Source organism: Momordica charantia (genome assembly GCF_013281855.1).
Source record: "Momordica charantia cultivar OHB3-1 chromosome 8 unlocalized genomic scaffold, Mcharantia_2.0 BLBB01000008.1, whole genome shotgun sequence".
Taxonomy (NCBI): Eukaryota; Viridiplantae; Streptophyta; class Magnoliopsida; order Cucurbitales; family Cucurbitaceae; genus Momordica; species Momordica charantia.
Genome location: NW_028275166.1, coordinates 13,878,572 through 13,950,660, shown reverse-complemented (window position 1 = coordinate 13,950,660; position 72,089 = coordinate 13,878,572). Strand labels below are relative to the sequence as shown.

The 72,089-nt window shown below is 36.6% G+C and overlaps 2 protein-coding genes across 3 annotated transcripts; one reads left to right on the top strand and one right to left on the bottom strand.

The window, feature by feature from the left end:
- Nucleotides 1-21,889: 21,889 nt before the first annotated feature.
- Nucleotides 21,890-26,978, top strand: LOC111005168 (uncharacterized). 2 transcript variants are annotated; one of them, XM_088127986.1, is made up of 5 exons: nt 21,890-22,076; nt 22,543-23,594; nt 24,940-25,356; nt 25,447-25,679; nt 26,528-26,978. In XM_088127986.1, the coding sequence occupies exons 1-5, from the start codon at nt 22,063-22,065 to the stop codon at nt 26,783-26,785; spliced, it is 1,974 nt and encodes a 657-aa protein (XP_087984112.1). In that variant the 5' UTR covers nt 21,890-22,062; the 3' UTR covers nt 26,786-26,978. The 2 variants fall into 2 exon arrangements, with proteins under 2 accessions (XP_087984112.1, XP_087984111.1); XM_088127985.1 differs by having other exon boundaries at nt 21,890-22,449.
- Nucleotides 26,979-30,765: 3,787 nt separating this feature from the next.
- On the bottom strand, nt 30,766-53,062 carry LOC111005108 (thyroid adenoma-associated-like protein). The gene is made up of 4 exons (XM_022276496.2): nt 49,504-53,062; nt 48,986-49,233; nt 34,568-35,164; nt 30,766-33,296 (listed from the first exon to the last, which is right to left on the bottom strand). The coding sequence occupies exons 1-4, from the start codon at nt 52,825-52,827 to the stop codon at nt 30,869-30,871; spliced, it is 6,597 nt and encodes a 2,198-aa protein (XP_022132188.1). The 5' UTR covers nt 52,828-53,062; the 3' UTR covers nt 30,766-30,868.
- Between the last annotated feature and the right edge of the window lie 19,027 nt (nt 53,063-72,089).

Here is a 72,089-nt window from a genome sequence, read left to right as displayed (position 1 = left end):
TTAGAACATGATTAAATGAAAGTAAATGCACGAAAACATAAAGAAAGTATTTTTCATAAATTTAAATGAATAAATAAGCCGTACAATGAGTTCTAGTTTGATCATCTTCTCTCTCGAGCGTGAGGGGAGTCAAAACTTGCTAAAGAACTTTAAAAGAACAGAATGAACAAAGAACGGAAGTAAGAATTTGAATTAAAGGCAATACAAAAGGTAAAAGCGTGAAAAAAAAGGAAATTAATAACTATAACATAAACATAAACCCTAAAAACGTGTTCTACAACTAGAGAGATGAAATCAAGCTTGGAAGGGATGGAATTCACCTTTTATAACATAGGTTGGTTGAAACTCCCCCCATTTTAGGTGGAAAAGGTTAAGATTCACCTAACCACCTCACTTGGACTTGGACTCAAGGTTTTGAATACGTGGTAAATGTCCTTCTTGTCCTTCATTAATCAAAACGTGTGTTTTGACATTTTGCCCTCCAAAAATGTGTTGGGCACAATTCTGCAAAAACAAAATTCTGTTATTTTCTTCCAACTTTGACCGCATTTTTCTCATATTTTTCCTAAAGTACCATAGTTTTACTTTTATGCAAAAATAATTTATGCATGTTATACTTTAAGAATATGTGGTCATTTTTTGCAAATAATGATGAGAAATGGATCAAAAACGTGGTCAAAAAGAGAGGGAGAGAGTAGTTTCTTTTTCTTTTTTTTTCATACGAGAGAGGCAAGAAAAGAGAATAAATTAATATACTAAACCTTCTAAATCATTCTAAATTTAGAAATACATAGACGAAATTATTATTATAATTATTTCGAGCAAATGGCTCTTACTTTGTGCTTTGACCACTTTGATTTGGTTGGTTTGAAAATGTGGTATCCGCGTTGAACGACTGGCAAATGCGAAAGAAAACATATTTTAATTTTTAATATAAATTATGAAAAATAGTTTCACCATATGAATATGTGAACGTTGACAGAGTTTCAAATTCGTCTTATAAATTCTTTTAAGGTCAAAGTAAAAAATATTTTACGTCAAAAAAGTATTTTTAATTTTTGTATTTTTATTTTTATAAAATTTACTTTATAATAATTCAGCCGCTATATTTTCAAATTGGTAACATTTTAGTCACTAAACTTTAGTACGTAACAATAGTTTCTACCGTAAAATTTTTTGTTAAATTTTTTATACATGTAGATCGATAAATTGATAAATGATTAAATGTGTTTATAAATTATAAATACTAGATTGTTATATGATAAAAATCGATATTTAATTTTGATAAGATTTTTTATGGCAGAGACTAAATTGTTATAAATTTTAGACCAAAGAAACTAAATTATTTCATACTAAAGTTTGGGGACTATATTACTACTAAGTTAAGGTATTATAATGACTAAATCGTTACATATTAAAGTTTATTAAATTATTATTTTAACGTAAGTACGGGACCAAATATATTTTTAAACCGGTATGTGAAAGAAAAATAGTTTTTCAAACCAATTTTTTACAATATTGATGTTGAGAAATGTCCCATTCCCCACTCACATTTGTCTTAGTCAACGCCGGCCCAACTTTTTTTTTTTTTAAATAAAACGCCGGCCCAACTAAAACAACTATATTTTCTAAACTTTTTTAAAAGCTTCAATATTTGTCAAAATAATTTTGAACAATTATTTATTACTACAATAATATCTCCATTTGTTTCGTTTGGGCGTTCATGTTTATTATCTCTCCCATCTATCTTTTAATAAATTAAAAGAAAATTATCGTTGGTAATTATTTCTTATTTTTTTGTTCTTTTATATTATAAATTTAAAAAATAAAAACTTTACCTGAGAATTAATGTTTTGAAATTAAATATTTAAATCTTTTATGTTATACCTTTTTATATAGTTTTTTTCAATACAACATGTTGTGGTGGGGCTCAAACGCACAATCCCTTAATTGGATATATGTATCAATTAGCGTTGAGTTATTCACTTTGACTACTTTTTTTATATAGTTATTATACACTTTAAATGATAACATAATATTTTTAATTGATGTTTTTGAAAATAAGTGAAGTGAAAATAAAAAGTAGAAATTTATTTTTGTTGTTTCTAAAAATTTGTCCACAATTTTGTAACAATTTTGAAAATGTATTTTAGAAATGAAAAGCGAGAAACTAAAACAATTACTTAATCCTTATATTTCTCCAAAAACCAACAAATAAAAACAAGAAGTTAACTAAGTTGAGAATTTACCTAAAGAATAAGTATCATTTGGTATATTTAATTATTTGGTCTAACTTATATGGTAAAAACATTTTAAAATTCCAAATTATGATATAATATTTGGCCTCGAGAGCTTAAAAATCAATTATGGTACATGTAAAATATCAGAAAAGAAAAGTCAATTATGAATGACTAAACTTTTATAAACAGACAAAACATATTTTAACATAAGCTACTTTCATCTAGTAATTTATCAAATATTGTTGTTTATTTTTTAAATATTTTTGGTTTATGAATTCAAGATATTTTTAAAAGAAAGGTATTAGAATAGTACTTCTAAAATATTTAGGGAAAGCAAGTGACTCTTTTTTTTTTTTCCTAAATGAAAAAACGAAAACAAGTGATTACACTTTAGTTAGATTGAAAAATAATCTTGGTAGAAATATAAGTGATGAAATATTTTTAAAATGGGCTAAACTATATACTTAATCTTTTTCCACTTTTAATGATGATATCTATTTATTTTAAAAATATTAAAAATTTAAATTACATTCTTTAACCTTTCAATTTGATTCTAAGAAGTCATTGTCATTAAAATGATTATAATTTAAATGTTTATATGTCATAGAGTGACGTAGTACAATAAAAAGAGTCGAATAAATAGATGAAACTAAGAACGACATAGTTTAAAACATGGGATAGGGTATCACATATGTTTGTTCCATCGAAATTTTTGCCTCTTACTTATGTTACTCTATTGCTATACATCAACTCAAATGATCACTTGTTAGTATTTCTTTTTTTTTTTTTTTTGGTGAGAACGATTACTCGTTAATTTAATTATCATGTCACCATAATATTTACGAGAATAGTTAATAAACAAAAAATTCAAAAGTAAAATTGAAGCTTTTTTAAAGTTCTAGAAGTGTTATATATATATATATATATATATATATATATATATATATTTATTTAAATTATTTTTTCTTTTTCAAAAAGTTGATTTTGAGAAAACGATGGAAAGAAAATTGAAATTTTTGAACCAAAAAAGGAAGAAATTAGTAAATGTCAATGTCATGGACACGTGTTTGTTGAAGCAGTCTTGTGCTCCCTTTTGTTGAAAATTTTGAACGTGTACGACATTGGATTTCTTTTCAGAAAAGGAGAGTCAACAAGATTATTCTTCTCTTCTAGTGTTTTTTCTTATTGGGAATTTAAAATCATTCCCACTTTCTTCCCCTCTTGTTTTAGAAAGAAAAATATTTAGGTCGTGATGGGTGAATAACTATTTCCATCTTGATTTTTGAGTATCGTTATTGAACAATTAAGATAAATACAAAAACATAATTTTTTCTTACAAAATATTAGGATATCTAATTTAGTTACATTAGGTTAGGTTAGTTATATGGTTTACACTTTTTAACTACTTTATTGCTTAGGTCTATATATATTATGAACTAATGTTTCATCTTGAGATTGAGTGAGGTTAATTTACTCTCAACCTCAATATGGTATCTGATGAATTCTAATCACATTTCGTGAGAGTTTTTTTTGTGTGTCTCATTTTTTCTATTCTACTACCGTTTGTTTGGTAGTTTCTGGAAATTGTTGGCTTTCCTGCCATTTTTCTTTCTTGTGATGGCATGATGAAGATTTAGTTCCACTACAACTCAATCTTCTTCTTCAATTCAATCATCTCTTGATCAATACATCTCAACTCGTATGCTCTCCATCATTCCAACAATACGAGCCTATTCTTGTTTCTGATTTGCTCGACGATGAAAATTATACTCCATGGAGCAGTTTCATGTTAATGGCACTCATGATCACAACTCAGACAATGACGACAATGTTGCAACCCATTTTAGTACTATTTTAGCTTAATGTTTTTGATGCATTTTATATTTAATTTGTTAGTAAGTTTTGCACAAAATATATTTGTTTGGTTACCCATTTCTTAAGTAAAATTGGAGCATATTAGTCACTCAATCCATATAGATACGATTTTTTTATCATTTGCTACACGATTTAGTGTACACTTGCACTAGGATTATTAAAGTCGTTTACACATATTAAGTGATTTTGCTTATGGGTTCATGACTTTCAATTTAAGTGGTTTTGCTTATGGGTTCATGACTTTCAATTTAGTTGTGTGGTCTATTGAGTAGAAACCAGTTCATTAATCTTAGGGGAATTATAGAAAACCTTATATTAACATAGAAATATATAGCTATGGTCCTAATGCATTTTTATTTTTTTCAACAAGTGGTATCAGAACATGGTTTTGCATCGATGATTACTGGATCTTTGAGAATTACTTTTAAACATTTTGTTTTTTAACGTGCTATTGGAATCGTTGAAAATAACTTAGGTATTTTATTTTCATATGGAAATAATTAATAATGATTATTATGAGATTGAACTAATGATAATTATGATCGGCCCAAAGAAAGGTCATAATTTGGCCAAATAACAAATACTCTTGTAATTATGGAATGAATTATTAATATTTTATTATTGTGTACTACATTTAGTGTTTCGTAGCTTATGTCGAGTTTCTGAATGAGTTGAAATATCAATAAAATTTCTTTTGCGTAATCTAGTTTTTTTTTTCTTTCTAGATTTATAGATTGTTTAGAAGACTTTTCTAATTATTAAATTATGCATATAAAATATACTTATTAATTTTGAAAATAATTTTGGTAATTTTATTTTCATAAAGATAAAAATTAATAATAATTAGAGATAAATATTTTGCATAATTATCTGATTTTTTTTTGTTGGTGTTGATTTGATGAATCATGTTGCCAAAGTAGCCTCTGGTTTTTTATATTGACATTTTGGAAATTTCATATGTTTGTGAACTTGTGTGTTTATGCGTTCTGTAGTCGGTCCAAAGGAAGACTTTCAGTTTGGCTTAACAGTTGTAGTTACAGGATAATAAACATGGACAATATAAAGTTATGTCATGTAAGTGCTTGTTGGCTCAAAAGAAGGCTTTCACTTGACATATGGTTATCAAAATTTGATCATCACATTGAGAGTACCAATTGCAAGTTGATATAGTCGGCCCAAAGGAAAAGTTTTAATGTTATGTTGGATATCTTGTGATCCTTGTAAAGTTTAAATGTAAAGTATTTTTATAAACTTAATGTTAATTTTGAGCATGTTTTTATTATTTATTGATTTATTGTTAAATATTATTTTTATTGCCTTTATAATGTATTTAAGAATCGTTTTTATTCAATTTTGCATGAATTTTTAAACTTGTGATAAAGAAAGAAAACACTTCTACTTTTGCTAAGCAATATTCCTTTAAGGTTAATTAGGATCTTGAAAAGTAGGAGTTACTTTAATTGCATAAGTTTTACGACAATATTTTGCAACAATTAAGGAGATTATGTTTAATGAGGAAATAATTAGAAAATGATAGGGATTGTTCTAAAAAGAACACAAGGAATAAACATTTCAATTTTTGTTGACTATATGTCTTAACAAAGAATAAAGGAACAGTAGGGACTAGGGAGTACATCAAATGATCAAATACACTAAATTTAAAACATTCAAAGATTAGCTTGTATATTTGATATTCATTTGAGACATTATACATTTAGTATATAGTCGGAAAATAATTAGAAAATGATAAAGATGGTTCTGAAAATAACACAAGGAATAAACATTTAAATTTTTGTTGACCATGTCTTAACAAAGAATAAAGAAACAGTAGGGAGTACACTAAATGAAAACTTAAAAGTCATTCTAAAGTATAAATACGTCGCCACATAAAGTATAAAAAAAAAATATGACTTCTCACCTTGGATATTAATAAGTTAGACTTGTATATGAAAACTTGTCATTTGTGTTGAATAGACAGTGGTATGTCTATTCATTACTTATTGGTTCTCAAGATTATTAAATAGACATTTAAGTCTGCATTAAGTATGATCAATCGGACATAAATGGAGTTATCAAAAAAGGTGCTATTGAGAGCTTTAGTATTTTAAAATTGTCATTCATAGTCTATTCCATATGGCTTCTTGAAATGTTTAATAACATTGCATAAAGTTATAAGAAATATAATCAATATTTGGTATAGGTCTTTATTCCCAGACATCTTAAAAGTCATCCTTTCAATTTTTAGTGAATCAAAATATTATAAAATATAATGAATTAGGAAGATAAGATCTAGGACATTTGCTAACTCCTTTAAGTTTTTATAGAGCTAATAAATAATACATATTTCCATGCCAACCTGAGATGTGTGTTGCTCATAAAATGATTCAAAGCTCGAAAAGGTATGGTAAGAAGTATGACAAATCATTCTTCCTTACCTCCAGTCTATATGGAAAAAGCACTTAAGATTGTTACAAAAGGTTTAAGTGGTGTACCAAATAAAGCAACAACTAAAATCATTCGCAGTTCAAGGTTATGCGAAACATAGGCTTGAAGATTTTTAGTAGTCACTCTAGATACACTTGTCATTTTCTTATAATTTCTTAACTTAATTCCCACCTTAAAATTAATTTGGATGAGACTTTAAGGTTTCTTAAGGATGTTGAGTTTTGGGGAAAGATAAAGTAAGCAATCTCGTATTTAAGAAAAACTAAGTTATTTTCTTTTATACTAACATTAGTAAACATTCTCCTCATTTCAGTAAAACAACTCGACATTAGAGTCAATTAAAGAAATCATAAGAGATAGGACACATATGATTATAACTATTTAAGTTTGATTTAAAAGTAAAAGGAAGATTATTCAATTATCTTCTCTAAAAGTCAAACAAAGTCTTATCTCTTAAGAGAAAATTAATGTCATAAAGAATGTATTGATAAACAACAGACAATGAATATATTTGAGATCTTGTTATATTGATTTTAAAACGCAATGGTCACAAATATAAGACTCGTCTAGTTATTATGATTTCAACTCTTAAGGGTGACATTCATTATTGGGAGACATTTTCTTAAGAGAAAACTAATGTCATAAAAATTAATGTCGGCCCACGATTTCCTGTCACACGGCAAGAACTCCAAGTAAAGATTTGGAAAATAATCACATAAACCTACTGATAGCTTACATTCCCAGAATAGGTGGATCGCAGATTCCTCATGATTCCTGCAAAAAGAGCACAGATTATCAATCACAAATTCTTTTCTGAGAAGGTTTGATTTTATAGGGATTGTGTTTTTCACTATCTTCCAGCACGCGATCTTCATCTTTTGTGCCACAGGTGTGTTCCAGAAATGCTTCCACCTTTTAGCTTGCCTATTTGTATTCGAAGTGGAGGTCGCTTTAGTGTCCAGAGTTTTCATTCCCAGATGGTACGTACTTTTTACTGAAAAGATCACTTTCTTATCCAGTCCCCATATAATCTCACCATCCAAACCATCACTTGGCAAAGGAATCTGAAGAATTTGATCGGCCTCTGAAGCGATAAAGTTGGTTCGGACCTTCTCCTCATCCCACCTTCCTCGACATGCCATCAACCAGGCAACTGAGCAATCCCGCAAAGGAGGTGGAGTGAAGACAGGTTTAGGGTAGTCGTCTCTCAAGATCCCCAGATTCGAATCTATAGATATACTATGACCATTCCCAACTCGCCACTTATAACCTTTCTCAAAAAGTGTACGGCCCCACAAAATACTTCTCCATGCATAAGAAGGTGTGGACCCTAGCTTGGCTTTCAAAAAAGAAACTATTTTAAAATATTTACCCCACAACACTTTCACCAAAAGACTATTGGAGTATATCAAGATTCTCCAGCTTAGCTAACATGGTCTGATTAAAAATGTTAATGTCTCGAAATCCCATGTCCCCCTGATTCTTCCAAGCACTTAATCGCTTCCAACTGTGCCAATAAATCTTCCGACTCTCAGTGGTTGACCCCCACCAAAACTGAGCATATAATTTCTGCAACACATTACATGGGGAGAGAGGTGGCTTAAAACAGCTAATGGTATAGTTCAGAATAGCTTGAGCAACAGCCTTAATAAGGACCTCCTTGCCCCCGTTGAAAAAAACTTTCCTTCCACCTTTGGAGGGTCTTCCACACCTTATCTTCTATTTTGCTGAAAGCTTGGCAACGGTTCCTTGTGACCTGCGATGGGAGCCCAAGGTACTGACCCAACTACTTGGTGTAAGGAATATTCAGTTTGCGTTGGATATGATCAATCAGGACCTGGCTTGTATTCCTGCTAGGCATAAATTGGGATTTCTCCAAATTAACCGTTTGGCCCGCCACCTTCTCATAAGCACTAAGCACCTACTTGATAGTTTGACAATCCCTTCGAGTAGCATTGAAGTAGATTAAACTGTCATCTGCAAAAAATGATATTATAATGTATAATGAGGAAGTTCATAGTTTTCATTAAATAATGATATTATAATATATAATGTCTTAAGCTAACAAAGAGTAATAATTATGAATTACAAGTTTAGTATGAGTAAATTTATTTCTCTAGCGTAATATATCTATGCCATAATAAGGTTTTGTTAAAGAATGAAAACTTGTATGGACATTGTTACAATATCATCGCTACAGGGAGGGCAAACGTAATCCCCTAAAAGGTATCTTTGGAGAGAAGAGGTTGGAGTCCCCACTCCAACCATCTATGAGATGTAATTTGTCACCCAATAAAAAAAAACATGCTCTCTGAAAATAGGTTTTGGTTCCGAAGTCAATTGAGCATAGGGAAGGCGTTAGAACCTTACGACATCGTTCGAAAATGATTACCCAATTTTATCTTAAGTTAACCTATTATTTTATTGGTCCAAAGAAAAAAATATTTTGTTTTATTTTAAATGTCTCATATTTTACTAATCCACATTTTAAGATAAAACATGAATTAACAATTATGACTGGCACGAAGGTCGTTAGAAAAAATTTGTCAGAACATTGGAAAATCATCTTTCCAATTCCTATCATCGTAGTTTTAAAAAAAACTTGTTTTTTAAGAAAGGTTTATTTTAAAACATTGATAAACTTTAAAACTTGATTTTCTTTTTAAAGATAAATCTTTTATTTCTTTTCTAAAAAACTTTATTTAATCACTCTATTTAAACATTTTTCTTTTTTTAAAAAACTCAACTTTTACTTTGAAATTTAAAGAAATTCATTTTATTTTTTAGAACAAAATTTATTTACAAATTCTTATACTTTTTTTTTCAAAAACTTATTTAAACCTTATTTTAAAAAGATCATTTTCTTTTTAAGAAAATTTGGTTTCTTTTATTTATAAAAAGAAATATTTTATTTTCCTTATAAGAAACTTTCTTTCCCTTTGTTCTTAACCCACACTCACCTAGGTTGTTTTAATCGACCGAATGATGGAGGTTGTCAGAATCTGTTGTTACTGTCATCGTCGCTCGAGGTCTGATGCTGCCACCGGAGTGCTATTGTTCGCGTTGTTGGATCTGTTGCTACTGGTATGGAGGTCGTCGTAATCATGTTGTGGGTGTTGTGGGTGAGTTTGGAAGAAGGAGAAATGTCGGAACTTGCTGTCCTATTGTCGGGTCGTACTGTTTGCACCAGAATCTGCTGCTCGAATCGAAGTTCTATTGTGCCCCCGCTAGAGTTCATTGCCACCGGAGTGCTGTCGTTTGTGCCACCGCTGTCGATGTTTGCTGCCATCAGATCTGTTGTCGCTAGTCTGGAGGTTGCCGGAATCGTGTGGGTGTCATGTGAGAGTTTGGGAGAAGGAGAAACGCAGGATGTGGTGCTGCTGTCGGGTCCTGCTGTTCGCGCCTCCGATCTGGGTGTCGCGGGAACTCGACCGCCGGAGTTGGTGAGGGAGATTGAGAGTGAGAAGGAGGAAGAGAAAAAGTGGTGGCTGGAAGGAAAAATTTGAGTTTTTAGAGAGATAAAGAATAAGAAAGGAAAAGAAGAAGAGAAAAGCGAAAAAACTAGGTTTTGTATCGGGTGTTTTAAGAGAGAGAGGTGGGCTTACTAAAACAGAAACAAAACTTTTAATCTACTGCCTTCACTAGTTCGTTTTTCTCTATTCTTTTATGCTCCCCTTCAGAAATATCTCTTAAATGTGAAAAAAAGATAATGGTAGCATCGGAGGGTCAAATAAAATTTAGAAAAAAATAAGGGAAGAAGAGTATGAAAGAAAGCGGCGTTGTTGGGCTTTGACAAGGAAAAAATCAAATTCAGTTTATTTAAAAAAAACAAAAAATTTTCTTACTTTCCTTTCTTTTTATTTACTTAAAAAAAATCAACTTCTTTAAACCAAATCTAACTTTTTAAATTAAATTAAAATGTTACCTTATAAACATTTGAAATAAACTTTTGTTTTTATAATCAAAAGAACTACAACAAAAACTAACTAAAACTAAAAATAGAGTAAAGAAAGAGAAAAAAATAATAATTAAATAAAATCGAGAGTCGGACAAAATAAAGTGTCTATAGCTTGTCCTCCTTTGTGTATTCTTGCAGAACTAGAAGGGTAGACAAATGCAAAAAGACAAAGTATTGGGATGACAAAATGTTTATTTAAAGAAGGCCAGATAGTGGCGGACCTTGCTTCTCACTTAGCGTGACCTCAATCTCAACAACGGCCTGATAAGATAAGTAAAATGCAGAGAACTTGTGTTTGACACATGCTTTGACCACGTTCTTCCATCGGGTTCAATTTAACCAAGGATAGAATGCAGTGGACCTATGCTTGACACGTGCTTTGACCACGATCTTTGATTGAGTTCGATTTAACCAACAATAAAATAAAATGCAATGGTCTTGGCTTGATAGAAACTTCAACATCGATCTTCGATCGAATTCAATATAACCAACGATAAAATAAAATGCAATGGAGTTTGCTTGACACAGGCTTCGACTTTGATCTTCGATCGGGTTCAATTTAATCAACGATAAAATAAAACGCAATGGACCTGCCTTGACACAGGTTTCGACCTCGATTTTCGATCGGGTTTGATTTAACCAACAAGATAAATAAAATGTAACGGACCTACCTTGACATAGGTTTCAACCTCGACGTTTGATCAAGTTCGATCTAACTAATAAGATAAATAAAACGCAATGTACCTGCACTTGACATAAGCTTCGACCTCGATCTTTGATTGAGTTCGATTTAACCAACAAGAAAACAAAACGCAACGGACCTGCGCCTGACACCGACTTCAATCTTGATCTTTTATAAGATTCGATTAAACCAACAAGATAAAGAAAATGCAACGAACTTGCGTTTGACACAGGTTTTGACCTAATTTTTGATCGGGTTTGAGTTCAGCAATAAGATAAATAAAATGCAATGTACCTATGCTTGATACAAGCTTTGACCCGGATCTTCGATCGAGTTCGATTTAACCAACGAGATAAATAAAATATGCGTGCTTAAACAAATTAAAACGTCGTGAAATTTTCAACCCTAGCGTAGGGTTTTTTTTTTTTTTTGGAGACTTCCTCAGAGAAAATGTCATAAATGCATGAAATGTCTGCTTGACGTATGATGACAAACGAAAATTTCTATTTTGATTGCAAAAAAGAGAGTGAAATCAATTGTTTTTTAATATAAACTTGGGATTGTCAAAATAGCCTAATCACCGCTTTCGCTTCCTTTCAAAATGCTTTCAGTTGTGTCAAGAGTGCATAGAACAAACTAAGACTTGGCTACCAAGCACTCCTTAAATGAGCGAGAATATGATGATGACTTTGCCCCTGATAACTTTAAGGTGTCATATTTGCTCCATTGATATTTAGAGAACAACTCCTTATCTTTCGTTTCCCGTGGCCCTTTATTTTGGTTTCGAGTAACATATTGCCTTAGATAGCGCAAATGTAAGCAACTATACCATCATTCATAAATTGGAAAATACACGCTAAAGTGAGAATAACTTAGCGGTAATTGACATATATCTCCAACCAAGAGGTTGTGAGTTCAATCCCCCACCCTTACATGTTATACTAAAAAAAAGAAAGATACACAGGCTCCCCTGGAGGATCCTTTTTAGAACCAAATCTCCCTCTCTAAATCTTTTTGGACGCAGTTTCTTGTCATAGGCTTTCATCATTTTCCTTGATAAAGTGGTCCTCTGCACAATGTCGTTAATCTCTTTTCTTCCACAAAATTTAGCTGTTCATAGCACCTTTGGACCCATTCACCCTCTTGTAACTTAACTTCCATAAAAACTCTCAATGATGGAATTTCGACTTCAACAAGGAGAACTGCTTCCATACCATAGACTAACGAAAATGGTGTTGCCCCAATTGAAGGACGGACTGAGGTGCGATAACCATGTAGTGTGAATGGGAACATTTTAATGTCAATCCCTATAAGTTATAGTCATCTTTTCAACGAATCTTTTGATGTTTTTGTTGGCAGCTTCCACAGCACCATTCATCTTGGGTCGATAAAGGATTGAATTGACATGTTTTATCTTAAACTGCTCGCAGAGCTCGCTCATCATTTTGTTATTCAAATTCCTTGCATTATCGAAAATTATGGTTTCAGGAAGACCATAACTAAAAATAATTTCCCTTTTCATGAATTTTACCACAACTTCTTTTGTCACATCTCGGTAAGAAGCTACTTCTACCCACTTGGTAAAATATTCTATGGCTACCAAAAAAAATTGATGCCCATTTGATGTTTTAGGTTCAATAGGACCTGTTACGTCCATGCCCCACATAGAGAAGGGCCAAGGAGTTTCCAAAGTATGCAAATGAGAAGTAGGATCATGAGTCTCGTCCTAATAAATTTGACATTTGTGATACCTTCTTGCATATTTGATGCAATTTGTCTCCATGGTCAACCAGTAATAGTCGGCTCTTAAAATTTTTCTAGTCATCATATGCCCATTTTCATGAGTGCCACAAACCCCTTCATGGATTAATTCCTCCATAATCTTATTGGCTTTTCTTTCTTCGACTCATCTTAGGAGAACAATGTCGTAGTTTCTTTTGTACAGTATTTCTCCTTCATTGCCACCTTGTGGAGGGTGCGCTTGTCATTTTCTAAAGCGATGATTCTTTGTTCTTTATATACTGCTTGATATCCTGAAACCAAGGGTTGTTGTCGGGCTCTTCTTCGATGTTCATACAAGAGGTTGGGATCTCTCTTCTCAATTTTAATTGATCGGATCTCCTCATTAAGCTATATGTTAAACATAACTGATAATGTGGTCAATGCGTATGCTATTTGATTATTCTCTCTCAGCAAATAATCAAATGAGATTTGATCAAACTTTTGTGACAATTATGTTATGAGTTGTTTGTAGGGCCAAAACTTAGCGTCTCTTGTTTCTCATTCTCCTCTTAACTGATGAATTACCAGCATGTGGAATCTCCGAAAACTTTGAGTTTCTTGACCTTCATATCAATAACAACATGGACACCCATGGAGCATGCTTCATACTCAGCCATATTATGTGTGCAATTAAAATATAACCTTGCGGTAAGAGGGAATAGATCCCTTTAGGCGATATCAATATAGCTTTTATCCCATGACCTAACTCGTTAGAAGCACCATCAAACATCATGGTCCATGCTTCTGGATTTGAACCTTCTTCACTTGCAGTTATGGTGGAAATATACTCATCTAGAAAGTCAAACTTCATCGATTCGTAGTCATTTATAGGTTTCTGAGACAGGTAGTCGGCTAGAGCACTCTCTTTAATGGCCTTTTAAGTCACGTAAATAATGGCGTATTCAGACAAGAGAACATGCCACCTTGCAATTCGACCTAAGAGAGATGACTTTGCAAAAATGTACCTTATGAGGTCCATCTTTTTGCATTTATGTAGGGGGCACCACATCACAACGTCACCTACATGAGAAAATGCAGGGAGGTGCTTATTATGTAAATCTAGATTTGTAAATATTTAACATAATAGTCATTTATGAAATATTGAGTATAATTTGACTCGCTATAGATAAAAACAATATCAAATAAGCAACAGGGACCTTACCTATTTGAAGCCCAAGTAATTTTTCCATTAATTTTTTAATTTAAGTGGTTAAAATTTTAAAATATAAAAATGAATATATATATATATATATTAAAATATATATATAAATAATTTTTTCGCTCTCCTTAGGATGAGCGTGTCGTCAGTCATAGACTGGTTTTCCAGAACCCTAGGTTTCTGGTTTTGGTTAGTTTGTTGTTTGATAGAATAAATAATAAGGATGAGTACGGATAGTCTGATTGAGGAATGGAGGAAGTTGACGCTAACAATAGAAGAAAAGCAAATAGTTGTAGATATTGATGGACAAGCGGCAAAGGAAGTGAAAAAGTCGTTAGAAGCATGCTTAGTTGGGAAAATTCTGCCGAAAAGAAACATTTATGGGGAGTTACTACAGAAGGTGTTAAAGAATGTTTGGAGGGTAGATGGGGATTTTGGAGTGGAAATGCTAGGGCAAAATATTTTTCTGTTTCGGTTCAAGAGTTTGGCAATTACGAATAGAATTTTAAGAGGTGGAGAAGTTGATTTCGACTTTAACTTTATCTGCTTTGAACTTCAATAGTGCCTCGTTCTGGGTGCACTTTTGGGATCTACCTTTGGGGTGCATTTATGTTGTGATGGCGAAATGCCTTGGTAATGCTATTGGGAAGTTTTAGCATGTGATTGTACGGAGGATAGGTTATTCTGGGGCAGAAGTTTGAGAGTTAGGGTATCTTTAAATTTATCCAAGCCTTTAAGAAGGGGTATCAAAATTAATCTATCCGGATATGCTGAGGGATGCTGGATTCCAATCAAATATGAGAGATTTCCAGACTTGTGCTATATATGTCAGAAAATAGGACACACGATGGTGGAATGTGATGAAGTGGCGGAGGAAACAATTCAGCAAAAAAGGGATATGTAATGCGAACCGTGGGTGAGATTTCAAGGGGATGGCTGAGGGGTTAGTAAGAAATAGCGAAGTCAGCCCAATAGTGATGTGAAAAGGAAGGAGGATGAGCTTAGTGAGGTTAGCAAAGACAACCTATGAGTAGGGGAAGAGATGGAAGATACACTAGCTCTGGTAGGGGAAATGGCTGAGATGGTGGGCAATGTGGGTCGAGTGGAAGCTGTTACGACAGTTCCTAGAGAAGAATCAGGGGGTGATCTAGGGGAGGGAAGATCTTTGGAGAATGCTAAAAGTAAGATGAATGCGAGTGATGGGGGTCTCATGATTCACTGCAAAGTCCAATTAACCAGTGGGGAATCTTGAAGTGTGGGGATGTTAGAATAGAGGGTTTGGTGGGGATTTTCGATCATGAAGGTGGGAGAGGTGTATTAGTTGATAATAATCAGGAGGAGTCAATGGATGTGATGTTTTGCACTGAGAAGAATCAAATTGATGATCCAAAGGCAAATGGAGTAAAGCTGGTAAATGTTCAAGTGTGAAAAAATTGGCTCGCCAGAAGTGGTCCGAAAAGAAAGGTGATGTGTAGAACTACGGGAAAAGGAAGGCGAGTGATAGTCTGTTGGACCAACATGCGGTGAGCAAGAAGAGAGGAACCATGGAAGCTGAGGAAGTTGCTGCTGAAACACTGAGGTTAAGTATGATATCGGCTGAGGCTGGGACCCAACCCTATCGAAAGCAATGAAAACGATAAGTTGGAATGTCCAAGGTTTGGGGAATTCATGGACGTTCCGGGTTAAGAGTGACTTTTTGTGTCACATTAATCCCCAAATTCTTTTTCTGTGCAAGACCAAGTGTGATAGTATGATGACACATAAGTTAAAAGAGGATGTTAAACTTACATGGATGTTTTATAGTGGATAGTAGGGGAGCTAGTGGTGGTTTATGCCTAATGTGGGACTCAAAAGTTGATGTTACTATTCGGTCTTTCTCTTCAAATCACATTGATGCGTGGATAAAGTGGAGAGAGTTCGAGTGGAGGTTCATCGGTTTTTATGGTCATCCTAATGCATCTAAATGGTGGGAATCATGGGATCTATTGAAACATCTTCACAATACGGATGACTCTGTCTTGCTGGTTTTGGGAGATTTGAATGAGATTTTATGAGAGTATGAGAAAAAATGGGTGGGCATAAAAGAGGTACACAGTTGGTCGGTTTTCAAGAGGTTATTAACGTTTGCAGACTTATGAACATGGACTTTATGGGCGATCAGTATACTTGAATCAATTGGAGGAAGGAAGTTGAGCAGATCTAGGAAAGACTCAATCATTTTTTATGCAATAATGCTTTCTCTGAACTCTTTCAATCCTATCAGATAAGGCATCTAGGTGGGCGAGATCGAGTCATAGGGCCATTGAATGTTGTCTTGGTGGTGAAGGCACGAAGTAGAGCTATTTGGAGGGAAAGACCATTTCGGTTCAAAGATATGTGGTCTGGATATAGGGAGTGTGAAGAACTGATTGTGAAAGGCGGACGTTGGAATGACAAGAGTCAGTAGGGGAAACTCTTACTTCTCTTTTGAAGGGTTTTGAGTTGGCATTGAGGCAACGGGACAGGGAGTTGAATAGGAAGATGTTCAAACAAATTGGTAAACTGAAGTTAGCCCTTGATGAGGAGTATAAACAAACTTTCCCTTTAGATTTTTCAAAAATTAATGCCTTAGAGGCAGAGCTAGACAAATTATTGGAAGATGAAGAAATATATTGGAAGCAACCATTGAGAGAGAATTGGCTGAAACGGGGAGATAAGAACACTAAGTGGTTCCATCGGAGAGCTTCTATTTGGAGGTAAAAGAAACATATTGAGGGAATTGTGACATCATCGGGAGGCTGGACGGAGGACGAAGAGGAAGTTGGTAAATCGTTTATTTCCTATTTTAAATCTATATTCAAGTTTGCTAACCCGAATCCTGCTAATATTGACAAGGTTCTAAGGGTAATCTCTCCAAGAGTGACTTCAGAGATGAATGCCATGCTGAATGCACCTTTTACTGTGGAGGCGGTGGAGCAGGCTGTAAGAGAGATGTTTTCCACGAAGGCTCCGAGATCGGATGGTTTTCCAGCGTTGTTCTATAAGAAATATTGGAAAACTGTGGGGCCAAAGACAATTGAAAGTTGTTTGGACGTTTTAAATAACAAAGGTAGTGCTAAGGAAGGGAATGTCACGAATATTGTCCTGATCCCGAAATGTAGTAATCTCATATGGGTCACTGATTTCTATCCCATAAGTTTGTGCAATGTATTATATAAAATAGTTATGAAGGTCTTGGCCAATATATTGAAAAGAGTATTGGATGAGGTTATTTCAGAGTCACAATCTGCATTTATTCCAGGAAGATCTATATCAGACAATATTATCATTGATCATGAATGTCTGAATGTACTAAAGAGGACAAAAAGTGGTAAGGATGACTTTGCTGCTTTAAATTCTATATGAGTAAAGCCTATGATCGTGTGGAGTGAGTATTTGTGAAAAGAGTGATGCTTAAATTGAGCTTCAATGTTGATTGGATGCACTGATTGTATATCTTTAGTAATGAAAACGAAACGCTCCCACAAGCGTGTTCTCTAAACCCAAGAGGATAGCAAGGAAGACTCGGTGGTACTGTTTGGGTAGAAACCATTGAAGAAAAGTTCTTCAAAGGTAATGATTTTCCTCTGTATTTTATTCTTGCACTTTGTGATTTTGTTTCCCAAATTTCACGAACAACGGTCTGCTTCCACTCCGGGATTCACATCCCTTCACTAAAGAGGACAAAAAGTGGTAAGGATGACTTTGCTGCTTTAAAATTCGATATGAGTAAAGCCTATGATCGTGTGGAGTGAGTATTTGTGAAAAGAGTAATGCTTAAATTGGGCTCCAATGCTGATTGGATGCACTCTGTTATGCATTGTATATCTTTAGTCTCCTTTGCGGTCAATATTAATGGGGCCTCGGTAGGTCAGATAATCCCATCTAAGGGTCTTAGGCAGAGGGACCCTATATCCCCTTACCTTTTTCTCTTTTACGTGGAAGGATTATCTGTATTGATTCGAGATGCATCACTTAAATCACATATTTAGGGGCTGCCTATGGCTAATCAAGGGTTGGTTGTTTCTCATATTTTCTTTGCATATGATATCTTGATTATTTTACGAGTAGACTCAATAGAATGTTATGTTTTTAAGAGAATTCTCGAGCTCTATGAATGTACTTCAAGACAGGTTGTAAATTTTGATAAATCAGTAGTGTGTTTCTCCCCCAATATTGTGATTGACAGGAGGCTATACCTTCGATCTTTACTGGGGGTATGTATAGTGGATAATCTGGGGCAATATCTCGGGCTTCCTTCGGCCTTTTCAAGGAGGCGCACGGAAGACTGGAAATTCCTGAAGGACAAGGTTTGGAATGAAATGTAGGGATGGAAGAAGTAGTTTTTCTTGTTCGCGGGCAAGGAAGTGTTGGTCAAGAGTGTAGATCAAGCAATCCCAATGTATGCTATAAGTGTGTTTTGAATCCCTAATAGATGTTGTGAAGACTTTTCGAAGATGTTTGCTAGATTCTAGTGGGGTTGGTCAGTGGAAAAAGGAAGATACATTGGAAGAGTTGTGAGTTGACGTGTCTCTCAAAAGAACTAGGTGGTTTAAATTTCAGAGATTTGGAAATATTTAATCAGGCTCCTCTAGTCAAACAAGTTTGGGGCATGATTTCCTGTCGTGATCTCCTAGTTACAAAGGTAACCAAAGCTAGATATTTTGCCGACGCTTCAATCCTCGAAGCATAAGTGGGGAAGAAGCCATCATATTTTTGGAAAAGCTATATTTGGGGACTGGAACTACAGTTAAAGATTTGAGAAAGAGAGTATGTAATGGTGTTTCTATATGAGTGTTCAAAGATAAGTGGTCATCGAGAGAATCTACTTTCAGACTTTAACCCTACCAAGAGTAATGCTAAGGTGGCTTATTTTTATTAGCCCCAATAGTGAGTGGGAAGTTGATAAACTAAGTCAGGTCTTCTGGCATGAGGATGTCCAATGCATGCTAAAAATCTCTCTCAGTGCTGCAATAACTCAGGATGGATGGGTATGGGATTATGATAAAAAAAGATCGTACACGGTGAAATGTTGGGATGTAGATTCTAAAAGTAAGTGGATCCTTAATTTTATTGAATCTTACCAAAGAGCATTGTCGATTTGAGGAGGAGGGGGGAAGCTTCACGAACAAGGAGAGAGTTTGTAACCCATCTATTATTACCCATAGTGGTGTTTTTACTTAATAAAATAGTATTCCCTTTTGGTTAAAAAAAAAAACGAATAAAATAATTTTAAAAATTCAAAATTATGTTTGAAATATATGTATATATATATGTATAATGGGACCGACTTGTCTCATGAGATGAAAATGGTGTAGAACCTCAAAGTCGGCACCACTATCCAAAATTCCCGTTCCCAACGCCGTGACAGTTGAAATTTCTTTTGTCTTATAATTAACAATTTGACCAAAAAGACCTTTTACTTCTACCTAATAAATTCCATTTATTTATTAATTATTTACCGGATAAATAGTGTATTTTTTAAAATTACAAATCTCCATTTTTTTATGGAAAAATCTGTCCCATGTCATTAGACTAAAAAGAAAATAAAAAACCCCACTTTAAAACAAGTTCTAAACAAGGCTCAGAATTCTTAATTCAACATGCTGTTCGAATTAAAAAAAAAAAAAAAAAAAAAGAAAAAGGCATTCAGACTTTTTTTTCTTTGTAAAATTAATAATAATATATTTCAATTTTATTTTATCCCAGGACTTTTAGTTCTAGTTTATTTTAGTCTTATTTTATTTTATGTTAATATTCTGTTACTTAAAATCTCTACACCTATCTACTCTAATGTAATTTATGTGGTATCAATAGACGTCCATATTAACACGTTTGATTGCTAAATATACATATTTGAAACTATGTGTTCATTTGTTAAATAATTGACAATAAAATGGTTGTTTTTTAAAATATTGAAACTAAAATAGATATTTTGAAAGTTGGGAGATTAAGTACAAATACATAAATACTACAAATAAAACAGCTTTATTTGCTTCTTGATAATTTTAAAATATTTTTTTCACGCTTTCAAAGCCTTTTTTAAGTAAAAAATACATTTCAACCCACAATGGAAGAATTTTAAACTTAAAAGAGAATCTATTTATTGATTTAACCTAATTGGACATCAAGTTTCCATTAGTCAAAACAATATGATACTAAGTTGTTTGATATTCTTTCCAAAACTTCCATTCCAAACATATAAACGAAGTTATAAAGGGAAAAATTGAAATTATAAATTTTAAATAATTTTCAATCTGTTACAATTAAATCTTTTCTTATACGTTTTAAGTTCCAAACGGAAGAACAAAATGAATTTTTTTAAAAAAGTTATTATAATGATTTAGTTTGTATTGCAAAGAAGGTTGTTAATTTGAGATTATATTTATATATACAAATATAAATAAATAAATATATATATATATAGTATAATTACTACAGATTATACTTTTATGAAGTAAATTAATAATTTGTAAAAAAAAAAGTAAATTAATATTGAGTTTTTTTTTTATCCGAACTCACAACCTCTTAATTGGAGATATATTTCAATTATCGTTGAGCTATGCTCGTTTTGGTAAATTAATATTAAGTTAATTTCAACTTTAAACATGAATAAGTAGGTTATAATGGTGATTTAGTCTACAAAATTGTATACAAAATTGAATTAATTAAAACTTCGTTCTAATTTAATGACAAAAATATATGAGTGAGAACATTTCCTTTAATTTTATTAGAGAAGGTGGCAATTTTTTAAGCTGATTTCAGAAGCTGCTATCTACAAAATTTTGGTTTTGAGAGTAAATTAAACTTGAAATTCTTTTGGATTGCTTAAAAATTTTGAGAAAAAAAATCAGAAAATTTTCTTTTAAATAACATTTTTTCTCTTCTCAATTTTCGACATAGAAATTCATGATTAATCAATTTTAACATCTATTTTAATATCGCCAAAACGAATATAACTCAACGGTAATTGACATATATCAGAAAAACATATATTTTATCTATGGGAGGCTAAATTAAAAAAAATGTTAAAATACAAAAATTAAACTTTTTAAATAGGGATTAATTCGGAAACAACACACAAACATGTGATTAGAACATATACTAGCCTAAAATAAATATGTATTTTCAAATATAATAAAAAATTAAAAAGTTAATCAAAAGAGTAGAGTTCAAACCAAGGTCAAAATCAAATTCAATCCTAACCTCTTCATAGACAATACATCTATTAACATCTCAAAAGTTGATTGTTCAATCATCCTTTCATAATTTTTAACTTATAACTTAAAAACAATAGGTAAAACACATCGAGAAAAGTCAAATTTATGCTATACTTTTTAAAGAATTAAAAATGTATAATTTTTAAAAAATATAAAGGATGAAAAGTTCAAGATACAAAGTATTTTTAACCCTTAAAAAGAAGTAGCTAATCTAAATTTAGCTTCAGACACCTACAGCATAATTATTTTTGACACGTGTCAATTATCGCCCGACCAAATTCATGTGGTACTTTATCCCATAACTTTTGAACTAAAAAGAAAAATTATTAAAAAATTAGAGTCTAAATATTCTTTTGATAACTAAAAATTTAATTCATTATCTCTAACAAAAAGTCATACATTGAAGTCCAAACCCTAACATATTATTGTATTATATATATATATTAGTCCATTTACTTTTAAGTTAATAAGATAAAAATATAAAAATGAAACATGGGAAGTAGAAATAGTATTTAAAGAAATAACATAATTGTAATTTAATTTCCCAATGAAAATAAATTAAAAAAAGCATAGGAAGTTGAAGCCTGGTATGTGTTTTCCGTCAGAACTTTGAACCCTACGCCGTACTTCTCAAGTCTGAATCTGTCTCTCTCAAACCAGACTTTTACAACATTCGATGTGGGATGAACAACGGCAGGTAAAACAAAGCCCTCATCAAACCATATCGGATTTCGAAACAAAAAAACCCAAATCAGCATAACGAAATTCTCAGAATTCCCTGCCTCTAAAGCAACCCAAAATTCCTCCGACCTCGAAATCCCACTACAGAGTCGCTCAAATGTTGTTTTCCTCCCTCTTTTTCTCTCCCAAAATCTCCTCTGTTAGGTCCAATTTCACCTTCCATCACCATATTCTTCTCCTTCTTCTCTCTTCCATGGATTCCCTTTGATGGCTTCTCCAATCCAGTTGTTGTTTTCAGTGGTTCTGGTTATGGGGTCTCCTCTAAATCAATTCTCTCTCTGGGTTTCTCTCTCCTCCCTCTTTCTCTCCCTTTTCACCTTCTTTTTCAGGTACTTCTTATTGGGGTTTCTTTTCCTTCCCTTCTGTGATTTGTTCTGTTCTTCTCTTTGATTTTTGATCATGGGGTTTTCTGTTCCTTCCAGAGCTCTTGATGGTGGCAAAAAATTGGACATGGAAATGGAGAATTCCGGTGATTCACGGCTGCCGGAGGAGGAGGAGGAGGAGGAGGAGCCCGCCGGTGGAAGGCCTCCGATTTCCGATGAAGAGGAATCAAACGACTTCGTTTTCAGCTTCAAGTTCCGATCGTATGAAGAATTCAGCAAAACCAATCGAGAAGATTTTGGTTCCGAGGGCTTTAATTCGTTGAGCAACAGATACGAGTTCTTGCCGGAGAAGAGCACCAGTTTTTTCGTGATTCCGAGCTTTAAGGTGGAGGTTCTGAATTCCTGTTCGAGTAATCAGATTCCGGGAACTGGGGATTTCCCAGTCGAAGAATTTCCCGGGAAAATTCCGGAATCTGAATCCATCGGTGAAGAAATTACAGAGAGCTCTGTGTACGGAGGAGAAGAAGGATTTTCCGGGAAAGTTTCAGAAGAAGAAATTACACAGTCCTCTGCAAACGGAAATGAAGAATTTCCCGGGAAAGTTTCAGAGGAAGAAATTACAGAGTGCTCTGCAAATGGGAAAGAAGAATTTTCGGGCAAAATTTCAGAATCCAAACCTGTTGAAGATGAAATTACAGAGAAGCAGAGGAAAGTAGAACAGAGAGTCGAAGAAGAAGAAGAAGAAGAAGAAGAGGATTTCACGGGTTCCGATTCCGACTCCGATTCGGGGTTCGATTTCCACGTGGGGGGTTACGAGCCGGACGAGGAAATAAACGAGGAGGCGGAGAGGGGCGGCGGAGGGGAAAGAACGGAGGAATCCGACGAGTTGAACGGACTGGAAACAGAGTGGGAGCATCAGGAACTGATAGAGCAGCTGAAGATGGAGCTGAAGAAGGTGAGGGCGAGGGGTCTGCCCACCATTTTCGAGGAATCGGAGTCGCCGAAGATAATGGAGGAGCTGAAGCCATGGAAGATCGATGACAAGTTTCAACATGGAGATTTAATGGAGGAGCTCCATAAGTTCTACAGAACCTACAGAGAGAGGATGAGGAAATTGGACATCTTGAATTACCAGAAGATGTATGCAATGGGTGAGTTTTTTTTTTTTTTTTTTTATCTTTTTTTCTTCTTTTTAATTACTTGATTTTGATTTTGGTTCTTTGATTATTTTTTTTTTTTTTTAATATGGTTAGTTTGGATGATTGATATGTTTTACCTCAGTTTTGTTGAGTAAGTTAGAGAGAGATTATCATACATGGCAGAGAAAGAGAGAGAGAATTGGCTTCCTACCCATTAGAATACCTTTTTTTTCCCTCATTTTACATTTGGGTTTGGGACTTTCTTAGAGAGAGAGAGATTGATTCCAATTTACATTTTGTTTTGGAACTTTATTTGCAATGGGAGGGAGAATTTGTTATTGTAATTATTTTAGGTTCAGATATTATTTTGGTTCGAGTATTATTGGATTTAGATCTTCGAATTCATGTACTCTCGAAATATTCATTAAAAGATTCATTTTTGTCCCTAAAACTTTCATTTTAGTCCTGGTAAACAAATATTTTGAAATTAGAAAGTTTAAATAAACAAAAGTGGAGAGTAGGTAATCAAATTTGAGGGAAAAAATAAATATCCATTAAATTACCCATTAAACCCAATTATTTTATTTGGTTTGAAACTTCAGAGGGAAAAAGTTTCAAACATTTTTTTTTTAGTGCTATCTAGGGTAGGGTAGGGTTTGTTTAATAACAATTTTATTTTAAGAAATTATCAAAACTACCCCTAAATCAATTTTTATGAGCTATTACGTTCCTAAGTTAGGAAAATTATTCCAATTAAACCTTGCATTGCAACTATATATGTTGGTAGTCATAATATATATATATATATGTTGGTGGTTGGGTTTAATTGCAAGAATTTAGGGGTATTAATGCAAAACTCCCGTAGAGTAGGGATGATTTAAGATTTAATATTTTTTGGGGTCTAATTGCAACTATAACCGTCTTGGGTCAAGGGTAATTTATGTCTTTTTCAAGTTGCAATTAACAGAGTTTTAATTTTATATTTATTTTACTAGCAATTTCTTGGCTTTAGTCTTAGGATTTAAAAATTAATTTTATTTTTCTACCACCATGCTATTTTAATTTGTTTTTAAATGCTCATTGTTTAATGTAGGTGTGTATAAAATAAACCTAACTCTTGTGACATAGAAAACAAAGTTGAGGAAGAAACAAAGCAACTTTCTTGTGGGCTTTAAGTGGCCTCACCTTTTTGGGTTATGGGTAATGCATAGATGCTCACTTTGTTTGTTTGTTTTTTTCTCTTTTCTTCCAATGAGCATTTAATTGTGTTTGTTTTTTTTTATAATATTGGTTTTACTTTCGTATAATATTTAATTGTGTTTGTTTTTTTTTATAATATTTGTTTGAAAAATAACAGGGGTATTACAGTCAAAGGACCCACTAAAATCTTTTTGTAGCAATAGCAAATCTTCATCCCCATCAATCACATCTCTTCTCTCACAAAACCTAAGGCTATACAGACAAAAGAAATCTCAAGTGGACCCAATGAAGAACTTCATAAGAGAGGTTCATTGTGATTTGGAGATGGTGTATGTGGGGCAAATGTGTCTTTCTTGGGAGTTCATACAATGGCAATATGAGAAGGCTTTGGATTTGTGGGAGTCTGAGCCTCATGGCCTTCACCATTACAATGAAGTTGCTGGTGAGTTTCAACAGTTCCAAGTCCTCTTGCAAAGATTTCTAGAGAATGAAGCTTTCGAAGGCCCGAGAGTCGAGAATTACGTCAAGCATCGATGTGTCGCCCGTCATCTTCTTCAAGTTCCAGTCATTAGAGGTAACTATGCTAAAACCTTTTTCAACTTCCATTCATATATGTATATATATGGATTGATCACTAGATGTTCATATTGGTTCTTTTTTGTAGAGGATAAAATGAGGGATAGAAGGAAAGCAAGAAGAGTGATAGATCATGAAAATGAAGCAATCACTAGTGATATGCTTGTAGAGATTTTGCAAGAATCAATAAGAATCATTTGGCAATTCATTCGATCCGATAAAGATCAAGCAACCCTAAAGCGTTCGAAGAAATTCCAAGTCGAACTCCAAGACCCCGTTGATGAACAACTTCTAATGGAGATCCAAGCAGATCTTCATAAGGTTCGTCTTCGTTTTACTTTAGACTAGTACATTCGAAACTTGAACAGAAAAGGTGATAATGTTCTTTTTTCTTATTTCTAATTTTTGAGAAACATAAGCATTTAGTAATTGTTACTATTTCAAAAGTTTGTAGAAATTTTAAAAACAACAAAATATAGTTTTAAAATATAGATAAGAATATTATTTTATTATTTTTTACCTATAAAATGTATAATAAATTTTAAAAAGAATGAATATGACAAAAATTTTGAACATTTAATTTAAAATTTAAATTTTCATATAAAAACTTTTACTGTTGTTAATTTAAAACTTTAGAGAACAAGAAAAAAAAAAATAGTTACCAAACATATTTATGTTTTTCTTTTTTAGTTATCAAACATAACTAAAACAAGAAAAACATATATTTCATCAACTATGGGTTCATTTGGTAATGTTTCTGTTTTTTGTTTATGTTTCTTCATTTTTAACGAGGAAAAATGAATTGCAAGACTCCAACATCCAATAATTCAAGTATGATACAACAATTTTTTTCATTTATGTTTTGGAACAAATTGAAAATGGGAATAAGAAAGAAGAAAATTATTTTGGTTGTTTCCAAAATTTCTATATAATTTCGAGAATGTTATAAAAACAAGAAACGTAGTTAGTTGTAAAATGCTTAAATTTCTTAAAGAAAATTGAAAACGAGAAACAAAAAATGGGAACATTACTAAACGAGCTCTATATTTCCCATTTCTTGTTTCATGATAACGAGAAACAAATTTGAAAAAGAAGAAACGGAGAACAACAAATAGAAAGCGAAAGCAAAAGCAAACGGACACTGATTGGTTTGGGGTTTTGTATTGCAGAAAGAGAGGAAGCTAAAGGAAATAGTGAGGAGTGGACATTGCATACTGAAAAGGTTGCAGAGGAACGAAGAAGAAGAGACAGAAGGTGATCTGTGTTTCTTCTGTGAAGTGGACATGAAGTTGGTTGGAAGAGTTCTCAGAATGTCAAGAATAACAACAGATCAACTGGTTTGGTGTAGGAATAAACTGAGCAGAATTAATTTCTTGAACAGAAGAAAAATACGTGTAGAACCTTCTTTCTTTCTTTTTCCCTGTTAGATGCATGTTAGTTAATTAATATTTTCACTGTATATTCAAATTTTCAGAGGTAGTTTTTTTTTTTTTTTTTTCCTCTGCTTTTGCTGAGAATTTTCCGGAAAATTAGCAGATGTTAGATAGGGGCCATAGAAAATGATGTTGGGGAAGTTAAATGAGAAAGAGTTTGATTGGGAAATAACCATTTGTTGCAAAAGGGATTATGATTTTCTTTCCTTTGCTATTTTTATTTTTTAATCATTAGTATTGATGGGTATGTAAGTTTGACTGGGAGTGACTTCGATGAAAGAGGTAAAACATAAAGATTACACACGAGTGTAGTGCTAAAATCGCACATACTTTGATGCTTAAATTAGAATTAAGTTGATGTCAAGTGTGATGGCAAGAATTAGGATACTTTTGTAGCGTACCTTGGCTAACCTAAGGTCATCGAGATATTATCTATTTTTCACCTCCTTAGATCTTGAGATTTTGAATTTGACTACTTGATTAATTGATGATTGTGAGAATTATCCAACTTAAGGGCATCCTTAGTCTGATGTTGGTCTGGTTGGCATAAAGTGGGTCATGACCCAAGGCCAACCAGGTTGTCCCATGACCTGGTTGACCCATGGGTTAGTCGACCTTGGGTTGGGGTGGCCCATGGATGACTAAATTAGCCCATGGGTCGGTCGACCCATGGTCAACCAGACTAGCCAACGGGTTAGCTTATTGCTAACTAGACCAGACAGTGGGCAGGTTGGTTGTGTCCTTTGGTCCTTGACCAGTATATAGTTCAAAGGGTGTAGTTTTTGAGGGCTCGAGTCATTGATCTGCATTCCTAATTTTGATTTGTATGGTGTCGGCTCATTGCTAACTAGACCAGTCAGTGGGCTGGTTGGTCGTGTCTTTTGGTCCTTGACCAGTACAGTTAAGAGGGTGTAGTTTTTTAAGGCTCGAGTCATTGATCTGCATTCCTAATCTTGATTTGTATGGCTTAGTTCCACCCATAACAATTAGTAACACAAAGTTGTCCTTTAAATTAACTCAACATATTGTTCGAGTAAGAAAACAAATAGGAAAATGTAAAACATCATTTTTTATGGATAACTTCTTTAGATAAATAATATTATACATATGTGAGGATAATGGAGCCAAAACATATGACCCGTGTTCTACGAGGAAAATGATTTTAAACACTATTACCAATTCCTACGTATTTGACCTCTTATAAATATAACCATTTTGTTAATGTTTCATTTGTACAGAATTTAAATAAAAGAGACTTGAGTGGTTGTAGGCAGCGTGTGAAAAGGAGTCTGTATTCCATGGGTTTAGTGAGGATATTTTCAATTGTGCAATCCTAGGTAACCATTGTTAGGGTACTTAGAAGCAAGATAGTCATTGAATATCTTGAGTGAGATCTCCATTGTAATATTCTCAACTATATAGTAGAACCTGCCTTTTGCAGAAGAATGGACATAGTCCCAAGATTTGGGCAAACCAGTATAATTCCTGTAGTGTTAAGCTTTTTCTATCCCTATCTCTTATTCATTTGTTATTGTTACTTACTTATCTGTTTTTAGCATGTGGAAGAGGAAAATTAAATAGTTCATGTTTGAAGAACTTACAGGAGGGTCGATTAATCTATATTTTTCCGCATCAATTGGTATCAGAGCTTTGGTTCAGAGGGTTATGGAATTGGTAGAGAAAGTCAGGTTTCGAAGGAATTGTGAAGTTTGATGGGGCAAATTTCGGATATTGGAAGATGTAGATTAAGGATTAGTTGACCTGCAAGAAGTTTAATAAACAACACCCAACAGAAGGGAACATTACAAAAATGATTTAAAGAAAAAAAATTGAAGAGAAATTTTAAATGTATAAAAAAATGTATTTTGCTTCAACGATAATTAGAAAATGTTTGTAGAAGAGACGAGGAGAAAAAGGTAGTTTACTTGAACGATTATTTGCTTATGAAGCCATGTTTGAGAATTATCTGAATGGGTAACTTTGGAATTAGATATATTTTTTTTAATTTCAAATCCACAAATCCGAACTATTTTAAGTGGAAAATTTGGGACTTAAAACATGATTTCAAATCTATTGTGATTTTAATTTTTTTTTTCTTTCCAAACAAACCCAAGAAATGATTTCAAAATCATTTTTTATTTTCAAATCCTTGCAAATCTAGTTCCAAACCAAGGGTAAATGTAACAAATTTTCATTTTGCTTTGCATACATCAACCAAACTAATTTCAAATTTTGATTTGACGTGTAGCTTTTTTTTTATTATTATTTTAATAGCTTTTTTTTTTTTTTTTTTTTTGCTATCACCCCTCAAACAAACAAATGTTGATTTTTTATTTCGTTTTTGGTGTATTTAATTTTCCTTATATTTTATTTTTTTAGCTCTGTATTTGGAAGAAGAATCGGCTTAACCCAAGACCTCATTGTAGATGATACTACTACAAGGCTCAAAGTCCTCGCCACTCTGCCCTCCTCTGGGACACAGAGAGTTCAAAATTAATCTAACCTATTGATAAACCTCGATATTTCAATGGTAAAATAGAGTTAATTCATGTTGATTTGAGCTTAGTTTCATAAGTAAAGGTTTATAATGAACCTATTTAGAGTAAAAGTTGTGCATAACACCGCATTTTCATACAAAATACTTGGAGAAATCTCTGCTTTTCAGCTAAAACAGAGCATAGTGAAAGCAATGCGTCTGATCAAGCAAAAACGCAAGCTCTAAATGCAAAATCTCGTGCAATTCCTTCAATTATTGCAAGGAAACAGAGTGCAGAGCGTTCAGATACTTAACATAATTCATACTTTCAAATTTATTCTTAATTTAAACATTTAAAAAATTGTAGTCTTAACTTAATTCTGAAAATGTTAGGTTTAAGTTTTTAAACAAGTTAAAATGGGGGAGTTACTTTAGAAACTAAAAATTTATCATTTATTACTATTTATGTCTATTTCTTATGCTTAATAAGTGTTCAATTCGTGACTAACAAATGTTGAATCCATATTCACTTTGTACAATTAATGTGTGACATATCCAATTAAGCTAACAAGTGTTTGATAAGCTAATCATTCAAAATCACGCAACATCAACTAATAACGAAACATATGAAGCAACATGACAAACAAAACATTATGGTATATTACAATAATAAGTATACATACAATTTTTTTTTTAAGTACAACGAATCAAAGATAGAGAGATTCAAACTCATGATCTCTTGATCAAAGACAAGTGCTAATTACCGCTGAGCTAAGCTCATGTTTGGCAATACATATACATATAAATAATTCACTATCCTTAATTAGTTTAACTATATATGAATGAAATAGTTAAAACATCATGAAAAATAGAATAACATATTCAAATGCAAATTGAATCATAAATAGCCGCCCTCCTTTCTCCCACATATTATATCACAAGAATAGTGAAGTAAGTTTATTTTTTAATATCAACGTTGTCTTGGATTCTATCACCAACTTAAAAAACTAATATCCTAGAAACTTTAAATATTATGAGTATAAACGACTATTTAAAGCCCTACTTATTAAAAAAAAAAAAAAGAAAAAAGAATGTAGTTTGCTTTGAAACGTTTTTTTCACTACATTTTAAATCGCTATATTCAAAACATAAATTAGTCCCAATAATTTTTAATTATCATATAAAATAATAAATTATCATATAAAATAATGGTTTAAATACAACTTTAGTTGCTACATTTAATACAAATTTGTTGCTACATTTTAATTTTAATAAATTTAATGGGTAGAGTATTAGGTTAAAATTGTGATTGAAACAAAAATGGAAAGTATAGACACTCAAATGAACTCAAGTAAAAAATACAAGACAAAAATAGTATTTAAACCTAAAATAAAAAATAAACAAAAACAATAGGTCAGCGGTGAGAACAAAAAAAATAAATAAATATACAGAGAAAACAGACGGTAACAAAGGACGGAAAGAAGAAGGAAAAAAAATCAGTAGACAACAATGGCTTAGTTATATATGATATATGGCTCTTGTTATTTTCCATCAAAATTCTCTAACTCAAACAAAAATCAAAATGGCATGCTACATGAAACTTATCTAAGAAGAAAATATGCATCAAAACTTTCCCAGATTGCCTCATCATCATGTTCAAGTTCTGGGATCTTGTGATCTATATTAACATCTATGACTTCTTTGTGTATTTTAATTACTAACAAGTACAGATTAGATATCAGAGGGTTTCTAAGAAAAGGACTAATGATCTTACCGATTTCAATGACCTCGGCGATGAGAGGTTGTGTACTAACCTGGGATTTGCCGTTTATGATACAGTTTGAGAGGGCATAGAAGCCAAGCAAATTTGCATAAACTGGAAGAAATGCATCTTTGTGGTTGCCTGCACCACCTATCCAGTTAAATCCTCCATCTTTGCCCATATGCTCATCTGAAAATTGAATGAACTGATGGAGAAATCTCTTTCTCAAGCCAACCAGATAGTTTACGAACCATTGGGTGTCCCATAGAGCAACTAGTTTAGATTTTGAAAGCTTCTCCATGTGTAAACAACAAGTCTGACTAATCAACAGCTTTTCTTCATGATGGTTGTCGATTTCCTTGTCGAACACTCTTCTAACCGGGTCTGCTTGAGACACGGCGTGATTCGCTGTGTTCAACACCCACTGCGAGAGGTAATCAAAGTACATAACCCAGTGGCCGAATATAGATGAAAGATAATCGAAACTTGATCCTATAACTTGCTCTACTTGGTTTGGAACATCTGAGCTCGTCGTAATTCTTTCTGAGCTAAAACACTTCTGAACATCAACCGCAAGCCTTCTCCTAATCTCATCATCTTCATCCTCCAAGAGCATGATACAGGTAAACCATGTATTAAGTATTTGATGAGCATACCTATTCACATACTCCCTCTGTTCGGAATGGGAAGTTCCGTCAGGGATTCGGTTATCAAACACGAAATTGACAAAAATTTCAGCTTGTTCAAGCAAACCAGATGCTATAATAGAATCTGCAGCGGCCAGGCGCATGTTTGCTGGCTCCGATGCAGCGCTGTGTTGCCTAATGAGGTCGGTGAAAAGGGCAAGACAGTCACGAAACTCCTCCAAGTTATTTAACATTCCATAGTTTGGAGACTCTGTTTTTGTGGCATCGGAAACAATGGAGATTGAATATATAACAGAAAAGCGCTTTATGCACGTTCCCATGCAGCGAACAACAATTTCCCGAGTTTTTGCATGTCTTGTGAGCTTATACAAGGAAATCAACTTATCCCAAAACTGCAACACAGATCCGCAGTCCATCTCACCAATATAAACTACCTCTTCAGCGCACTTCTTACCTTTGCCAAGCTTCTGAAACTGAGACATGTTCCAATTGAAAAGATTCTTTAAAATATAATATAGACATCTATGATTCTTCTCAAATGACAAGAGCTCTGTCAATAAGGTTTGGAGGTTAGTTTTAATCCAGTAATCGATGGTCCTAATCTCGTAACTACTCAAGTCATAGAACCCGGCAGAGTATTCTGTAGATTTCAGAAATTTAAACATCCATTTCAATGTCGAGAGCCGAACTTCGTAGCATGGGTCTTGTAACGAGCGGATTAGCCTTTCTTGAAGTTGTGGAAATGGATAATCTATTAGAGCAGCTGGCACGTCTGCATCAGACTGAGATCTTTGTGACGTCTGAAGAACCGCATCATCTTCTTCATCAAATGGCTGAAGCACACAATTGAAATAACAAATAGCTGCTTGTTGCCGAAGCTCCACTAATGTCGGATCATAATATGACAGTTCATAGGAGGTCTCCACATCTAAGCACTCAGTAGATAGATCCAGAAGCAAGTTGCGAATGATATAGAAACTTTTGCTTCTTGGGCACGTTATAGAAATGCCAAGCATATGACCCAGGACTCGTAAGAAAGAGGTACTAAGGATTGGGCAAGAACTACGTCTTTGCCTTGCAATCCACGAGCAACATGCAATCACGTCTACCAAGTCATTAAGAAGCTGGCTTTTCTTCAAAATATCTGCCAGATTTCTACAATTTGTATCCAGAAGAGAAATCAACTGCAACAAGATTCCATGGATCCTATTATATGAAGTGTGTTGAGTGGTTTTAGTAGCCTCTAATGAGATTGATTCAGAAGCCAGCATTGTGTTGTCATCGACTGGCAACTCGGATGCTATATTGAGGATGACTGATGGTAATTTCTCATTGGACACCAGACCAGTTAACGCTCTAGATGCAAGAATGCGAATTCTTAGATTGCTTTGAGAAGAGCACCTCCTGAGGAATGGCATGAAGAGAAAGGGATCCAGGTCGTCTCCGGTTTCACTTGCGATTGTAAAAGGTTTAAGCCGAGATAGAAGAATTAACATAGGACACAAGCTTGGGTGCACAACTTTTGCTAAACTGGATTCTGAGTTTCCAGAACAGCCATCATCAAGATACTCGGTAGCCACTTTCAGTTCATCCAACAGAAATCGATGCAATGCTGGATACCTATTGGCAGTAAAACATGATTAGATTCCTGTCACGTAACTTGTGAATAGAAATAATATCCTCACGGAATTAAACAAAAGAAGTCAAATTTAAATTCGCCCAAATAAAAACCATCTGTGCCAGCAAACTTCCATGTAAATACTCGGTAAGATTCTGCAGAAACTCTCTAGGTAAGGCACCTTGCAAGGTTCCTTGTATAATACAGGGCAGCTACAGAAACACACATTTTAAAGCAGGACAAAAAAGTTCAATGGGTGGGCAGACAAAATACTTTTTAAGATTGAATATTTTGGCCCACACGACCTTATTTTATCCATCTGATCCACTCTCTTGTGCTACTCGTTGCCTTGCCATATCATGTGAAATCATTTCGTTAGTCCAATGAGATTTTGAAACTTTCTAAACTTTGTAATTGAACCAGACATCAACTATGGCTTCATGGGATTTTGAATACTATTTTGGGCATTTTGTTTAAGAAAAATAGCAGAATTTTTTAGGACAGAGCTGCCTAAAAATGTCAACCCTAATAAAAGAAATGCCTTCTTTTCCACTGGGGACTCTGAACACACTATTTTTATTCTTAATTACTTTCTAGCAATCTGTCTGCTAGTTTCATACTCTTAACAGAAAGTCTTATATCCTCGGGAAAAATTATGGTTCGCACTTGACAATTCTTGTGAAGAAAATTCAGCCGAAGACAAAAAATATATAATATGATTGAAGGTAATGACAACTAAGACAGATCAATAAATGCAAGAGTTGATAATATGATTCACAGAAATAACTACAAAGGCATCTCAACCAACAATACTTTCTCCTGAAGAAATACTCTTGCCACACTTAATGCATTTCAGAACAAACAACAGAATTGTAACTCCCCCTCGCCCTAAATTTCACAATTTATTTAACTCCAACAAGCTAAGATCAGACTGACTTACTCATATACTTCCTTTAAGCCCAAAAGATATATATACTATATTAACGCTCTTGGTAGAATTATTATTTCAATGCTCATGGATTCATTTCACAATTTACTAAAAATACTCCAACACAAGCATAGGCCAATCCACAAGCATAGGCCAGACTGGCTCAATGTTAAACTTCATTCAAGATAACGAGAACAATGTTATATTATCTTTCGACCAAATTTAATTATTAAAACAGATTGTGTTGTGGATTTCCAAAATTCATGCAAATCTAACAATGTATAGAATGGGCAATGTTTCACAATGAAATTTTGCAGTTCAAATCTAAAATCAAAGAGATCATACCTGTGAAAAAATTCAAGCCCAGTCAAAGCTCGACGAGCTGATTCTCGTTTGTGAACATTGAGAAACCCTATCATCCGACGAACTAAAGCAGTGTATGCCAAGCAAGCACTGTTACGCACCTCCCAGTAAGGAGAAGAGAAAGAGCGAATAGAAACAATTATAGCTTGAGCGGAGAAACCAGATGTATCCGTCGCCAGGTTGGTATCATTGAAAGCAGCTCTAAGGACATTGAATGCATGAACTGTTGGAATGACGCCTTCATCGCGAATTTTAGAGGCTTTGTCACTTGCATAAGTCTCATGGGGTAGTACAGACTCAGTGTCTTGGCCTAACTCTGTGGATGGTAACTTGGAGAAGTTGCCATTTTCACAGTCTATCTCAACTGGATTCTGCAACAACCTCTCAGCTACATCTATGAGCCACTTTAGGGCTCTTGGTAGAAGATTCTTCGGTGAACCTTCCGGCTCTGCTAGAAATAAAGCGACGAAGGCAGCCGGAATTCCAGCACTTCTCCTCAATAAATCATCAACTGTCTGACCATTTGCCGTCATTCTTTCCATTAGCTGATCCATCCAAGATTCTGTCAACTTACAAAGTCTATAAAGAGAGATAAGTCAGAAATTTTATGTTATGAGAGGATTCACGATTCAGATATGACAAAAATTTACTGTCCTCTTAGCAAGAATTCCAATGATCATTTTATAGAATTTGTTGATATTCATAACGGCATATAGAATTTTTTTTTTGTGAAAGAAACAATTTCATTGATATATGAAATTACAAGGAGCCCATATAAGGGAGTACAAAAGCCCATAGATGGGTTACAAAAGGCACTTCCAATTGGACAAGAGGGAAGTGTAGCTATAGTAAAGAAAAGTAGGAGAAGTTTTACACCATGATATAGCTTTAAACACTATAGCATAAAAAAAAACGCTCAAAAGATTGTGACTTGTCAATGAAGATCCTTTGATTTCTTTCACCCCAAGTAGTCCACAGAAAGGCTCGGATGAAGTTTGTCCATAGCTGTTCCTTTATGTTTTTGAAGGGGTGTCCCATTAAGGTGGCCTCAAGGAGAAGTTTAGGGTCATTTGGTAATGCTGTGGACCAACCAAAAGCCAAGAGGATGACATTCCAAAAATCAGAAGCAAAAGTACAGGAAGTGAAGAGATGTTGTTGAGATTCCATGCTGTTCTTGCAAATGATACACCATTGTGGCTATTGTGGAGAAATAGCCATAAAAGGGAGTCTTCTTTGTAGCTTATCGTTGGTACTGATGGCTCGGTGACTAAGTTACCATAGGAAGAAATTCACTTTTTTAGGGCAATTTCCTTTCCAAATAATGTTGTATAGGCTAGTTTGTGGAGCTTGGTTGCTATGTGTGAGGTCCTTTGTGAGGGAGCTGGTGGAAAAAGAACCATTTGTTTCTAGTTTCCAGTAAACATCATCTCTATCTGTTGTTAAATGAATCTCTGATAGCCTAAGGTTAAGATCAGCCCATTCAATTATCTCATGATCTTTAAGGTTCCGCCTTAATCCCAAATTCCAGCAACCTGTAGATTCGTCCCATATATCAGAGATTGGGGCGTCCTTTCTTGTCGACAAAGCGAAAAGGAGGGGAAATGATTGTTTAAGAGGCAAACTATTCAGCCAAGGGTGATCCCAAAAGGAAATATTCATTCCATTTCCGGTTTTAAAGGCCAATCGGTCAAAAATCAAATTTTGCATTTTTCTAATGGCAGCCCATGGGCTTTTAGCAGAAGGTTGTGATGTAGAGTTAGGTTTGAGATTCCATGATGCTTTACCAAATTTTGCCTCGATCACTTTTCTCCAAAGAGATGTTTCCTCTGTAGTTAATCTCCATATCCATTTTGCAAGGAGGGTTCTGTTTTTCAGCTTCATATTAGCAATCCCTACGCCCCCCATATGGATTTGATGCTATATAGTGTCTCTTTTGATGAGATGTAGTCCACTATTGTCTTTGTTACCCTTCCATAAAAAATTTGTGTAGATGCTGTCCAAAGTATGTGCTACTTTTGATGGCAAAGGGAAGAGGGAAAGATAGTAAGTAGGAAGGTTCGATAAAGTGTCTTGGATGAGAGTATGTCTACCGCCTTTGGAGAGATAGGAGGATTTCCATGATAGGAGACGTTTCTGAATTTTCTCAATCATTGGGTCCCAAAAAGAGAGAGATTGGTGCCTACCATGAAGGGGTAGTCCAAGGTATGTGGTCGGCCAAGTCCCCAATTTACAAGCAAATTTGGATTGAAGAGCTGTCAGTTCATCCTCTCCAAGATTTATCCCCAAAATTTCTGACTTTTAGTGATTTATGTTTAATCCCGTTGCCTCCTCAAAAAGCCTAATGATGTTGAACATGTTTGTGAGGGAGAGATTATCATATGGGGATAAAAGGATGGTGTCATCCGCAAATTGTAGATGATGAATGGCCAAAGAGTTGTTTCCCACATCAAAACCTTTAATAAATTTGATGTTTGCTGCATGTGTCATAAGTCTACTATAGGCATCAACAATCATAATAAATAAAAAGGGGGAGAGGGGGTCACCTTGACGGAGGCCCCTAGAAGCAGTACGTTTACCCCGAGGACGACCATTTATAATGATTGAGAAATTTGTTGTTGAGATACACCCCCAAATCCATTTTCTCCATGTGTGTCTGAAACCCTTGGCTGCAAGAACTTCATCAAGGAAGTCCCAATCCACTTTGTCAAAAGCCTTCTCAATATCAAGTTTGATAACCACTCCTTTTCTCTTTTTTCTATCCCAATCCTCAATAATTTCGTTAGCAATTAGGGAGGCGTCTAGGATTTGTCTTCCGGCCACAAATGCAGATTGCTCCTTAGTAATAGTATGTGGCAGTAAACTCTTCATCCTTTCCGAGAGAACTCTAGCTATAATCTCGTAGAGGCAAGAAATGAAGCTAATGGGCCAATAATCTCCTACCTTCCGAGCATCCACTTTCTTTGGGATGAGACAAATATAGGTTTCATTGAGACTAGCATTAATGATGTCGTTCTTAAAAAAATCTTGGAACACTCTCATAATGTCTGGCTTGAGAATGTTCCAAAATTGTTTAAAGAATTCGACCGTGTAACCGTCAGGACCAATCCCAAATCTTTTACAGCTCTCCATATTTCTTCCTCAGTGAAAGGCTGTTCGATAAAGGCACTTTGTTGTGCAGAGATTGGGTTCCATTCTAGAGGGGTTGGAAGAAACCTTGTGCCTTCCTTCTTGGTGTATAACCTGTCAAAGAAAGAAAGGAATTCTTGTTCAATTTCATTTTCTTCAAAAAGGCTAGTGCCTACGGAAGAAAGGATTTCAGAAATCGTGTTTTTCCTCCTTTTAGCCGCCACAATTCTATGGAAAAAAGAAGTGTTTTGATCACCCTCCTGTAGCCATCTGTTTTTGCATCTCTGTCTCCAAAGGGATTCTTCTTTTGCCACTGTGGAAAGAAGTTGAGCCTTGATGGATCTCCTTTGTGTGGATTGTACAGGTTGCAAGAAACCCATTTCTTCTTCTATACTATCCAGGATTGAAAGTTCAGAAAGAAGAATATTCTTTTGTTGTGTGATGCTTCCAAAAGTGGTTTTGTTTCATAACTTTAAAACTGATTTTAACCCCTTTAGCTTTTGTATAAAACTGTGACCCGGCCATCCTCTGAGAGGGGTATTAATCCACCAATATTCAATCAAAGGTTTAAGGGATCGATGTTGTAATCAAGCATTTTCAAACCTGAAGGGAAGATGGGCCCCATTTTGCCATGCCAAAAGAGAGCAGGATGGGGTAGTGATCTGAGGTTGGGCAGCTTAATCTCTTGGAATTTTGAGAGGAAATCCATGGAAGCAAGGAATCTGTCAATCAAGGTAAGGGTGGGGCTGTCTCGATAATCCGACCATGTGTAGAGACCATTTGTCAAGGGGATGTCCTATAGCTCTGCGTTCTCAATGAATGAGTTAAAGCAGCTCATATTTCTATTCGATCGGCGGTAGTTTGATTTCTCTTGTGACCATCTAATGGAGTTAAAATCCCCTCCAAGAAGCCAGAAGACGGTGCATAGACAAGAGAGATCGGTTAAGTCCTGCCAAAAAAGAGGCTTTTCAGAATCTCTAGATGGTCCATAGACCCCTGTAAGCCAGAAATTAAAACCATCAGTAAAGGTGATAAGGATGGTTAAAGTGTAGAGTCCCGCAGTGATGTTAGAAACATGGAAAGATGGGTCGTTCCACATAATAAGAATACCCCCTGATGAGCGTGATGCATCCAACGCTGTCCACCCAATATCCCGGGAGCTCCATAGCGATTTAATGGTGAGACGGTCAATCTTTTCTAATTTCGTTTCTTGGAGGATGACAATGGTAGGATTTTGGTTAGTAATGAGGCTTTTGATCATAGCTCTTTTGTCCCATGACCCAAGACCTCTGACATTCCAAGAGAGAATGATCATTTAGTAGATGTACACCCACCAGCAGTGAGAGAAGGGAAGGGTTTATCATAGTTTATGGAAGATGAAAGTCCAGCTAGTTCCCTCTTGCCTCGATTCTCTTTTCTGTTTGTAAGCATCTTCTTTGTGACTTTGGTAGGGATTGGGCAAATGCCCATTCCCATAGTATAGAGCCAAGGTGCTACTACTTGGAGATACTCTGAAGGGTGGATGTTGGGGTCGAACAAACAAGGGGAAGGTTGTTGGTCAGTCCTCTCCATGGAAGCATGGGCCACATTATCTGTTGTATGTGCATGGGAGATTGGGGAGGGTGGTTCAGAGGTAAGGGGATAGGGACTAGATAAACCTTGTTCAGATTCAGAGAGAAGAACAGGGGAGTTTGTTGATTGTTTTGTACCTGGAATAAGGAAGGTTTGCTTTTCCTCAATGTTAACAGCTAGTTTCGGCCCTTCAAGTAGTAGAGTTGGGTTGGGGAGAGGAGATGTCTGTATTGGAGGAGGTGATATAGGTATAAGATCTTTAAAGTGGTCAATAATCAATTCTAATGGGTATTGGGGGGCTGGCGGGGGTAGGTCGTGTGACAGAGACTTTGCTTGGGAGGGGAAGGTTTTTTGGTTTGGTAGCCCTGTCGTATTAATGGATGGACAGATTGGTGAATGATCAGAGGGTGGGTAGGGTGGCACGGGTCTCAAGAGGCTTGGTTTAGTCTTTGATGTTGATGGGTCATTTGGTGCAGCTGAGAGAAGCAGGGGGTGGGGCCCATCGGTGTCAGTACAGGTACGTGGGTGGTCAATCTGCAGAGAACTTTCTGTCTCAAGGTTTGAGAAGTTCCTTTTTTGTGTAACAGCTGGTGCTGTTCCCAACAGTCCGTCGGAGAGGCAAGAAGGGGCCGGAACAGTGCGTTTTCCGGTGGGTATGACTCCATGGATTCCGGCGGCCTAGCCTATAAAATTTTCTGAATGGAAGAAAGGGTCAATCTGAACCTTGGTAAGGTTTGTGGGAGATGAATGAAACATACGTCTGCAGGGATGAATCCAAATGGATTTTCCTTGATTTTAATGGTTGCTTCCATCAGGTCAAGTCTCGATAGGGTTTTCTTAGCTATTTCGATGAAACCACCGCAAGCATCTCTGATGTGCTTCAAGGTACCTTTGTCCCATTTATCCAGAGGAAGATTCCGGATTTTTATCCAACCTCCATGAGATGGAACTTTAGGAGAAAGATTTGGGTCAAGTTGGCTGATATCAAAAAATTTCAGGTGGAAGCTGCCGACCTTATACTAGTCTTTGAAGCCGTGGCTCTGTTCTCTACCCTCACATCGAAGTAGAGCTTTATCTGCTGTAAAAGGATTAAGGGTACAGTAAAAACTGATGTGTTCTCTTAGGGCTCTTGTAATTTTGAACCAATCATCATGTAAATGCCTCCTCATGACAATAATGGATGATTCCAGCTGAAGGTCAGGTTCCGCATAGTCGCATGTAGGCGTATTTTGTGTCCTTTTAGGCTGTGGGTGTGGTGTTAAATCGACAATTGGCTGTTTGCCCTTGTTTAGGACATCACGGTAGGTAGGAGGCTGATTAAAAGTAGTGGGTGGTGGTGGGTCAAAGGGGTTGGTTCGGGGTTTAATGTGAGGAGTCAGGGGTTGTTTTTGAACTGTTGAACCATTTAGGAGGTTATAGAAAATCTTCCAACCTTTTCTCTCATCTCCAATAGGGATAAAGAGTTTGTTTAAACCTCCGTTGTTGTCCAGTTTGGCTATCTCAGCTATAGTACCCTTTCTATTGAATGTCTTCTCTACCCAAATGGTTTGGTCATCGATGCGTGTTTCCTTGAAAAACTTTTGGTTTAATGGAGCAGTGAGGAGGGTGGAGAAAACATTCTTCAGCCATTCAAGAGATGACCAGTGTAGTGAAATAAAGAAAGCTCGGTCCTTTGTGGTTTCCGATATCCTTACTCTGCTACCACGGTATCTATGGTCTATGGCTAAAGCAAAACGCTTTCGCTCAATGGTGACAGGACGAGATGGTGGGAAGGTGGCCATGGGGGAGCTTCAGGTTAGGCATGGTGGATCGCCGGAAAGGGGTGGGTGTTTGGGTTGGTGGGAGGTCGCAGGTGGGAGAGATGAGGGGGCATGGTTGACACCACAACAAATATCTTCTCCTCCTCCAATTTGAACTCAAAACCCAGGAACAAAATACAAAACTAATGGAAGATTAGTTATTTTCCATGCTTCAACTCCTAAACTGTATCATTTAGCCTCAATTTTAACAGTTTAGAGGGAGGGAAACGAGAGAGGAAGCAAGAGAGAATAGTTGACTTTGTTTATAATGGCATATAGAATTGAATAGTCTACGATTCAAAACAAGCAAATGCAAGTATCCTAAACTTGATTATATGTTAAATATACTTAAGAATATCTCGAGGTTGATCTCTATCATTGGTTGGGTTAGTAGATGGATAATGAATCATTAATTTTTAGCTTATGTGACATGGATGCTAACATAATGACAGAGTTTATATATTTTCTAAAAGAAACAGAATTTGAGCCATCTCTTCTCTCCCCCTCTCCTCTCCCTCTGCTCATCCCATCTCCAGCCTCTCCAGCCAACACCTCCCCTGTTAACCCAACCAAGACCACCCTCTCCTCTAGCCTCTCAACCTTGACATTAATAAGTGTTGAATTAGTTAGAAGTTAAGATTATGTGGACTCAGTTAGAAGTTGTTTTAAAGTTGTTTAGATTTTGTGTTTAAATTTAGCAAATAAATCTCCTTTTTTGTTAGGGAAGTTAGGAGGTTATTCCTAGATTTTGTTTCCTCTTGTAACCTATAAATAGTGCCTCTATTCCTCATCTTTGATCAATCAATTTGAGAATTTATTTCTTCTCTCTTTTCTCGTGTATGTCTCTCTGGTGTCTCTATCCTTATTTTTATGGTATCAAAGCTAGGTTTAGATTGACACCAAAATGGTTAAAACAGCCATGATGACTGATGTGCGCAAGGATGAGAGTTCCGACGGATCGAATACGACCTCAATTTCTCTCCCTAAAAGCACATCCACGACACCTCACATCTCTATCTCTGAAAACACTTCGCTCCAAATTACCTCTCCAAAACTCAACAGAAAAAATTTTCTGCAATGGTCTCGATCGGCCCTCCTAGTTATTCGTGGCCGCAGTCGACTCGGGTACATCAATGGCACGATAGCAAGAACCAGATAAAGCTGACCCTTCTTTTTCCGTGTGGGATGCACAAAACTCAATGGTCATGGCATGGCTCATTAACTCTATGGAGGAGGACATTAAAGAATCCTTCATCTTCTACTCAACAGCAAAGGATCTTTGGAATGCGCTCACTATGGCTTTTTCTGATTTTGATAACTCGGCTCAATTGTTTGAATTACGCAATAAGGCACGTTCCTTACGACAAGGTGAATCCGATGTCACCCAATACTACAGCTCATTACGTAAGTTGTGGGCTGAACTTGATTTATGTCTCAATCTCGAATGGGAGAACTCGAAGGATGCTGAACGCTTCCGCCAACACGTCGAGAAGGAACGAATTTATGATTTTCTTGCAGATCTTCGTCCAGAATTAGATGATGTGCGTGGCCGCTTACTTGCCACAAAGCCAATCCCAGCCATTGACGAAATCTTCGCAAAAGTTCGCTGGGAGTCAAGCCGTAAACGTGTGATGATGGGTGATACACACACAAAACCTCTGTCCCTCTCACTGGAATCATCAGCTCTGGTGGCACGAGGTCCACCACCACCTTCATCCCGATCTACTCGTCGGAACAACCTATGGTGTGATCATTGTAAGCGCACAAACCATACAAAAGATCGGTGTTGGGAACTCAATGGTCATCCTCAACGGAAGAATTTATCAGGGGATTATCGGCCACCTCCACCTACAAATACTCCATCTTCTCGAGCCAGCTCCTCTGGCTATCAAGTGGGCCCTAGTGTGTCAAACTCCCAAGAATTGGTCATCTCTCTCCCTCCATTTTCGAAGGCACAACTTGAACAGCTCTATTGCCTCTTAACACCGCCGGTTGAGTCTACTCCTTCGTCAAGTTTTGTGGCACAACGAGGTATTTTTAGTGCAGTTTTAACAAGTCAGCAGCATTCCGATCAGTGGATCTTAGATTCGGGTGCAACTGATCATATGACCGCTTTTCATGATATGTTTATCATGTACTCACCCAACCCGATTCAGACACATGTCAAGCTTGCAGATGGGTCATCGGCCATTATTAAGGGTTTTGGTTCTGTTATTCTTAGCCCAAACATTACATTGCACTCAGTGCTCCATGTGCCTAAATTATGTTGCAATCTAATTTCTGTTCAGAAGTTGACTCATGATTTAAAGTGTCAAGCCCTGTTCACTGACTCTAAGTGTTTGTTTCAGGACTTGATAACGGGAACGACGATTGGCAATGCTGATGGCTCTGAAGGGCTCTACTACTTCAGAGGACCAAGTCTAAGAAATAAACAAGTTCTCCAGGTTGGTAGTGAGTCGAATTCTAGGGAACAACAAATTCTACTTTTACATCGCCGTTTAGGGCACCCGAGTTTTCAGTATCTTAAACATTTGTACCCTTCACTTTTTCATAAAGATGACCTTTTTACTTGCGAAGTGTGTCAACTTGCAAAACACTCTCGTACATCTTATCCTTATGTTGAGTATATACCATCCAGTCCATTCACAATGATTCATAGTGATTTATGGGGGCCGTCTCACATCAAAACTATGTCCGGTAAACGTTGGTTCCTTACCTTCACTGATGACCACACTAGGGTTTGTTGGGTCTATTTACTTAAAGAAAAATCAGAAACTGCATCAATCTTTCAACAGTTTCATTCTCTCATTCATAATCAATTTAATACGAGAATCAAAATTCTTCGCACAGATAAGGGGACAGAATATTTCAATCAAATATTGGGAACTTTCCTGTCTCAAAATGGAATCATTCACCAAAGTTCCTGTGACATTACCCCCCAACAAAATGGTATAGCTGAAAGGAAAAATAGGCATCTTTTAGAAACTGCTCGTGCTCTCATGTTCACCAATTCTGTTCCTAACTGTTTTTGGGGTGATGCTGTCCTTACTACTTGTTATCTCATTAATCGGATGCCCTCTCGTGTTCTGAAATTTAACACTTCACTAGAAATCTTACTCACTATCTATCCGCAAATCCGATCTGTCCTCACAAATCCCCTCAAAATATTTGGATGTACTGCATTCACTCATGTTCATGAACGTCACAAATTGGAGCCAAAAGCCAGAAAGTGTGTCTTCCTTGGTTACTCTCCTACTCAAAAAGGCTATAAATGCTATTGTCCATTCACCAATAAATTTTACACTACCATGGATGTCACATTTTTTGAGTCTCAATCTTTTTTCTCCCTAAATTCCCCTCAGGGGGAGACTGAGCCTATTACAAGTAGTCTTGATGGAAATTTTTGGGAGATTGACGATCTAAATACCAGAATTGAATCCCCTCAGTCAAAAATACCTGAGATTGATGGTCTAAATACCGAGTCACCTCAGCCAAAAATACCTATCCCGATCGTCCCAATTACTCAGATAGAAGAGTCAGTTCCTATTATTTCCTGTAATAATGAAGATGATCAAGTCAACCCAAATCGAAGTGACAAGCAACCTGAGACTCTTGTTTATTCTCGGCGACAAACGGTTCAAAGAGGAGTGGAGCAACCACAGGCTCAACAGCAAAGTCATGAATCCATCTCGTCCTTAGGTACTGAACAATCTACCCTTGTGCCTCAAGACAATACTAATGATCTTGATCTTCCTATTGCACTTAGGAAGGGTGTGAGATCGTGTACTCAACATCCAATTGCTCGATGTATTGGTTATAGTCATTTATCTTCAGCAGTTCAGACCTTGGCTCTCAATCTGGAAGCCAATGAGGTACCAAAATCCATTCAAGAGGCTATGAGCAATCCACAGTGGAAAAATGCGGTAGATGATGAAATGAAGGCTTTGAAGCTTAATGATACGTGGACAGTAGTTGATCGTCCTCAAGATAAACCAACGGTAGGATGCCGATGGATCTTTACTGTCAAATATAAGGCTGATGGGTCCATTGAAAGGTATAAAGCAAGATTGGTGGCCAAAGGATACTCTCAGACTTTTGGGGTAGACTATCAGGAGACATTTGCACCCGTTGCAAAATTAAACACAATCCGTGTCCTCTTGTCTCTTGCTGCAAATCTGGATTGGAAACTCCAACAACTGGATGTCAAGAATGCATTCTTCAATGGAGATTTGGAAGAAAAGGTGTACATGGACCTTCCTCCTGGATTTGACATTGATAAGTATGATGGAAAGGTGTGTAAGCTGAAGAAATCTCCCTATGGTTTAAAACAATCCCCACGTGCATGGTTCGGGCGATTTTCAAAGGCTGTTTGTAAACAAGGATATACCCAAGCTCAAACTGACCATACAATGTTCTATAGGCACTCTCAAGGTAAGATCATCATCCTCATTGTTTATGTCGATGATATTATTGTCACAGGTGACCATCATGAAGAAATAGAGAGACTAAAACAGGCACTTGGAAAGGAGTTCGAAATAAATGACCTGGGAACACTTCGGTATTTTCTAGGGATGGAAGTTGCTAGGAGCAGAACTGGTATATCTGTGTGTCAAATAAAATATGTACTAGACCTCTTGAAGGAAATCGGAATGCTTGGATGTAAACCATTTGATACTCCAATAAGTCTCAATCATAAGTTGGGAGAGAGCCTAGATGGGGTACTCGTTGATAAAGGGAGATATCAGCGTCTTGTTGGAAGATTAATCTATTTATCCCACACTAGGCCGGATATTGCATTTGCAGTGAGTGTTGTAAGTCAATACATGCATGCTCCTACTGAAGAACACATGGAAGCCGTGTATCATATTCTTAGATATCTTAAAGGAACTCCAGGGCTTGGATTATTTTTCGGAAAGGATGATGACAGAAAGATTAAGGTGTCTACAGATGCTGATTAGGCAGGTTCTATTCAAGATAGGAGATCTACGACAGGATATTGTACCTTCGTATGGGGTAATCTTGTTACATGGAGGAGTAAGAAACAATCAGTTGTTGCAAGAAGTAGTCCTGAGGCTGAATTCAGGGCATTATCTCATGGTATTTGTGAGATAATGTGGCTGAAACTCCTCCTCCAAGAACTCAAGATCAGGTTTGATAGTTCAATGGAAGTCTATTGTGACAACAAGGCTGCAATTGCTATTGCACACAATCCAGTGCATCATGATCGTACTAAACATGTTGAGGTTGACAGGCATTTTATCAAGGAGAAGATTGAAGAGAAAATTATAAATCTGATGTATGTTCCATCATCAGATCAAGTTGCAGATATCCTAACAAAAGGACTCTTGAGACCCGTATTTGAAAGGTTGTTGATCAAGCTGAAACTGTTCAATCTGTATAGTCCAGCTTGAGGGGGAGTGTTGAATTAGTTAGAAGTTAAGATTATGTGGACTTAGTTAGAAGTTGTTTTAAAGTTGTTTAGATTTTGTGTTTAAATTTAGCAAATAAATCTCCTTTTTTGTTAGGGAAGTTAGGAGATTATTCCTAGATTTTGTTTCCTCTTGTAACCTATAAATAGTGCCTCTATTCCTCATTTTTGATCAATCAATTTGAGAATTTATTTCTTCTCTCTTTTCTCGTGTATGTCTCTCTGGTGTCTCTATCCTTAGTTTTTAATAAGCCATGGAAAAGTGCACAAATATATGCTCGGCGACAACAGAAAGGAAGTCTTTCAAAGTTGAAGTATATGAAAATACAAGGGGATGCTGGATTCGCATAATAGAGTCAACAAAGGACAAGGCCTTCTTCATAGCTTTCCATCGGGGCACCCTAAGATGGATCATCGACAGCTTTAAAACTCTCCTTGACACACTGCCCAACGACAAAATGTTTCAAGGAAAGAAAGATCAACGTTCAGGTTCTCTGGATAGAAAATAAAAACAAAAAACATGGGTACCCTACTCAACTAGTAAACTAGACTCAAATTGGGACAAGAACCGGATTCTCGTCCCTGTAGGTGAACAAAGGAAAGGCTGGAGCTCTTTCATTGATCTCATCTTGTTTTATAACATGGATGTCTCCACTGAAAAGAAGTCTCCCCACCCTTATAAGCCTACTTATAAAGACATGGTTATATAGATAAAAGGTGGTGAAATCATAAATACTGCCAACCTAACCAACAAGTTACTACGCGAACAGCAAAGGACAAAAAGCCCTATTACCCACAGGTCAGAATGAATGTCTTGCCTTTTGATTTTGAAATGCAATAGTGATGATGGACGTCCCATCACAAAGGTATATGTGAGGAGGAAGGGGAGGGTGAGAGAGTAAGTTGGAAACCGTTCTCTTGTGGGCCCAGGGAGGAAAATGTTATACGTGGCAGTGGGGTCTAAAGTTAGTTAGAGGAGGGAATTTCTCGATTGTTCCTTGAGGTTAGTATATGTACTTTTCTGCTTCTTGAGGGGATTATCTTTTTGCACTTGAGTCCATAGAAGGATAGGAAGGAGAGGTACGGGAGTCTCGAAATCTCCCTTGATATTGTAATCTGTCTCTCATATATAAATAATAGAAGCAGAGTTCTATCATGGTGCAAAGGAAAAACTCTCATGATGACTAGTAGAAGATTCTCATAGTTCTCCAAAAGGTTGGCACTACCTTTTGTTCTTTAAATCCTTTCCAGCCCAACAAAGGATTTATGAGATGCCAAGATAGAGAGCAAGCACTAATACGTGGCAAGCTACAAGGATGGCAACAAGTTGAGCTCTATCAGCTGAAATACAATCCCTGGAATCTTGACTCTTACAAACAAAACATGGTGTCCCTTCATATGGAGTTTGGATAGAGTTAAGAGGTTTACCCATGAATATGCTTATATTCCAATCATCCCTAACTCACTCTATTTATAACTGCTCAATCCTTAGAACTCAAAGGACACAGTTGTACAACCTATAGAATCGATCTTGTTCAAGTAAGGTTGTATAACCACTCAATCCTTAGCAGTTCATTTCCAGAATATGCTTACATTTCAATCCCTAACTCACTCTATTTATAACCACTCGATCCTAACAAACTTACCATCTAATAACAAATGTTCTCCTATTAACTATGTTATCACATGCGACAAGCCTAGAATTCCCCCTTCAAAGAGCCTACCATAAACCAACTTTCCACAATATAGCCACTAAGAAACTAACCCAAATGGTCTTTCTCTCGGTATTTCCTTTAAATCTGTTGTGAGAAATAAGTTGAATAAACAATTCTTGTATGTGGCTTATCTAAAAAACAACTCTTGTATGTGGTGGCTTCAAAACTAGAAATAGATGAAATGTGAAAATGCACCATCAAATATTTTCTGCAAAGTCTGTTCTATTGAAGAATATGTTTTCCCCGTTTCATAACATCAGCTAAAAAATGGACACCTGTTAGGAGATAGCATGATGTTTAGGTTCCTCTTTTAGATGATGTACTGTAAGAAATATTAATAGAGAAATATTATGGATACCATTACCATATTATAAGGACATATTTGTCATAAGTAGGACTAAAAGAGGGTGACTGGTTGGGAGATATCCAAAATATGGAGAGCAGTTTTCTTGGGAGATCCAGGCCTCTCCAAGTGCTTTGGAATTGGGTATTCCACTTTTTCTTTCTTATTTCAAATTTCAATAAATTTCTATTGCAATTTCTGGTTCCCATCAAATTACATTTTCATGCTCCTTGTTAATGAGCAACAAATTCATTTCAACTAAAAAAGATTATTAGGGGGAAGATTGAACTGGAGGTCAATGCAACAGCAAGAACAAATGAAACATATGAAGATGCTCCTAGATTCGTTATTTAAAAAAAGACTTTACTTTCCCTACCTCTCTAGGAAAAGGAACCAAATACAGAATAAGAAACATACCTTGGGTCATTTGAACAAAGTAAACGGTTGCAAAGAGCAGTAAATCCAGCCCTTGTCTTATCAATCGCACCATTGTGCTTCATTTTCAGAAGAACTTCCAAAAAGTGGTCCCCAATCACTTTAAGTTGCCTTAAATCGAGTACTTCATCTTGCTTTAATATAATGGAAGAATTCAGATCAGATTCAACTGAATCAGAAGCCGTAGGCAAAGGCACCTTTCTTGTGATTGTTCCCAAGAGAAGACTAACCTGAAAATGTCCAGCAGAAAGAGATGAAGGGAAACATCTACTGTGAACAAATGGTCTCAACTACCGTGGTTAGATTAAATCTAATTTCCTAGTAGATATTGATGATTACTATAGGCGTTAAAATTTCTTCAATCCAATTTATTACGTACACTGTTACTTGATAGTCATAAGTCAAAAAATCTAGGCCCTGAAGTACAGAGAGAGAAGGAACACAAGATGAAAGAAATACTACCAAATGAATGAATTGGAGACAATCAAAATGTAAAATACCTCTTTCATGGCAAGCCAACAGCCAACCATCACAATCTGTTCTGATGTTCTTGAACTTACTGTAGTTTTGTCCTTACTGTCTTCCAACTTGGACAAGGATGTGGACACATCAGCCTCATCTGGAACATCCAGCAGAAAGGCATCATCTTCAACCATGTCATCCATGTCCTCAGGAAGATGCCAAGCATCTGCTGAAACCACCCAGAGTGCCAAGGAAGTTATTCGCATCACAAGCTCCAAAAGCTTTTCCAGTAGACTTCTCATTTCCGTGATACTAGAGAGCACAAGATCTGAATTCCAATCCAACTCCTCAAAAGTATAACGCAAAGTGAGCAACACACCATGAACAAAGCTGTTCCTGCATGCCTCAGAGAGATTCCTCTCTCCCTCTGTGACAGAGACATTCAACCAATCAATTAATGATCTGAGATACTCTGCCACTGGATGGTTTGATTTACACTCACCCACTTTTGGTAATTTCTCCTGGGAATCTAAGCAAACAACATCAACTGAAGCTCTGACTATCCAACCTAAATCCAAGACATACTTTCTGAATAAAAGCCGTAAAGTTAGTGCTCCGGCATCACTTTCTCTGACACGTGAACTGCAAACTAACTTTTTGGCCCATGTGATTACCTTGCTCACCATATATTCACTAGAAATGCCAGGTAGTGGAGTAGGAAAGTGTAGCAATATACGGAAAGAACTTTCTCTCAGTCTATCCCAACTATCAATGATTGATCCAACTAACAAAAGAACTGAATCAGGTAAAGTAATTCCTTCGTTATAGGGATGGAGAAGAGTTTCATTTGACTTTTCTTTTGAAGGAACAATTGACCAAACATTAAGCATTACTAAAAATAAATCCATCGCCATAATTTTTCTCTTGTAAGGTGCAGAAGGATAGCATGAGAAAAACAGATAGCAACTTAACCACTTCATAAAATAAAAAAGATCATCCGCTCTACCAAGTTCAATTTGTTCACTTCCATTTGGCAGATAGCATTTACTATTACAAGAAGCAGCAAGCGGTATCCAGTTACCCTGCTTGAATTGTCTCTCCAAAGCCGTTCGCACCCGAGAAAAAAATTTTCTAAACAAGCTAGTCCACTTCATCTGGAAAGCTGTAGAGCTACACCTCATGTTCAGTGGTATTGCTTTCTTCAACAATGTAAGTTCTAAATGAGAAGGCAAACTAGAAGTTTTGGGGTTTAAGAAAAGAAATTCTGCAGCATCAACACGAAGTGACTCGTCAACATGTGTCAATGCCAACACAAGCCACTCAACAAGGATTTCAACCTTTACTCCCTTGATAAAAACAAGAGCGTGACAACTAAAATATTCTATTTCATGGACAGATTCCTGCTCTAAGCTAGGCTTCTCTAGCCAATCAATGTCTCCTTCAATCAAAGCAAGCGAACGAGATACTTTGAGCAATGAAATAAAAATGGCAACTTTCTGTTGAACTCTCAGTTCCATACTACCTTGATTAATACCAGGATAGAGAACTCCATTCTCACCCGAACTAGACCAGACTGAGATGGAAGCAAGCATAGGGAATATACTATCTAGGTCAATTTCAAACAATACTGGAAGAGCATAAGTGTTCAAATTTGAGCGCAACTTTGATATCCCAGAAGCAAGTCCATACAGAATGGGTGGCAAGCAATGGCCTCTGTAAAGTGCATAGCCACCTTCAATACCATCACTGCTCCAGCACTCATCACGCAGGTTCTCAAGGAAACACTTCAAAAAAGAAGTGGCAGCGCAGCACACATCGTCATCAATGTATGCTTGCACAGTTTCCGACAGCAGGGAAGGACTCATATCTAACAACGCCTTTGCACCCAACCTCTTGGTCAAAGAAGCTAAAGGAACATATCTTCCTTTACAGCGAGAACCCAAATGAAGAAGGTCAAGAGCAATTTTTTGCAAGTATGACTTTATTTTCTCGCTACCCTCTGACCAGCAAAGTGAGGATTGAATCTCTAAAAAGAGATCAAAAATGAGATGCACTTGTTTGACAGTTTGACTTAAAGGATCTTCCAAGTTAGTCCACATGATTCTTAGTATTCGACTTCCCATCTCCTCAGGTAGTGGATCATAATTACAGGATATAATAGTAAGATTACTAACTAAGGAGGTTTTTATTTGTTGCAAACAAATCTGCAGTACGGTCAATGAATGAAAGTTAAAATGGCTATCTGTAGGATTTTCACAATAGGTACATAGCTCAGGCAAAATCCCATCATACAGTATCGTTTTGACAAAGTTACCACTATTTATACAACCTGGATGGTCATCCAAATCTCCCTCTATCATAGAAAATGGTATATTGAGCACAGCTCTTGGAATTGCTGTCAGAATCCCCCTGATCAGGCAGAGTCTACTTAACACTGCAAAAGTTTGAATTTCAGCACAGACATTCCCTTGATAAGGAATCTTTGAAACAGCATTCCTAAATTCACTCTCAAACTTCGAAAATGAAATGTGGGTAGATTGTTCGAAAATTCCGTAAAAGATGAGCACCCCAAGTTCCTGCGAGGTGAGGCATACTTGCAGAGATGCACAGAAACTCACCCCAGCAGCCACAAAACAATCCCGAGTAAAAGCCGAGGATTTTAGAATGCTTAAAATAGTACTCACGATCGTCTCCATAACACTAGAGTCCTCCTGGAACTTTGAGGGAAATCGCTGAAGCAAGTAATACAAGCAAGACAGAGCCTCTTGACACTGCTCCATGACAATTGGAGAAGGCCTAGCCCACTCATTAGTTTCCTTAACTACAGAGTCCAAGCCAAAAACAATATCCCGAGCAACCAAAATGGCGCATTCTCTGATAACATCCACCAAATAGCCCAACTTAGGCATACCCATTACAGATAAAGCCACCCTCGACACACAGAACCGCTTCCCTTGGCCTTGCTGCAGGCCACTGTGCTCCTCACAGAGGTCTCTGAAACACCCTCCCAAAGAATCGTGAAAACTACGGCTTTTGGCCAAAGTGGAGACGAGGGTTCGATGCAAAGGCTGGGAGTTCTCACAGAAGAGAACCTCCAAGAAAAACCGCTCGGCTTTGGACACCAAATCCTCGTCCCCATTGGCCAATAACTCGGCGAAAGCAGAAGCAACTTTCTTGGCGTGGTTCACTTGGGCGTAAACGGAGTTCAGCGACACCAGTTCAATTAATTCAGAGAAGAACTTTGAAGAGGATTGGTGATGTGATTGAAACGAAATCAGAGAGTCGACGTAGGAGTGAGGGAAGACAATGGCGCTGTAAGTATAGCGGTGGCGATGCTGCAGAGCTCGCCATTTAGCAGACATGGAGGCGAAGGTTGAAGTTGGGGATCCTGTTTCTCTCTCCCTCCGCTATGTCTTTTTCTTGTTGTAGAGAGAGAGAAGGAAATGGCGGCCGGAATAAGATCCTTATATTAGGGCTGCCATTTGGGAAATTGGCAAAATTTGGTTGCCCGGGTTTTTATTAAAAAACTAGAGAAGTTCGTGGGTTTTTAGACAGACTAACTCTTTTCAAAGCCTATTTTCCAAATCATCATCAATCTCTCTCTCCCTCATCTCTCTTTCCTCCTCTTTCCTTCTCTCTTCCCATTCTTCCTTCATCTCTCTTTTCAGATTTCTTTTAAATATAACAAAATCTTTTTTTTTTTTAACTTTCCTTCTCTCTCTACTTCACCCTTCTCAGATTATAGGGTTCACAGTTTTAGAAACTCAGTTTGTAAATACTATTCCACTTCTCGTGCAAAACTAATTACTATTCTACTCGATAAGTTGTTACAGTACTTTATCTTTATTTCCCAAGTTGCTACAGGGTATATTTTGTCTTTATTTTATCTTCTAAAATGTATTTATTTTGTTAATTAAATATATTAAATAAATGAAAAATTAATTAATTATAATTGTAATTATAAATATGTAAATGAATTTAAGTAAAATTACCTGTAATAAATAATTAATTCATGTATTGATACTTTTTATCTAGGTTTTTTTCAAATGATCCAAGAAAAATCTAATATTTTTTGTTCTTGCTATCTATTTCTAACTGTTTTTTTTTTCATTTTATATAGTTTTTTATTTTGTTTCTATCATTTTTATTCTTTTTGTTATTACTATTACATTTGTAAAAACTTTATAGTAAGTTGACAATTTTTTAGATAATATTAAATCTTTATTTATTTAAATATCAGAATTTGTTTGGTACGAAGAAGAAGTTGAATAATCTTGTGATATATTTATTTAATATTTCTATTAGAATTTCATATGATATGAGATGAAAATATAACCAAATAAAAACAATCTTATTTTTAAGTTTTGAAATTTAATTTTGTAAATATATTATTTTAGTTTAATACTTTTATAATTTATTAAAATATGATGAATAAGAAGACTAATATTTACAGTACTTTGTTGGTTCTAGGGGTGTAATCGGTTCGGGTCAGGTCGGTTTTTGGGAACAACCGACCCGAACCGAAACATTTCGGGTCAAACTCGACCCGACCCGACCCGATTTGAATTCTTTTTTTTCCCTCTCTCCCCAGCATCTCTTCCTTCTTCTCCCCTTCACCTTGTGATCTTAGGGTTTTTTTTTCCTTCTTTTACCTGAAACCTAAATCTAAACCCATAATTTTAATTTGTTTCTTCTTCGTTGCAAATGAGGGAGAAAACAAAACCCATGAAACTGATTAAAAAATAAAACAAAACCCATAAAACCCCCCTGTATTGCCAAAATTTCATACAAAAAACAAATGAGGGAGAAAACAAAACCCACGAAACTGATTAAAAAAAACCCTCCTTTTTTCCATATATAAATTCCTTCTTCCTCAGCTCCCTCTTCCACAAAATTCTCTTCCTTTTTTCCCCTTACAAATTCACATTAGATCTTCAAAAAATCATTCCACCACCGAAACAATTAAGGAGAAAAAACACCGCCAACAAGCCAGCTCTCCCCCGGCGGCCGATTAGCCAATTTCCTTGATTCCCTCTTCAACCAATCGGCTTCCAAAAAGAAAAAGAAACCCAAAAACCCCATCAAATCCGAAGATCAAGAAATTGAAGGAAGAAAGATTAGAAGAAGCAGCTTAAGTAATTTAATCGATTCAAAATCATCATCATCTTCAAAATTTTCAATTTCAGGTTTTAGAACTCCACCGACTCCAAAATTTCATACAAAAAACAGAGGACGATCCAAGGCCGCGTGTCGTCGTCGGTAGAGAGGGTTGCCGCCGGTGAGTTGTGCATGGAGAGAGAGGAGAGGGACGCCTGGGTTGAGTCGTGAAGGGGAAGAGGAGGGGAGAGGGTGTGCGTAGCGTAGCCGTAGGTACGAAAGGAGGGAGGCAGCTGCGCTTATAATTGGTATGAAACCCTAATATCGGTTGAAACCGAACGGTTCGGTTCGGTTTCGATTCGAGTCATATTTATTTTCAACCGAACCGACCCGATTCGATTCGGGTCGGGTCGGTTTTTCGGGTCGGGTCGGTTTCTTTCACCCCTAGTTGGTTCACTCATTGTTGATGGTGAACCATATAAAATGTATGTTGAAATGTACCTTGAAGAAGGTATATAAAATGTAAGTATTCTTATGTATTTTGTGAAAATGTATAAGTCATTTGGCATTATAATTTTGTATAATTATTTATTTTAATTTTATATCTTCTTTTTAACTTATGATGTTAATATTTTTTAAACAATTATTATTTAAAAGGTTTTCACTTTGTAATAAAACGTAATTGTCAAATAAAAATAAGAAATTTAATAGTAATATTGATGAAATTAAGTAATAATTTTTTTAGAATAATTAAGTAATCAAATTTACTTAAGATTGTAAATAGTGAAAAATTAAATAAATTGTTGATAACATTTTCTTTATTGTAAAATGCATGTCAATGAATTTGTATACTCTTGTTTAGATTTTGATAAATACTTTAAAAGTATTTTAATAAATAATTGTATATTTATTTTAAAAATTAATCATTGCAAAAAAAAAATTCTTAAAATAGTATTTCCTAATTTCACAAGAAAATTGACTTTTGTAAAATAATTTAAATATAATTTAAACTATTTTAATTAAATAATTAGTTTATAAATTATATATATTTTTTAAAGAAAATTAAAATTCAATCAACCGAATACAAGTTTAATAAAACTAGTTTAACACAGTACAAAACACATACTTAATAAACCAGACTTAACACCAACTAGACACAGACTTAACAAACTCAGACTTAATAAACATATTTCATATCCCAACCAAACCCAGAGTTAATAAACCTATTTCCTGCATCAACCAAACACACACTTAACAAACCCAGACTTGACAACTCCAGACTTAACAAACTCAGACTTAATAAACCAGGGTAAAATAGCGAATAAAAGACCCTATAAATTTTCCCCTACTATTCTTTTCCAGATGAATTTATTAAAAAAAATTGGGTATTCTTTGACCAACGAAATAGGCTATTTGGTTTATTGAAGGAAAGAAGAGAAAGGGAGAAAAGAGAGAGAGAAGGACCAAGAAAAAAGAAAGAGAGAGAGAAGAGAGAGAGGGAGTGAGAGCTAGAAAAGAGAGCGAGAAAGTGTGACGAAGACTGAGAAAAGAGAGCGAGAGGAGAGAGAGAAAATGAATCCCACATTTTTTGAATTCTATTATCGATTTCAACCGAAGCGGAGATTAAAAGAATCTTGATTCCATTAGGATTTCGCTTTTCCTTTTTTAGTTTACAAATTACAAAATAAATAAAAAAAATTTGAAAGAATTTGATCAAATTTAAGTTCAAATTAAAATATTTGCAAATAATCAAGATCCATAAATTAAAGATGTTTCGTGCCTTCAATCTCGTTAATTTTAATCATAAATGATATTCAAATTTAAAATTTTATCCAAATTTATTTTTTTAATTGTTTCTATCATCTCTCATTTATTCTCACCCGTAATTTTCATGGAGTTCAAATCTAAAATATATGAAATTTTCGTAATTTTATTTTTACAATTCTTTTTTAACAGTGGAATCCACGAACAAAGTTCCATGTTGTCAAAAAAATACATGGACTTCCCTCATAGAGTGGCATCGTTTATAAGACTTGGCTTTCCTTGAGAAGTGGAACCCAAAGGAACTAAAAAAAGAGTTTTAGCTCTTTTTGGCTGACCTGTCGCAATTAGTATGAGTATTCCTACCTGGTAAACAAGTCAATCCGTTGCGCTCCATCCTTGTAGGGGCAGAGAACTCATTGTTGTCTCAGTTGTGCTACTAGCTTTGAAAAAGCAAGCTGAATCCCAACATGTTGGTTGAGATTGTAGCTGTGAATGAGAATTTTGTCGGTGGTATTGACTGATACTATCTGTAGCACAAGGGAAGGGTATTGATGCAAAGATCATCAAGTCTCAATGGAATGGGTGCCTCGAAAAGCACGGACGAGCCACATGTAGGGAAACTTGCACGTGTGGTTCTGGTCCTTTCCTCCTTCCTTTTCTGCTCACTCGTAGGGTCCGAACCTCCACAAAGGAAGGCGTGGATCGAAGTGATTGCAGCACTTGCGTCAACTTCGAGCAACAACATTGGAATTTAAGCTCTCTTTAATCTCTCGTCCAAAACTTTTGTTCTCTCTCATCTATCATTTTCTACAATTAATTTATTCTCTCTTGTAATTTATTTTAATAGTAGATTCGGTTCACATGGAAAATATTGTAATCAATGATTTAAAAAAACGAAATATCAATGGTGTTTCAAATCTATTAAAAATTGAATTAAAAAAAATCAAATCGAGATTCCTTAATCTTCGCCTCCTTAAAATTGATAACATAATTCAAAAAATCGAGATTCCTTCTATCTCTTCTTGCTTTCTCTCTTTTCTCGGTCTCGCTCTCTCTCTTTCTTTTCTCGGTCTCGCTCTATCTCTCTCTTCCAGTCTCTCTCACTCTTTCGCTCTCTTTTCTTCTATCTATTTTCTTGCTCCTTCCTTCTCTATTTTCTCTCTCTCGCTCTCTCTCACTACAAGGAAAATGGACTTTAGCAACGAAAATATTTCGTCGCTGAAGCTTCATTTTCGTCGCTGATGGTCAACAACGACGAAAATATTATCGTCGCTAAGCGCGTGATGGGACGAAAATATTATCAGTCGTCAGTGGACGCGCGCGACGAAACGGCTACCGTCGCTAGTTACAGCGACGAAATGCTTTTCGTTGCTGGAGCTAGCGACGAAAATATTTCGTCGCTGCAAGTAGCGACATAAATAGTTTCGTCGCTGGTACTAGCGACAGAATTAATTTTCGTCGCTGATTTTAAGATAATTTATTTTCGTCGTTGGAATTCTATTGTGACGCTATATTTTCGTCGCTATTTATTTATTATATATATATTTTTTACTTGTACGTTTTTTTCTTTCTTATGGTGACATTATGCGATTTCATCGCTAAATATAGCAACGTTTTCATTATTTCGTTGCTAAATAAAAACTAAACTTCAATATTAACTACTTAGTATTGCTATATTTCCTGCAATTATAAAAAATACGATAAATGATAATATAGAAATAGTAAATCACACTAAACTTTATAATTAAACATAGTGTAAATACAAAATATCCAAATTTGAAAAGCAAAACATATGTCATGTGTCAAAATATAAGTCTTTTTCACATTCATCTAATATAATAATAGCAACAAGTTTACCGAATTTTCGAATCCTGACAAGTTTACCGATAAGTTTCAATCCTGCACAAATAATTTCATGTGATCAATGTTTTTTACCTTAAAAATACATCCAAAATCAAAATGATAATATATAATATAACAAACTACACATAACCACATCCATGAACACACATCTATATTCAAGTTCCAACAACAAACTTTAACAATAAAACATCACACACATCCAAAAGTTTAAACTCCCCCTCCCCTATATAACAAATTTCATTTTCACAAGTTTCAAGCTCCAACAATAAACATAAACATAAACCACTTCCATATCTTCCCTACTTCAACTAAACATCAAATACATCCAAGAGTTTAAAATCTGACAAAATTCAATTCTCATTCAAAAGCTCCCTCATCTCAACAATTATATAACAAACTTTATATTCACAAGTTTCAAGCTCCAACAATAAACATAAACCACATCCATATTTTAGCTCCAACAATAAACATAATCCATATATTTCAGACTTCAACAATAAAACATCAAACACATTCAACTACTTCCATATCTTTCATACTTCAACTAAACATCAAATACATCCAAGAGTTTAAACTCCGACAAAATTCAATTCTCATTCAAAAGCTCCCCCATATCAACAATCAATAACTTCACAAAATACATATTCAATATCAAACACATAAAGTCAAACACAAAGAAATTCAAATTGTTCGTACCTTGCTCAACGATGAACTTCCTCCTCCTCCTCTAAAGCTATTGAGAATTTCTTCCATCTGGCTAAATCTTCTCTCATATTCCTGTCATTGCATATCAAGTAAGTCTTGTGTTGACATTGCTTGTTGTTCAGCCTGCAAACGCTATGCCTCTAATAATTCCTCTCGTTGGCTTCGTAATAATTCTTCATTTCTTGCAACTCTGGCCTCCAATGTGAGAACGTATTCTTGTGAGCATCCTGCCGACGCTTTTTTATTGGGTGGCTTCGGACCATATCCCATCCCTTTATTGTATGATGATCTTTTCCCGAGGGCTATTTCCATAGCATCTTCTTCACTTAATTCTCGACCTTATTCTTTTTCCTGTTCTACTAAGGCCACCATTTTCTCCTACACAAACAAATATATTAGCTAGAATTCTGAATAGATATTACCACTAAATTTATATAATCAAATTAGTACTTACATATGAAGTTTGAGCAGCTTCGTTAGTCCAAGCCTTTGTCGGATGACAATGCGTCGCGTAAAAAAGCTCAAAGGGGCTCAAATATGTTCCAGCTTCTTTTTTCTATACCATCAGATTATTAACAATAATGAGAGGCAAAACATATAACATACTACTACAAATCACAAGTTCATACCTTATCTTCCTGATGCGAGAGAAATGATTTCGGTCCAGCCCGATGATTAAATGGGAGTTTACTTCTACTTGCTTTGTTTTTCGCTGATTTTGCCTACAGAAACAAGATATATCATTAATTATATACATGAATAATAATAATATTCAATTATTAGTTACTTTCCATGCAATAGTCTCCCATTTATTACATAACATGTCCCAATCATTCTGTTTAATTCTTCCATATGGGCGTCATCTAGCCATTGTTGGATCTTCAAATCCACGATAGTATCTATGAAAAATGCACTGAGTCCTTATCTCATACTTGATATAATCCACATGATGAAAAATAGTGACATCGACCTCAAATTTGTTCTACACATGTAAACAAATAAAATTAAGGAAATATCACATCCATGTTAAACAACTATACGATAAATAGAATAATGTTATTATTACTATCTTACCAACAAATGTTGAATAATTTCATTATAAACATTGTCTGGGATGTCCTTTTTCTTCTATATTTCTAATGGAACATTCCAACGTGTCAAACAACCAATTTCGCTATTGAAGAAACTGGTTAGATACCTAACAGGTTTGCTTGCTTCTACAATCCATGAAATTGGTATCAGATTACCTCCATTTGCAGCAATCAACTTATCTAATACCACTCTTCGCGATTCTCTACGAACTCCTGGTTCTCCATCAGCATCGCTATCTGAGGACATTGTTCCTGCCTAATTTAAAACAAAAATTATCGCACTCATACTACTTTATCACAATTATATTGCATAATATTGAAATGATCTTTCATATACCAATCAATCGCTTTCTTCATCCTCGTCTTCTTCTGATGATGTTCTATCATCTTCCCATTCTTCCTCATCTTCATCTTCTTCGTCCTCAAATATGTCTTCTTCTAGTTGTTGCTTTCCCGCGCCCTTTGTATATAAAGGTAAGGATCTTCTTTTGCGAGACTCCATCAAAATCCGCCACTCGTTGGTTGGAACAAAATTTTGTTTATTAAGACTATGCCTTCAATTCCATTCTTCATTTCCCTAGTCGTTGTATTCTTGCTCAACCCAACATGGCATTTCTATTTCCTCATCGAAATCTAACACTATCTTGAGACTATCATTATTGTCAGAAATTACAATCGGTTCTATATCGTCTCTATGAAATGTATGTATTTCGAGATCCACTTCTTCAACTTCACATTGATTTATAACTTGTTCTTGTAAGTCAACTTCTTCTACCTCAGGCACATCCCATAAACGTCTATGTTCAACCTTTTGAACTACTTTCCATCCACTACCTAACTTGAAATCTTCAACATAAAATACTTGTTGTGCTTGGGAGACAAGTATGAATGGTTCGTCCTTATACCACAAATAACGTGTGTCTATGCTCGTAAAATTATGGTCCTGACGAATACGATTCTTCTTGGAATTCGTATCATACCAATCACACCTGAATAATAGAACTCGTTTTCTATTAATGTAGCTCAATTCGATAACTTCTTTAATGACACCGTAAAAATCAGATAACTCAGTGTTATATCCACCCATAACACAGACTCCACTATTTTGTGTTGTGCATCGATCATCCCGATCTATCGAGTTAAATCGACTCCATTCGTAATACACCCATTATACGAACGAATTCGAATATCAGGACCACATGCTAGTGTATTCAACTCATGTACAATAGTATCCGAGTTTGAAGAAGGTTGAGATCTCATCTACAGACATATTTTACAAAGACAAAAGTCAAAGAAATAGTGAACCATACTAAATAGTTCTTATAGAAAATTTTCATATAGTAAAACTCACTTTTCTTTTGAACCATTCTGGAAATAGTACTTCATATAACCTGGCTAAATTACTGTTGTTTTCTCGTTGTAACTCTAATTCGTGTTCTCTGTGATACGATATCAATAATCAATCATCTTTGAAATACATTTATCCAACTTGAGTACAAGAAAGCTCATACTGTCTATATGGATCAACTGCTTCACAATTGGATAGAACATACCAATGCACCATTCGCAACTCAGTAGGTGATAATTCCTTCAGTTGTGAATCACCGATTGGATGTGCATTTTGTGAGAATACAGAAAGATGTGTGTTTGAGTCTCTTAGGTCCACCATGTCATCATTTCGAACGAGCCTATTGAATTTGGTTTCGATTCCATCGAGGTACATTGAGCAAAATGTCAATGCTTCATTCGCAATGATAGCTTATGCTGTAAAACCTTCAAGCCGAACTTTATTTTTCACATATTGTTTTAATGTCCTCAAACTCCTATGAGCATATGTGATATTAATTAGTTATATCACTAAATATCATTTGTAACTAAATATATAAATAAAAGTGTATACCTCTCAATTGGATACGTCCAGCTATAACCGACAGGTCCTACTAGTTTGGCTTTTTCAGGCAAGTGAACAGCTAGATGGACCATAACATCGAAAAACGCCGGAGGGAATATTCTCTCAAATTTGTATAGAATCAATACAATTGCATCTTGCAACTTATTCAACGTCTCAACTTTCAATGTCTTTGCAGTCAATTCTTTGAAGAAATTCGACAATTCAGCGATAGCCCCACTAACATCATTGGGCAAAAATGGACGAACACCAACTGGTAAAAGCCTCTGTAGCAACACATGTGAGTCGTGACTTTTCAGACCATATATTTTTCCATCTTTACCGCTGACACATCTCGATATGTTTGATGCAAAACTATCAGGGAATTTGACAGTTTTCAAAAAGCTACAAAACTTTTTTCTTTCATTTTTTGTTAAAGTGTAGCTAGCATGCGGTTTCAACAATTTATTCCCTACTTGTCGGAGATGTAATTCTTTACGTATATTCAACTTCATTAAATCCTTACGTGCTTTATCGGTGTCCTTTGTCTTCCCTTCAATATTTAATAATGTGCACATGACATTATCACTAATATTTTTCTCGATGTGCATGACATCCAGTTTGTGTCGAATTTTGAGACTTGACCAATATGGTAACTCAAACAATATGCTTCTCTTCAACCAATTAAATTCATTACGAAGTCCTTTTCGTCTCCACTGTAAAACATTGATATTTTTCCCGAGTAGCTGTAAAATAATGGAATCTAACTGGTGGACGACATCTAATCCAAAAAAATGTCGTGGTGCAACTCTATTCTCTATTTTACCATTGTATTCTTTGCTTTTTCGCCAAGGATGATTTTGTGGTAAGAATCGACAATGTCCCATGTAGCATATCTTACTATGCAATTTGTTTGATGTAATGTCCACATTACATACTACGCATGCTTTATATCTTTTCGTACTCCATCCTGATAGATTGCCATAAGCCGGAAAGTCATTAATCGTCCATACCAAAGCTGCATGGAGTCGAAAGTTCGTACCACTACATGCATCATACGTATCAACACCAATAGACCATAATTCTTTCAATTATTCTATCAGTGGTTGCAAATAAATGTCTATCTCTTTTCTTGGAGATTTTGGACCTGGTATGAGTAATGACATGAAAAAAGATGATTCTTTCATACATTTCCAGGGGGGTAAGTTATATCGAATCAATATTATTGGCCACGTACTATATGGCAAATTCATGCTTCCAAATGGATTGAATCCATCAGTAGTCAAGGCTAATCTTATATTCCTTGATTCTTCTGCGAACCAAGAATGTTGTCTATCATGATCTTTCCATGCCTCTGCATCTGCTGGATGTCTTAAAACCCATTCATTGTCTACTATTCTCTCCTTATGCCATCTCATTTCTTTTGCCGTATGTTTAGACAGAAATAATCGTTGCAATCGAGGCTTCAATGGGAAATGTCTTAAAATTTTGTGTGGAATCTTTTTTCCTTTACCCTTGTCTGTCTTGTAACGGGATACGTTGCATTGTGGACAGACATCAGCTTGCTCATTTTCTCTCCAGAATAAGATACAATCATTCTTGCAAGCATGTATTTTTTCATATCCTAAATCCAAATCTCGTAACATATTTTTTGCACCATAATAAGACTCTGGAATACTACAATCAATTGGAAGAGCTTCTTCAAGTAATTGTAACAACATATCAAATGACTTATTACTCCATAGATTAAGGACTTTGATGTGCATTAACTTAACCATGAATGTTAGCACTGAAAATTTCTTACATCCAAGGTACAATTCTTGATCAAGTTCATCAAACATTGATTGAAACTTGGTATTTTCAGTTTGCCTATTGTCACTTGATTCGCCCCTAATTGACTGATCTTCCCCCCTAAATTCAGTGTATCTCTCATTTGTTAAATCGTTTAACATCTCACTCATTCCATATTCTTGCTATGTGTTTTGATTAATACTTGTTCGTATCCTCTTAGAAGGCAACTCTCGAGTTTCCCCATGGAAAGTCCATATCCTATAATAAGGACACATTCCATACGAGTACAAATGACCTTCCACATCGCATGGTCGTTTCCATACTAAGTTTTGGCATTTCCTACATGGACAACGTGTAAACCCTCTTTTATCGACATGCTTCTTCGACAGTTGAACGAATGATTTAATTCCTTCCGTATATTCCTTACTTAACCTATCCGGATTTTTTATCCAACTTTTATCCATAACTTTTCCTAGTCAAAAGTATAATACAATTAATCACTAACATAATTAAACAAATGAAAGAACAGAATTTATAAGAAAAATATATCACAACAAAATCATAATGTAACAATCCTAATCTTTTTTACTCCAACCCTATACAAAATATAATATATTTAAGGTCATCGATCATTTTCTATCAAACAAAAGCAAATATATTAGAAATATAATTTAAAGCAAATTCTAAACAACAAAACGAATTCCAAACATATTTTAAAGAAAATTTCATTATTCCAATTAAAAACCTACAAAGAATAATTCTAAAAAGAACTCTAAACAAACATATTTCATTAATAATATAACTTAAACATAACTTGATAAGAACATTCTTAAAATTAATTCAAAGCAAATTATAAATAAAATTTAAACTAAATTTCAAACGTAATACATAAATAAATTCAAACAATAGGCATACTTTTTCAATGCACATGAACGATCTTAAACTTAATTCTAATCAAAGTCTCAACAAAATCAAAAGTAAATTTCAAACATATATATTTAACACAAATTTAATTATTGGACCATAAACAAAACATGCATAACACAATAAATCAATTGAAACAATAAACCAACTTTAAATAAAATGAAAAGAGAAAAGTTTGTACCAATATGCTAAATCTTTCAATGCAAAACAAGGATCGATGAAAGAACTCCGGCAAAAAGAAGTCCCAAACAGTAAGGGCCAATTCTACACACAAAATAGGGCATATAAGGTATAAATCAATAAAAATAAAACTCAAAAACCAAATATGCTTACCTAGGTATTGAAACGAACCAATGGTTGACAATTTAGTTGAAGAAACCGGCGGCAAGGATGACCTTTGAGGTGAGCGGCAACGTTGGAACACGAAAATGGGGGAGAGAAATAGAAGAGGCAGAAACGTTGAATGAGGAGGAGGAGAAAGAGGGGTTGGAGCGAAAATGAGGGGTTGGGCGACGAAAATAGTTTCGTCGCCCGCCCAAAACGGCGTCGTTTTGATGGGAAAATTATTTTCCCATCAAAACGACGCCGTTTGACATATGCGACGAAAATATTTTCGTTGCATATATCAACACGCAGCAATTTTGCGACAAAAACAAGCGACGAAAAGTTCGTTTCGTCTCTGGTTTGCGACGATAAATACATTTTGTCGCTGGAAAAGCGACAAAATTTTTCGTCTGTAATTAATGTCACTGAAGACAGTTTTTGTTGTAGTGTCTCTTCTCTCTTTTCTCTCACTCTTCTCTCATTCAATCTCGCTTTGATTTTGTTCCACAACCATGCTCCAGTTCTCTCACAACCGTTATTTTCTCGAGGAAAAAAATGAAGTTTTCCATGTACAGAACCCAACAAAAAAATTTTGTTGATTCATGCAAAAAAAAGGAGAGTGGGAGGGAAAGTAGGAAAAAAATTTAGAAAATCTATACATTTTAATTTTGAGAAAATTTGAAGAGATAGAATGTTTAAAATCTGTAAAAATTCTAGGAAGTTTGAAGAAAGAAAGGTGAAAGTTTAAAATCCATAAAAATCTAGAAAATTTGAAAAGAGAGAAGAACAGAGAAGGAGATAAAGTTAAGATAAGGAAAATTTGATTTTGTTATGTTTTACGAGAAGAAGAAAAATTTGAAAAGAGAGAAGAAGAAAGATTAGGAAGAGAGACGAGGGAGAGAGAAGAAGATGAAAATGGGAAGAAAAATACGAGGAGAGAGATAGAATATCTGAGAATATTCAAATGAAAAAAAAAGGTAAAAATTTCAGTCAAAGTTAGTGGTGGGGCACTGATGGTCATTTGGTTTGTTTGATGATGTCAACAAATGGTAGAAAACACAGGTTTTTAAAAGAGCGATGTCGCAACGTTATTGTGACGCGAAGGGACTGACGTCATCCCGTGAAGGGTCTCTTTCGAGATAAGAGTTTGGAGTCGCCACCAACCATTTATAAGGTGTGATTGGTCACCTATTTAAAAAACGGTCTGCGGAAAACAAATATTTGGTTCGGAAGTCGATTGAGTGTAGGGAAGGTGTTAGCACCTTACGACACCCATTCTAAAACGGTTACCAAATTTTGTAAAAAATTATCCTATTATATTTTATCGGTCAAAAAGAAAAATATTTTTGTGTTTTAATTTAAATGTCCCATATTTTATTATAAAATATGAACTAATAATTATGAGCGGGCCGAAGGCCATTAAAATTTTTTATCTCCTAGAAAATATTGGAAGGTTTCAGTTCTCGTCATTGGAGTTTTTGAAATAATTATTAAGTAAAAAAATGATAAATAAAGATATAGAAAACTTCAAGAAACATATATAAGTGCTTGAACTTAGATCATAGATGTCAACATCTAAGGCTCTTGCCGTTGTGTCAGCTCAAGAATACAAATTTTATTTTGTTTTTTAAACAACATAATTTCATTTTTAAACTTTGTTTAAAAAAAAAACCTCAAAAAAATTCTCTTATTCATAAAATCAAACTTATTTTTAAAAAATCTCTTATTTATTTTTTTTAAACTTATCTAACAAATATTTTATTTTAAAAGAATTTTTTTTTATTTTGAATTATAAAAAAAGTGTAAAACTTTAAACAAATCTATCCTTTTAAAATTCTGATTTACTAATTAAAAAAAAATCTTTTTGTTTTAAAAAACTCATTTATCAAAATCTTTTATATTTTTTTCAAAAACATATTTTAGAAGATTTTGTTTCTTATTTTGAAAGTTGAAACAAAACTTAAAAAAATATATATTTTAAAATAAAATATCCTGCGTAGAAATTGGTTCTATCGTTTGCCACTAGAACTTGAAGTTGGTGCTAATCTGGGTTCGTCGGAGTTCATGCTATGCCACCGTCGATCTGGGTTCCTTGGAATGGGCCGTCGAATCATACCAAGTTCGCCTCCGCTGGATCTACTGGAATGTCGTCGGAACGTCGTTGGAAGCTGTCGGTTTCTGTTCTGTCGCCGTTCGTGGAGGTCGCCAAAGTATGAGTATTGTGGGTGAGCTTGGGAGGGGGATTTAGAGTAAGAAATAGGAAGAAGAAAAGTGATGGTTGAGGAGAGGAGATATGAGATTTTAGAGAGAGGAAGGTTGAGAAAGGGAGAAAAAAAGTGGGGGTTTTTAAATAAGGAAAGATGGAAAGAAGGAAAGATGAATGATAGAGACAGATCGAAACAGAAAATAAAATAAAAAATAAAAAGTGTTTGGGGAAAGAATACCCTGGACACGTGGAGGACCCCTATTGGTGCTCCAAGATGACTTATGAGTCATGCCCAGCTCGGACCGCCGAGACCACCACCGTTAGCGTTGACAGATGCTAAGTATGAGGGCCGAGGTGAACCTGGCCAAGGTTCGACCTACCAGGAAGCTCGGTAGGGGCCGATGTGAGCTGCTGTCAGCGGCGTGATTATTGGGTGTAACCAACGGTCCCGAGATTATCGGGCGTAACCGGCGCGAGATTAGCGGGACTACCACCCATAAGTAGAGAACCTCACTCCACGATCAGGTACGATGATTTCTGACCTCGAACTAAACTAGGAATCCGACCTGTACTGACTTGATCGTCGGAGTGCTCACCTTTTTGTGCAGGTCCGCCCAAGTATTCAGATCGGTCCGGAGGCCGAGTTCGAGCTGCAATCGGAAATACACTGTTGTGCATATCCTTGTTTAAACATTTGGCGCCGTCTGTGGGAAACGACAATCTAAGTCATCCCAATCCTTTTAAACCAATACGCGAGCGAAAATGGTTCAACCAGCAAACTCGACCAATACGGCAGATCGAAGGACTCTAGCTGCCAGCGATGCCCACCAGAGGGAGGTCGGAGCAGCAGTGGTAGAGGGGCAAGGTCACGACGGCCTAGCAACAAAACCCCTCCGCAGGTCGGCACGAATCACCGCGCCTGTTCTACCGCCTGCGCACCCGAGGACATCCAAGGCCACCCGTGGCCGAGGTGGGACCTCTAGGAAGGGCGCCCGGGGTCCAGCCCCAGCTCCAACGAGTGAGAACTTTGATGCACTCCAGAGAGAAATGGAGGCAATGCGCACACAAATGCGGTCCATGGAGGAAATGTATAACGAAATGATACTAGCTGCAGGCGCAGGGTCCCGATCTGAAAATCAAGTGACGAGCGTTGACGTACGCGAGCAAAGGGGTTCCCACCTCGGCCCAGTCGAGGAGGAACGTCCCGAAGACAACGAGAGCGAGGGACACACTCGCCAGAAAGGAGACCTTCGTGAACACCTCAACAGAAAGAGAGGCTCATCTCTCCGAAAAGGACAGTCACCATCCCGCTCACACCGGAGCTCCAACCAGCAGGCTGAATCCTCTCGCAACCCAGTAACTCCTGCAGGAATGATTACAAGGGAGGAGTTCGACCAGCTGAGGGGCCAGCTCGACGCTCAGGTGGAGGCCTTAAAGGCCAAATGTGAGCAGAAAGAAGGTCCACTGAACGATGGTGACTTGGGAGAATCGCCCTTCACCTCGGACGTTTTGGAAGCACTAATCCCTCCGAAGTTCAAAGCTCCTACTGTGAAACCTTATGATGGGTCGAAAGACCCCAAGGATTATGTTGAGGTCTTTGAAGGCCTCATGGATTTCCAAGCGGCATCAGACGCAATCAAATGCCGCGCCTTTCAGATCGCGCTTACTGGCAGCGCGCGATTGTGGTATCGGAGACTGCCAGCCAGGTCGATCTCGACCTACTCTCAGCTGAGAAGGGAGTTCCTCGCCCAGTTCTCTTCTCGGCATTATGACAAAAAGACAGCGACCCATCTCGCCACCATCAGACAGAAGGAGGGTGAGACGCTGCGAGAATATGTCACCAGATTCCAGGAGGAGCAGTTGAAGGTCGCACACTGCTCCGACGACTCGGCCATGTGCTATTTTCTCACCGGTCTAGCCGACGAGGCCCTCACGGTGAAACTTGGAGAGGAGGCCCCGGCCACCTTCGCCGAGGTGCTTCAGAAAGCGAAGAAAGTCATCGATGGACAAGAGCTCCTTCGAACCAAAACCGGCCGACCAGAACGAAAGATCGGCCGGGGCAGGAGGGGAAAAGATATGGAAAAGACAGATCCCAAGTCCAAGGACAAGGGATCCTTTTCCAGCGGCCGAGCTGAGTATCGGAGGGCGGAGAACGAACCTACCAGGAGCCGACCTTACGAACGCTTCACCCCGACCGCGATTCCAATTTCCGAGATCCTAACGAACATCGAGGAGTCTGGAATGGAAAACTACTCAAACGTCTTGAGAAGCTTCGGGGAGCCTCGGAGAGGCGCAGCAAGGACAAGTATTGCCGCTTCCATCGGGAGCACGGCCATAACACGTCGGACTGCTGGGAGTTGAAGCGCCAAATTGAGGATCTAATTCAAGATGGCTACTTCAAGAAATTTGTGGGAAAGCCTAGGACCAGCTCGGCAGAGAAAAAGGAAGAGCGGAAGCGTTCGAGGACGCCGCCCCGACGCACTGACCGACCTGCGGTCATCAATACCATTTTCGGAGGGCCAAGCGGGGGTCAGTCCGGACATAAAAGAAAGGAGTTAGCTCGTGCAGCCAGGCGCGAGGTGTGTATCATCAGGGAGCAGAGGCCGACCTGCTCAATCACCTTCGACGGTGCAGACTTGGAGGAGGTTCACCTGCCCCGCAATGATGCACTTGTGATCGCTCCCTTGATTGATCATGTGGTGGTCAGGAGGGTGCTGGTAGACGGAGGTGCATCTGCTAACATCATGTCCTTACCGACCTACCTCGCCCTGGGATGGACGAGGACGCAATTGAAGAAAAGCCCGACACCGCTGGTTGGGTTCTCCGGAGAATTAGTCGTCCCAGAGGGTTGCATCGACTTGCCGGTCACGCTTGGGCAGGACCAAACTCGGGTCACCCAAATGGCCGAGTTCGTGGTGATTGACGGTAGATCGGCCTATAACGCCATCTTTGGGAGACCCATCATCCACTCATTTCGGGCCATTCCCTCGACACTTCATCAAGTTTTGAAGTATTCCACCCCCAATGGCGTGGGCACGGTCCGAGGAGAACAGACCGCTTCAAGGGAGTGCTATGCCTCCGCACTCAAAGGCTCATCGGTCTGCGCCCTTGAAACTCCCACCAGTAGGGATGGGACGGTCGGGTTCGAGGCCGACCTGCCGAGGAGGGAGTTTGCCGCACCCACTGAGGAGCTCGAGCTTGTTCCTCTGCTTAGTCCCGAGAAGCAAGTAAGCATAGGAACCAAGCTGGGGGCCACCGACAGAGAGGAGCTAATCCACTTCCTCAGATCCAACTCGGATGTCTTTGCGTGGTCCCATGAGGACATGCCTGGCATTGACCCGAAAATTATGACGCATCGCCTCAGCATGGATCCGTCATTCCGACCTGTAAAGCAAAAAAGAAGACCTATAAACAAGGAGCGGAGTGATGTAATTGTTGAGGAAGTTAGCAAACTTTTGAAAGCTGAATACATAAGAGAAATTTTGTATCCCGAGTGGCTCTCCAATGTTGTATTAGTTAAAAAATCTAACGGAAAGTGGAGAATGTGTGTAGATTTTACGAACTTAAATAAGGCATGCCCGAAAGATTGCTTCCCACTGCCGAGGATTGATCAGCTCGTGGACGCCACAGCCGGGCACGAACTACTCACCTTCATGGACGCCTACTCTGGGTACAACCAAATCAAGATGCATGTCCCAGATCAAGATCATACCGCATTCATAACAGACCAAGGTCTGTACTGTTACAAGGTCATGCCCTTCGGTTAAAAACGCAGGAGCGACCTACCAGAGAATGGTGAACAAAATGTTCGCCAAGCAGATCGGCCGGAATATGGAAGTGTATGTGGACGACATGCTTGTCAAGAGCAAGCAGTCTAAGTCGCATCTCTCCGATCTGACCGAAGCCTTCGAGGTTCTGAGGACATATCAAATGAAGCTCAACCCAGCTAAATGTGCCTTTGGAGTCTCTTCGGGAAAATTCCTTGGCTTCATGGTGAACAACCGGGGAATCGAGGCCAACCCCGAAAAGATTAAAGCTGTGCTCGAGATGGAGGCACCTAAGACGCTGAAACAGCTTCAGTGCCTCAATGGCAGGATTGCGGCCCTGAATCGGTTTGTTTCAAGATCGACAGATAAGTGCCTTCCTTTCTTCAAAGTCCTACGGAGGAAAGGGCCGTTTGAATGGACAGCGGAGTGTGAGCAAGCATTTCAGCAGTTGAAAAGCTACCTCTGTTCGGCACCTTTGCTCGCCAAGCCCATGCCGGGGGACAAGCTCCAATTGTACTTAGCACTGTCTGACAGCGCCGTCAGCTCGGCTCTAGTCAGGCAAGAGGAAGCGCGGCAAAACCCGGTCTACTACACAAGCAAGGCTATGACCGAAGCCGAGACCAGATACCCTCAAATGGAAAAGTTGGCTCTTGCTTTAGTCACCTCGGCCCGGCGGCTTAGACCATACTTCCAAGCCCATACTGTGGTGGTGCTCACTAACTTGCCCCTAAAAAACATCTTCCATAAGCCAGAAGCTTCTGGACGCCTGATGAAGTGGGCAATGGAGCTAAGTGAGTACGACATCCAGTTCGAACCCAGAACTGCGTTGAAAGGTCAAGCAGCGGCAGATTTCATAGTCGAGCTCACACCACCTTCCGAGCTGAGCGAGTCCGACCTACCGTGGACAATCTATGTCGACGGATCCTCCAATGAGAAGGGGTGCGGGGCCGGGGTCCTCTTGCTCGGACCAGGAGGCGAGCGATTTGAGTATGCCTTGCGGTTCGGCTTCCGGACTTCTAACAACGAGGCTGAGTATGAAGCATTTATTGCCGGCCTGCGAATCGCTAGAGCATTGGGGGCCTCTTGTGTTAAGGTCTTCAGCGACTCCTAGCTGGTTGTGAGCCAGATCAAGGAAGAGTACCAAGCCAAAGACTCCCGAATGGAGAAGTATTTGGGCAAGGTCAGATCGTACCTCGCCTAGTTT

What these genes read in the sequence shown, in the direction of transcription:
- LOC111005168 (XM_088127985.1), top strand. Translation starts at nt 22,328, where the DNA reads ATGGCTTCTCCAATCCAGTTGTTGTTTTCAGTGGTTCTGGTTATGGGG. An exon ending in CTTTTCACCTTCTTTTTCAG is followed by an intron (nt 22,450 to 22,542) that starts GTACTTCTTATT and finishes TGTTCCTTCCAG; the next exon opens with AGCTCTTGATGGTGGCAAAA. An exon ending in TCCAAGCAGATCTTCATAAG is followed by an intron (nt 25,680 to 26,527) that starts GTTCGTCTTCGT and finishes TTTGTATTGCAG; the next exon opens with AAAGAGAGGAAGCTAAAGGA.
- LOC111005108 (XM_022276496.2), bottom strand. Translation starts at nt 52,827, where the DNA reads ATGTCTGCTAAATGGCGAGCTCTGCAGCATCGCCACCGCTATACTTAC. An exon ending in GTTGGCTTGCCATGAAAGAG is followed by an intron (nt 49,234 to 49,503) that starts GTATTTTACATT and finishes GGACATTTTCAG; the next exon opens with GTTAGTCTTCTCTTGGGAAC. An exon ending in CTTTGTTCAAATGACCCAAG is followed by an intron (nt 35,165 to 48,985) that starts GTATGTTTCTTA and finishes CTCTCTTTATAG; the next exon opens with ACTTTGTAAGTTGACAGAAT.